This window comes from Hylobates moloch, unplaced genomic scaffold (assembly GCF_009828535.3).
Source record: "Hylobates moloch isolate HMO894 unplaced genomic scaffold, HMol_V3 SCAFFOLD_1, whole genome shotgun sequence".
NCBI lineage: Eukaryota > Metazoa > Chordata > Mammalia > Primates > Hylobatidae > Hylobates > Hylobates moloch.
The window spans coordinates 46,789,588-46,861,676 of NW_026652276.1; the positions used below are offsets into that span (position 1 = coordinate 46,789,588).

Below are 72,089 nucleotides of genomic sequence, written 5' to 3' on the forward strand. Positions count from 1 at the left end.
TTTTTGAGTTTCTTGTGTCCATCATTTCATCACATTTGGAACAGTTTTGGTCATTATTTCCTGTAATATTTTTTCTCACACCCTCCTTTCAGGGATTCCAATTGCATGTCTTTTGTTCTAGGATGCAGTTAAATTACTTGAAAAGCATTTACTTCTTTTAAGTCTGTTTTTAAAGCTTTTTTGGTGGTACCAGTATAGTGTTTAGTCTACATCTACTTATTCCCTACTACTGAGGTAAGATTAACTAATGAGTAGACTTTTTTACCCAAAGCCCCACAAATTATGAAGTTAAGTCAATCTGGATGGGAAAATAGGCTATTTCTGGCCTTGTGTGAGTGCTAAAACACTCTTTCCTTTAATCCTCTTGGATGGTTTTTCTCCTGGCCACAGGTAACTGCCTCAAATGCCTACATTGATTAATACTCTGCTAAATACTTAAGGGAGACCCTTTACAAATCTCTGGAATTCTATCTCTGCTCAGCCCTCTTTTCTCTGGTACTCTGTCTTGCAAATTCCAGCTGCCTTGGGTCTTCTTGGGCATTCAGCTCTGTCTCCTCAACCTGGATCATTCACTGGGCTCTGTTTGGATATCTCCTCTTAATGTCATGGCCTGGAAACCCTGCAAAGCAGTAAGTTGCACCTGTCATAGGGTTCACCTCATTTGTTTACTGTCTCACGGGGATCACTTTAGTTTGTTGCCTGATCCTAGTACCTTGAGAGCTGTTGTTTAATACATTTTAACTGTTTTTCTTTTTGTTGTTTCACCCAGGGGAGTTTGTGCCCCCTTAGTCCATCTTTACTGGAAGAAGAAATTCCAGATTAGCGCCTTAAAAAAATATGTCAATGGGAGAAGAGGCGATAATGCTACTGGTGCTAGAATGATAGAAATGCCGTTTGCTAGAAAGTTGTTTAATTATGGCTGTAAAATAGTATTTTTGCCTACAGTAAACAGCCTGATGAAGAGAATATGAATCTTGTAGTTGGTGGCTTGAATTTCAGCTCTGTAAAATGTCAGCTTGAATGTCAGCTACTCTGTCAAAGTAGCTGCCCAACTTTGAACAAGTTACTTCATCTTTCTGAGCCCTGGTTTCTTTATCTGTAGATATAAAAATGAGAAATATGAATATCTGACTCATGGTGTTATGGTAAGATTAGATAAGATGGTATATACAAATTGCCTGCTACAGTGTTTGGCATAGTATTCCCTAAACAAAAGTTAATTCTTTTCTTCTTTTTATTTATTTCTGTATTTATTATCCCAGCTCACTGCAGCCTCAACCTCCCAGGCCCACGTGATCCTTTCACCTCAGTCTTCCAAGTAGCTGGGATTACAAGCATGTGCCACCACGCCTGGCTAATTTTTGTATTTTTTTAGAGATGGTGTTTTGCCGTGTTGCTCAGGCTGGACTGAAACTCCTGAGCTCAAACGATTCACCCACCTTGGCTCCCCAGAATGTTGGGATTACAGGCGTGAGCCTCCCTACCCGGCCATAAATTAATTCCTTTCTCTAATAGCCTCTCTTATTCTCCATTTTCTCCATTTCTTCTATAAGATAATTCTGCATGTTTTCTATCACTGAATTTTATACAATCTGGGAGAAAAGCAATAAGCCTCATTATAAATTTCTTCAGGATACAGGACATAGAGTTTTCCTTCCTTTCTTCTTTTATTTCTTCATACATCAAACACCTGTTATATAAAAGAGAATGTGCTGCAAACTAAGGGATAAAAATATGCATGATAGGGTCCTTGCTCTCCAAGAGCTGACAAACCAGCAAGTGAGATGGGCATGTAACCCACTGTATAAGATGGCACCATAGAAACACCATGTCTCTTTGCAAAAGAGAAAGTTGGTGGCTTGCTGGCTGACAGATAAAAGCACCATGTCTGTATCCAGCCTGTCTTCAGCTTCTTTTGTTGTTTACTTCTTCAATATCTGATTTATTTCAAGGCTGAGGCCCTGATCCAGCTGACCCTGTCGCTGCAGAAACCATTTGATTCTTGCTACTTAGTGTGTTCAAAAGTCACTTTGTGGTAGACAGTATTCTTAATGAGCTGACAAAGCTGAGGCCAGAGTTCCCCGAGTCATGGCACCTCATCTGGGGGACTCATTGCCTCTGGACATGAAGTGATTACCTAAGGCACTGACTTTTGGAAAAGATGAAAGGCATCTCTTTATAAGCCTTCCTTGATCTTGACACTGAAGGCCTAAATGGCATTCTCATCAAGCATTTACTAACTCGTCACCAGCCAATCAATAGGAATTTGGCAGAAGGGAAGAAAGAAGGACACAGTTCTTCAGGCAGGGAATTAAAACTGGCATAGTTAAAGAAGGTCAGTCTTTCAGTGGAAAGGGTGCAGGACTGGAAATGAGGAGACGAAGGTTTCAGTCTAATCTTTTTATGTAAAATGGCATTAGACAACTATCTTAGAGTTCTAAAATTCTAGGCTCTGACTGTGGAAACAATTAAGTACTATAGTGCTATGCATATTAGTAAGAAAACCCAATAAAAATGTATGATCATTTATGTGATTTTTAAAGGTTTTATGTCTGCAGTGTAGCTTTAAATTTATTTATTTCAGACGAAACAACATGCAATTTTTCTTCTGACTAAAGAACACAATTGTTTCTTTCTTTAAATGCCTTGTTAGTAGAAATAGAAGGGAAAGTGCTTACAAACCAGAGAGGAAGTGGCACCACATGGCCAGACTGACTATCGCTAGCCCCATCAGAGTGTGAGTGACTCTGGTTGTGGGTATCTCTTTTGGTCTTACATCCTAACAGAGGAAATTACTCCACTTACTGAAGACCTGGGGTTCATTCAGATCTTCCGGGGTGGATGCAAAGAGCAATTTGACCCTGCACATCTCTACACTATGACTTTGGATATGAGGTCCTCAAGGGCGGGAACTTGTGCACTAAATACATACATGTTAAATGAGTGCTGAGCACTCAAAACCTACCTGTTTCTAAGAGACAGTTTAGCATAATGGCTAGGCACATGGGCTTTGAAGTCAGATTCCTGCTCTGCCACTAACCAAGTATGTAAGTTAATTAACCCCTCAGTGTTTCAGTTTTCTCATCTGTAAAATGGGAATCACAGTTACCTCATTAAGTTGATATGAGAACTACATGAGGTAATACAAGTTGAGACCTGACATAAGGCTGAGGAAACACTCATTAAGCCCGAGCAATATAGGTGGAGCTAGGGTAGAGCAAATGACGATAACCATCAGTAACTTAATCGTGCAAGAAGGACAGATATTGTTCTCATTGCATAGATGAGGAAACTGAGGTTCAAGGAGCTTAAGTAACTTGCCCAGACCATACAGCTAGGAAGGGAATGGAACCAATTCTAGATTTCATGGTTTTAGACCCCTGAGTCGGTCTAGTGCTGTCTCCACAATGAATTGCCTCAGGTGAATAGAGGTCCTGACTTGTCCAGTGGGCCAAATCTGACCCTGGAACATGTGGGTAGTCTCACCTCCCAGATGTTCCAGGCCAAATGGTATGTGCCATGTTTAAACTAGGGACTGCCTAGAGCTTTCTGTGATAGGAAAGTGGAAAATTGATATTTCTGGGAGTTCTTGATATTTCTGGGAGTTCTTCATAGCATCTAGTGCTTAGATGCCTTCAAGAACTTCCATTTTCAAATTATAACTGACATTCATTTTCTAAACAGGAGAGACCTCCTGACAGTATCCCTTATCTGATCTGCCCAACACTTGCTTACAGAAGTGACAGACACTGATCTTTTAATCCTCATTGCATATAGCCATAAGGATAATCTTTATGACTTTAAAAAAAGATGGTCAATTCCCATTGAAGCAGACATTATATCAGATGATTTACATACTTACCTAATTTATCATTATAACATTCTGCAGAGATATAATTTATTATCTCCATTTTATGTTTTTTCCCAAGGTTAAACACTTTGTAAGGGAAGTAGAATGTGAACCTATGACTTCAAAGAAGCTTCTTCCAAGTTCCTTCTCTGAGTATATGACACTGCCTTGCTCTTAACAAACAAACAAACAAACAAACAAACAGATACTTCGTTCCATTTCATTCATCAAAATTCAACTAAAAAATTACCTACTGATATGTTACTCTATGCCCAGCCCAATGGTGCAGTTCTAAGCATCTTAAAACCTTGTTATGGAGTCTTAATATCTTTATGTTTTAGCTTGTGCCATTTTAGGGAAAGTTATAATTTACATTGTTCAAAGCTACTCCTTGGCATATCTTCAAGACTTAATAAAGATTTTGTGGAGGTGGGAAGATGGAAAGATAAAAAAAAATCAAGGCCAAAGAAAGACCTCCATGCACAAGATCACTGGCTCTGTATAAATGGAATAAAAAGCATGAGATGGCCTGTATTTTATTAGGATAACACACTTAAGAGGTAATATCAAGTTCTAAGCCAAAACCTTACAGTGTAACTTTTAGACATTCTTGTATCACTGCGAAGTAATTTAGGACCAGAGCAGGGGTGGCTAAATACAGCCTGCAGGCCAGATTAAGCCCACAGGGATATTTTGTCCACACTCAGCTCCCACTGAGAACAAGCAACAACCTTCAGCTGTGGGCGGACGCTGACTCACAGACTCTGTTGCTACTCAGAGCCTTGCCAGCACCAACTAGGTCCAGAGAGATGGGATAGGGCAGTGTCAATCTGGCCTCCAAGGCCCCTTCTGGCTATTATCCCCTGGGACTTGATGATTCAGTACTGCCACAGATCCTGGATTTGCTGGCTAAGCACACCCATGGAGAGAGGCATGGGAGAATGGAAAGGTAGCTGTAGCAGAGAGAGGAGAGTAGCAGTGGTGCCTTAGAGGATGCTTCCTCTTGCTTTTGCAGGATTTCAGTCCCATGAGAGTGACCCTTCTGTGTATTAATGAGTCGCCAGGGAGGGGTTTGCGAATGCTGGGTACAAGTTTACTTGCTGGCTGCTGCCCCTTTCAGCGACCTGTTGCCAGTCATTTGTTAGGAACCACTGTGATCTCTTGTAGCTGAATCAGACACCCACAAGAGACCACTGATATGCCTTGCTCTGCCACATAGTGGGAAAGAATGTCTCTCTTCTATTTTGAGTTACACTTAGACTTTTTGCTCGTGGACTCTTTCTCCCTTGTGACTTAGACATGAAAACTTGTGGAGCTGGCATGGGGACAAAGCAGACATGACATTGGACTCAGAGACACCACTCTCCTCTAGTGGCCAAATCTTTGTGTCTGACTTCTTGTTCTGATGGGATGAGCTATTTTCCTTTCTTCTTTTCTTTTCTTTTTTTTATTTTTTACTTTCTGCCAACTCACAGCAGGATGAATTCTTTTCTAAGGGACTCATGGTTGCTCACACAAAATGACCTGTGGATAACCAAGCTACTAGCTTGCCAGGCATATCTATATTTGTTGGAACCTCGGGAGTGGGCACAATTTAAGACAAATGGAAACTCAAATACACAAGTTGTTAATGAAATGTCAAATCTACCCTTTACTGTCCTTGAGTCTCTAAGATGTAAATAATTAGAATTCTAAGATTTGCCTGTAATCTGGGAAATTTATTTTAGAAAAATCTCTCTGAATAGGACATAACATGGAGTCAAGAAATGTCAAGGGACAGAAAAAAAATGGCATAGATAATATGGGAAGAATGGTAGGATAAAACATTTCAAAGAATATTTTTAACCCCTTCTGGCTTGAGAGGAAAATTACATTTTTGCAAAATAGTCACAACATGATGCACTGATATTTTGTAAATAAACTGTAACTTTAAATTTAGTTTTAGAAAAACCAGTGTGGACAATAGAAAACTTTGACATGTTAAACTATAAAAGAAAACCACTTGCAATACAGTATGGAGAAGACTACATACCTAATTGTATCAGTTTCTCTTCACTTTCATTTTCAAGGTTATCGCCCTTCAGTGAAGATAAACACTACTAAAAGCTTGTCAGCTCTTTTTGAGACAGGATAAAGGATTTGTTTCTTTGCCCGTCTCAAGGAGATAGATGTGGACATCAGTGTCCTTCTATAAAGCAGTCGATGAGCCTAAACAAGATGAAGTGGCAGCATGTTGATGGAGTATATTCAAAGGTGACAAGCAGCCTTGCAGACAGCGATGTTTTCTTCATTATTCTGCAAACAAGACTTCAGAGAGCTCTTACAATAGGAAAAAAATAAAAGTGCCCTTCCAAGGTTAGAAGTTAGGAAAGCATTGTGCCTTTAAGAAGGCCAGCCCACAGATGAGGACGTGGAGTTTTCTTTTGCATGAAGGGCATTTTCTTTTAAAAAAATGATAGACATATCCTAAACATTAATTTAGAGTTTTCAGAGAATGAAATAGGCTTTAGACTTTTTTTTTTTTTTTTTTTTAGGTTAGAATCGGAGAGTTCTTTTACAGGAAATATCACAATTTACAATTTCTTTGGCCAAGTGTGAACTGGGTAGCTCTTTGAACATTAGGGTTAGAGCTGTGAAAGTTTTAAGATATTATCTGGTCCAATTGCTTCTTTTAAGAGAATAGAAAGGTGAGACCCAGAGAGTGTTAAATAACTTGGAGTAAAAGGTAAAAGGGATAGTGTGTAGGCAGGACCAGACTAACACTTTTATTTCTGGTCTTGTAAGTTTCATTCAATCATTCTGTGCAATACTGAATATACACTATGTCATGCAAAATTACAGAACTCTGTGTGTGTGTGTGTGTGTGAGAGAGAGAGAGAGAGAGAAAGAGAGAGACTAATCAATAAACCTGTTTGGCTACCATGTAGCGGCTGCCATTTTTTCCTTCTGTTTGGGCTCCCCGATGGGTAGTGCTTTTATGGGACATTCTCTCCTAAAAACACATGGCCACCATTTCCTCTATGTACTTCATTGGAGCCCTCAAGGTGCTAATAGTGTCCTGTGAACTGGGGGAAATTACCTCTACCCTTCTGCTCCTTTTTGTCTTAAACTCTGTTTGAATGCTCTATGGGTAGACTTTTAACATTTTTTTATAATGTAAAGTTTTTGGTATTAGCTGTCATGGAGCATAAGACTAATTTTATTTCCTCCTACTCTTCTATTACTGTAATTTCCACGGCTCAGTGGCTTCTGGCATCCATACAATGGACAGTTGGCAGGAATTAGAGTGACATGGGGGATTGCTTGTTGCTTACTGCTTGAGTAACTTTTATTATTTCCAGTGGGTGCAAAAGAAATCAAAGGGCTATAGCTATATATATATATTTTTCTTTGGGTAAATTTGGGCCTCTAGGGGAGTCAAGAGTCTTGGCAAGAAATCTATCTTGACTGGCCAGCGATTGACACAAGAGTGGGTTAGGGAAAAAGCCCTTGCTATTCTCTCCACTTCTCCCGCCATGTGATCCTGAGCAAGCAACTTAATTCCTTAAAAATGTACTTTTGTCATTTGTGATACAGGAATGATAAGAGTAGCTCCCTCAAAGGTCTGTTTTGGATAAAAAAAGAAAGACTGCATTAAGACATCTTGTATCACACTGCCTCAATAAACATTGTTATCAGTGTTCCCTACTATTCCTTTCAGCAGGCAAAAAGACTGGCAAGGATTAGGGGTTACAGGGAAATTATTTGCAAATAACCTATACAATAAAAAACTGAAATCCAGAATATATAGGGAACTCTTAACAAAAATAAGAAAACAAATGGCCCAGTTCAAAAATGGGCAAAGATTTAAGTAGACACATCATCAAAGAAGGTATGAAAATGGCAAATAAAGATGCTCATTAATCACTGGGAAATGCAAATTTAAATGCAGTGAGATAGCACTACATACCAAGTAGAAAGGCAATAATCAAAAAGACATAATATCAAGTGTTGTGAAGGATGTGGAGGAACTTGAACTTTCATCAGTGCTGGAGGGAATGTAAAATGTGAACTAGAAAGCAATTTGGCAGTTTCTTAAAAGTCAAAATTATAGTTTCCTAGAATCCACCCAAAAGAAATGAAAATGTAAGTCCACAAATTCTTGCGTGTAAATATTCATAGCTGTATTATTCAAAATAGCTAAATAAGAAGTGTTAAAAAATCTAAAAGTCCCTTAGTTCATGAATGGATAAACAAAATGTGATATATCCATTTTTGCTGAATTCTACTGAGCAATAAAAAGGAATAAATTATTAATACATGCAGCAACATGGATGAATCTCAAAAACATTTTGCAAAGTGAAAGGAGCCAGGCACAAGAACTACATGTGTTAAGATTCCATTTATATGAAATTTCTAGAGAAAGCAAAACTATTGCCCAAAAAAGCAGATCAATAGTTGTGTAGGTATGGGTATCGTAGTTGAGACTGATGGCAGATGGGCACAGAGAAACTTTCTGTGGTGATAGAAGTGTCGTAAAACTAAACTGTGGTGGTAGATGCACAAATGTACACATTTATTAAAATTCATTAAACTGTATACAGAAAATGGATACATTTTATAATATGTAAATGATACCCGAATAAAACTGTTAAATATATTTGAGCAGGGGATACAATGGTCACTGGTTGACTTTTAGCTTCCTAGTATGCCTTTCACCGTTATTTTGGTAATAGCAGTGTAATCTTTTCCTCATTGATGAAAGCCAAGGGAAGGGCAGTTAGTACTCTCTGTTTGGAAGAAGGGAAGATCTTCAAACTTTCTTAAGAAATAAAGAAGACACTAAGTTGTTGGCAGTATTTCAAGCCTTCCGTGGGGGAATAAGGGAAGTCCTACTGGCTATGATTGGTCTACCTTGGGTCCTGTGCCTTTCCTTGAACCACCCACGGTTTCTAGGGAAATATGGTTTAAATGACTGGTCAAGAGCAAGTCACATGCCACTTTTGGCAACTTCACCAGAAACTGACCAACTTTGGGTGTTCTTTCTTTGGAGAGAGGTTGAGTCCTTTGTGAATTTTATTGGCAATAGTTACAAAATGTTGGATAGGGACATTTTGGATCTATAATGTAAAGAAGGATGTATGAGGATATCGGGAAGCCAAAGGGCTGGACCAGGGTGGACGTTCCTTGTTTTCAGCTGCCTAACATCCATTCCAACTTTTGGTATTGCCAAACTTCTTTTTTCAAGGAATAGCCTCTCTCCATTTTGAAAAATGGGGTGAGGTGGGGGCATATGATTGTAGTTAAATTAATCAGATGCTTGTTCCATTAACATGAAACTTGAGTAGATTACAGACAAGACTAAAATTAATTTGAACAAATTCATTAAAGGGAGGGTGTGTCCTGGTGACTCCTGGAGCTCCTTTGGATCTGTTGTTCAACATTCCCATCGGTTCACTATTGCAAATCTTTCTAACAAATTTACCTAAACAAGACAGACTTAATGAACAAACAGCAGGCATTATTAAACTAGCAATTCTTTTGTTAACAATATAAACAAAATAGATAATTGATGAATTTGTACGTTGGGAACTCCACTTTGGTATTTATTTATTTATTTATTTATTTGGAGATGGAGTCTCACTCTGTTGCCCAGGCTGGAGTGCAGTGGCGCGGTCTCGGCTCACTGCAACCTCTGCCTCCTGGGTTCAAGCAATTCTCTGCCTCAGCCTCCCAAGTAGCTGGAATTACAGGCACCCGCCACCATGCCTGGCTAATTTTTTGTATTTTAATAGAGACGGGGTTTCACTACCTTGGCCAGGCTGGTCTTGAACTCCTGACCTTGTGATCCACCCGCCTCGGCCTCCCAAAGTGCTGGAATCACAGACGTGAGCCACCGCACCTGGCCCTGGTTTTTAGTTTTCTACCACATTTGTGTTTATCATTCATGAGCATATGAGAAAATGTATACCTGCATGAAGATGCATTTATCATAGGTAAGGAGTGTGAATTTCAAGACAGAAAAGGGCGATAGTGACAGTATCAGCCTACGGTGTGAAGCCTTTATATAATCTATATATTGTGAGGCTAGAAACACGGCTTGGAAGTGTAGTTTTAAAGAATATGATTTCTAGAGATATGGAAGCAGAATAATAATAATAAAAATTCCTTCTTTGAAGAATGAAAGAAGTTAGATATGTGAGTTTTACTTTAAACGGACCTAAAAGAACTCTGTTGATTCAAGCACTATGTTGTTAATTGTTTTTCTTTGATGATAAAGAAAATTATGCAAACAGAATATGCCCACCCTTGGACTTAAAGCAAAAAACTTGCCTTCTAACAGATCAGTTTGTGACAGCCTCTCAAGTAAGACTAAAACTTGGTTCTGCTTAACAGTAATTGGCAGATTCCTGGGATGTGTTTCCCAGCCATTCATTGTTAAAAGAAACAGACTGTCCTGCTCCATCCTGTTTTATTAGCCAAGTAAGATGTCAGCCTTTGGGTTGTCAAATTCATGAAACATATTTGGGTAATTATGAGAGGACAGAGAGCATGACTGGCATAGAAGAGAAATGATGGCTCAGAAATTGAACTTAGCTTTCTTCAGACATAACAAAACTTAAAATTAATTAAAATTTTTGTTATTGGTTTTACCATCTATAAAAATTTGGAATATATTTTTAAAAAGGTGATCCTTTTAGTTCCCTGTTTCCTTTTTGTTCAAGATGAAAAACAAGCATAAAATGAAAGTGCCCCTGACAATTTCTAAATCTAAGAACAAACTGGAATTTTGTGTATACATCTGCAATATGCAATGCCTAGTTCTCTGTGGTGGGGGAATGGAGGTATTTGCTGATTTTCTTCTTACCAGATGTGAGGATCTTGAAGGTGGGCCTGAAGGTGGGCTTGAAGGTGGCAGAGCTCCGAGGCTCATGATAGACCGCTGCTTTTTATGTTAATAAAATATCATTAATGTATTTTTCATATTGTACTTACTAATTTTAAAGTCATTTCTATTCTGTCATCACTGCTAGGATTATGAACAGTAGATTTGCATTTGGAACTGAAAAGGCCAATGGAATCCTGGAGTTGCGATAGTAATTTCATTTTAAACCACAGTCATTAGTTACCCATGTATTGTTTGAAGATGTCTGTCATATGATTATTTAAGGACATTTAAAAACATATCTGAATAACGTAAATGGAGTTAATATGTGTCAGTATCAATAACTTTTAACTACTTTGTTTTCTAGACTAGCATATACCCATTATACATTAAAAATGTGAAATGTTTAGGTTTGCTTATTAGAGTGGAGAGGTGAATACTAATTCTCAGATGTGTTTTGTGATAAGGTGGCACTCCTTCTTAAGCATTGTCATCAATCTTAAGCCGGGAAATTCACCTCTACGAAGTGTCGAATCACTGGCTCCAAATCAAATTCTAGCAAGTATTCCCCATGTAATCAGCTGTCATCCTCAGTGACAAGGAGGAGACAGTGCTCTGCTTTCACTTTATTCCTACTTGAGAGCCCCAGCTTGAGAGTCTGGATAAGGCTCAAGGACAGAATGCGGAGTCTGTCTTCTATAAATAAAGAGAATAAAATTGCTGCTTTTTTCCTCTCCTTCCTCACCACTACCTTGTCTGTCCCCCAGCACATTCTTATTTCTCCCCAGTGTCAATGAAGTTTGGCAGAAAGTTGTCTCTCATCTTAGTGTGCTGTCTTACTTCGCTCAGCCTTATTTTCATCCCCTCTTCATTCATTGACTTATTCAGGAGCTTCATCTCTTTAGAGAAAGGAGTGGGTACACAGGCAGTTCTCTTGGGAATTCTGATTCATTCACCATCTTGAACCACCTTTCTATTGGGTTGTTGGATGTGACCATAGATGCTAGTCACATGCTTCTTAGCTCCCCATGTAATGAAACAACACAGGGCCAAGCAGATTTCCCAGACAAGGCTTTTATTTTGGGGCTTGTGCTCAAGGGCAAGGGAGACAGCGGAGGCGAGGTATGAGGATCCTCAAGCTGGCTCCCCCTAAAAGCTAGTAGAGAATTTTTAATCAGACAAAGCATGGAGAATTGACACAGGGGTAAGGTATGCAGGCTGGGCTGGGAGAAGCATGTGGGAGGTAGGGTATGCAGGTCCATATGTCTGGTCCCGATGGTTATCTTGAGTAATGGGCCACCTGGTGGTCTGGCCAGCGGCAAAAAGGCTGCTTACAAATCATTCTTTCCCAAGGTTTGACATTCTGCACTTTGGTTTGATATTTAGGTTTCCTAAGGCCAGTTCCTGGAATTCTTTAAGTAAAAGGCATAGTTAAACATTATGAGAGCACAGAAGAATGGCTATTTTCTTTGTATGACTAAAGCCTTGGGGTTAGCATGTGTAACGTCAGTGAGGTGGTGATGTGGATTTTGTGATCAGCAGGAATGTATCAAAGAATGTTCCACCAGCAGGGGTGGTGGGGTGGGGAGCTGAAGCCAAGCCCTGACCTTACTCTGTCTCATGCCCTTTCTATACTTGGTATATTTGCTTTTTTTTTTTTTTTTTAAAGAGGCTACTCTCAGTTCCCTAGATCAACTATGTTCTTTTTTTTGGTTTTGTTTTGTTTTTTTGAGTCAGAGTCTTGCTCTGTTGCCCAGGCTGGAGTGCAGTGGCACGATTTCGGCTCACTGCAACCTCCACCTCCTGGATTCAAGCAATTCTCCTGCCTCAGCCTCCTGAGTAGCTGGGATTACAGGCTTGCATCACCACACCTAGCTAATTTTTTTTTATTTTATATTTTTGGTAGAGACGGGGTTTCACCATGTTGGCCAGGCTGGTCTCGAACTCCTGACCTCAAGTGATCTGCCGGCCTTGGCCTCTGAAACAGAGAAATACATAACCATAATTTATGGGTAGTGTATTATAAACCAAAAAGTATCTCAGACAGATCTCAATCAATTTACTTACGTTTTTGAGACATGTTCTTGCTCTGCCACCCAGTCTGGAGTGCAGCAGTACAATCTCAGTTTACTGCAACCTCTGCTTCCTGGGCTCAAGTGATTCTCCCACCTCAGCCTCCCGAGTAGCTGGGACTACAGGCGTGTGCCACCACATGTTCTCAGATAATTTTTAAATTTTTTGTAGAGAAGAGGTCTCCCTATATTGCCTAGGCTTGTCTCGAACTCCTGGGCTCACGCAGTTCTCCTGCCTCAGCCTTCCAAAGGGCTGGAATTATAGGCATGAGCCACCATGCCTGGCCTTCATTCAGTTTAAAGGTTTATTTTGCCAGGGCTAAGGACTGGCTGTGACACAGCCTTTGGAGGTCCTGAGAACATGTGCCCAAGGTGGTCAGGCTATACCTTGTTTTTTATACATTTTCAGGAGACATAAGACATCAATCAATATATGTAAGATGCACATTGGGTTTTGTGGAAAGGCAAGACAACTTGAGTCAGGGGCTTCCAGGTCACAGGTGGAGCCATAGATTTTTCTGATTGGCAATTGGTTGAAAAAATTTATCTAAAGACCTGGAGTCAATAGAAGGGAGTGTCTGGGTTAGGATAAGGGGTTGTGGAGACAAAGGTTCTTTTTTTTTTTTTTTTGAGATGGAGTCTCACTCTGTCATCCAGGCTGGAGTGCAGTGGCATGATCTTGACCCAATGCAACCTCTGCCTCTTGAGTTCAAGTGATTCTCCTGCCTCAGCCTCCTGAGCAGCTGGGATTACAGGCTCCTGCCACCATGCCCAGCTAATTTTTTTTTATTTTTGGTAGAGACAGGGTTTCACCGTGTTGGGCAGGCTGGTCTCGAACTCCTGACCTCAAGTGATCCACCCACCTTGGCTTTCCAAAGTGTTGGGATTACAGGCATGAGCCACCACGCCCGGCCTAATTTCTCCATTTCTTTATGGAATATTATACATCTGATTTAACATAACGATGCGATCATTTTAATTATCTATTTCCTTTTTCTCTTTTGGCACCTGTCATTCTATCCTCATAACAACATTGTTCCAATTCTTTTAAAATTCCCCACCTTCCCTTAGTATGTGTTGACTTCATTTTTGGAATAAGGTTTGTCTAAAGCTGCTTTAACTTGTTTAACTTTTGTGGGAGTCTGGCACTGAGTTTAACAATTAAGTACATTTGGAGGAACTTTTTGGATGTCATTTTAGGAGTGTTGGGAAGAGCTTATTCTTCCTGTGCCTCCTCTCATTCCAACCCATTTCTCTCTGATTTGATTGTTAATATTTGCAATTTTATCCTTTGAATTTGCTTCCTCTGATATTAAAATACAGACACTCCTGCGAACAATCAGTTACTCACACTTGATTGTGAATGAGGCTCAGCGGGTGGGATTTGATAAGGGGGTAGGGATAAGAGCAAGAGAGTTCTGGAAGCTGGTACAGGTGTTGCTGTCAGGCTGTTTGTGGAAAGACTGCTAAATACATAGTCTGGTCTGCTAGTCACTACCTGTAAACTTGTTGGAGTCACTCAACACTCTTGAACCTCAAGTATCACATATGAAATATGGGATAATCATGCTTGCCTGGTTTACCTAACAGGATTATTTGAAGGCCCAAATGAGAATATATGTGCAGCAAAAAGTTTGTAAACTCTGATGTGCTATGCAAAATAAAGACACCAAAGGGCTTGACGAAAGGGAAAAAGAAATGTGGCCAAGGCAACGTTTACTTATGTTATAACTAAGGTGGATTCTGGTGCCGCTCTATGATCGTACTCAGAATTATGACAGTTCAGATGACCAGGAGTCATATATCACCTTCTGTATATCGTTGCATTAAAGTAAGCCACTTCCAGCCTAGCCAACACAGTGAGATTGCATCTCTACAAAAAATAAGAAAAACCTAGCTGGGCATAGTGGTGCTTGCCTGTGGTCCAAGCTACTTGGGAGGCTGAGATGGGAGGATTGCTTGAGCCAGGGAGGTTGAGGCTACAGTGAGCCTTGATCCTGATTGCACCACTGCACTCCAGCCTGGGCAAAAGAGTGAGACCACGTCTCAAAAAAGGAAGCCACTTTTCTTTTCTCTTTACTTTTCTTCTCCAGGACAATCCATGCCAGCCTAGCTGCTGTCCCTGAGTGGCAGCATAGGGAACTGTAGGGGCAGGGCCTGTGCCCTTCCTAGGGAAGGTAGGAGAGGATGGCTACCCGTGTACAGCTGATCCTTTGTCTTCAAGGTTTACTTTTGTCTGAAATCTACTCTTTTCTTTGAACAGGGTCTCTGTTGCTCAGGCTGGAGTGCAGTGCCGTGATTACAGTTCACTGCAGCCAGATCTCCCGGGCTCAAGTAATTCTCTCACCTTAGCCTCCTGAGTAGCTGGTACTACAAGTGTGCACCACCACGGCTGGCTATTCTATTTTTTTATTTTTAGTAGAGATGATATAGCACTATGTTGGTCTCCAACTCTTGGGCTCAAGTGATCCTCCTGTCTTGGCCTCCCAGTGTTGGGATTATCAACCTGAGCCACTGTACCTAGCCTGAAACATACCTTTCAGTAGGAGAAAATTATGTAGCTCTGTGGCGTACAGCTATTCTCTAGGAATAGGCTTCTTCAAGATCAAACTAAGATGAGAATTGTTAAAGTAGTGTAGCAAAAGGAAAGATATTATATTTCAGAGAATGTCCTAATAGCTCAGATGAAGATGCCATCATTTAAATATGACCAGACTCTACATGTATTAGTTGGTTCTTTTGTTCAAGAAGGACATTAAGCACCAATAAATAAATAAATGCCTGCTATCACACGTCCAGGATAACCAAATGGAGCTGTACATGTGTAATAGGCAGAAAAATGGACCCCAAAAATGTATACACCTTAATTTTTGGAACCTGTGAAAATTCTTTGCAAATGTAATTAGAACAGGGAAATTATACTGGATTATCCATGTGGGCCCAATCTAATCACATGAGCGATTAAAAGCAGAGATTTTCTGTGGCCAGAGGCAGCAGAGAGATGCAGCAGAAAAAGAAGCTAGAGAGACTATGAGAGAATTTGACATGTCATTGCTGGCTCTGAGATGCAAGAGGCCATTAGCAAGGAAGAGATATAGACCTTTCAGAGCTGAAGATGGTCCCTAGCTGATAGCCAACACAGAAATAGGGACTTACAATCCCAAGGAAATGAATTCTGCCAGCAAGCTGAATGGGCCTAGAAAGAGTCTTTCCACAGCCTCTGCATAAGAGCCCAGGGGGCTGACACCTTGATTTTGGCTTTGTGATACTGTGTCCGGAATTGGTGGGTTCTTGGTCCCACTGACTTCAAGAATGAAGCTGCGGACCCTCGCGGTGAGTGTTACAGTTCTTAAAGGTGGCGTGTCTGGAGTTTGTTCCTTCTGATGTTCAGATGTGTTCAGAGTTTTTTCCTTCTGGTAGGTTCCTGGTCTCACTAGCTCAGGAGTGAATCTGCAGACCTTCACAGTGAGTGTTACGCTCATAAAGGCAGGGTAAACCCAAAGAGTGAGCAGCAACAACATTTATTGCTAAGAACGAAACGACAAACCTCCCACAGTGTGGAAAGGACCCCAACAGGTTACCACTGCTGCTGCGGGGCAGCCTGCTTTTATTCCCTTATCTGGCCCCACCCACATCCTGCTGATTGGTCCATTTTATGGAGAGCCCATTGGTCTGTTTTACAGAGAGCTGATTGGCCCGTTTTGACAGGGTGCTGATTGGTGCGTTTACAAACCCTGAGCTAGACACAAGAGTTCTCCACGTCCCCACTCAATTAGCTAGATACAGAGTGCCCATTGGTGTATTTACAAACCCTGAGCTAGACACAGAGTGCTGATTGGCACATTTACAAATCTTGAGCTAGATACAGAGTGCTGACTGGTGTATTTATAATCCCTTAGCTAGACATAAAGGTCTCCAAGTCCCCACTAGACTCAGGAGCCCAGCTGGCATCACCCAGTGGATCTCGCACCAGAGCCCCAGGTGCAGCTGCCTGCCAGTCCCGCGCCCTGCGCCGGCACTCCTCAGCCCTTGGGCTGTTGATGGGACTGGGCGCCGTGTAGTAGGGAGTGGCGCTCGTTGGGGAGGCTCGGGCTGCGCAGCAGCCCACAGGGGGAGGGGAGGCTCAGGCATGGCGGGCTGCAGGTCCCGAGCCCTGCGGGGAGGCAGCTAAGGCCCAGCAAGAAATCGAGCACAGCAGCTGCTGGCCCAGGTGCTAATCCCCCTCACTACCTGAGGCTTGCAGGCAGGCCGGCCGCTCCGAGTGCCGGCCCGCCGAGCCCACCCCCACCCGGAACTCGCGCTAGCCCGCAAGCGCGGCGCGCAGCCGCGGTTCCCGCCCGCGCCTCTCCCTCCACACCTCCCCGCAAGCTGAGGGAGCCCCCTCCGGCCTTGGCCAGCCCAGAAAGGGGCTCCCACAGTGCAGCGGCGGGCTGAAGGGCTCCTCAAGCACGGCCAGAGTGGGTGCCAAGGCCGAGGAGGGGCCGAGAGCGAGGGAGGGCTGCAGCATGCTGTCACCCCTCAATATTAGGAGCAGAGAAGCCAGCTGAGCCAACCCGGTATTCTGATCTATAGAAACTGAGAGGTAAGACGTTTTTGTTGTTTCAAGCCACTAAGTTTGTGGTAAGCTGTTATGATAGGCAGTAGAAAATTAATATGGCTGGGCGTGGTGGCTCATGCCTGTAATCCCAGCACTTTGGGAGGCCGAGGTGGGCAGATCACCTGAGGTCGGGAGTTCGACACCAGCCTGACCAACATGGAGAAACCCCGTCTGTACTAAAAATACAAAATTAGCTGGGTGTGGTGGCACATGCCTGTGATCCCAGCTACTGGGAAGGCTGAGGCAGGAAAGTCACTTAAACCCAGGAGGCGGAGATTTCGATGAGCCGAGATCATGCCTTTGCACTCCAGCCTGGGCAACAAAAGCGAAACTCCATCTCAAATAAAAAAAAAAAGAAAAGAAAATTAATACACTATGTGAGAGGCGGCTGGACAGCAAATAGCTGTTTCAAACAACCACCTTTATGATTTTCCACTTAGCCTCTATATTTGAATATTTTTTTCTGATAATATTATGTGAACATGTAGTAACATGACTCTTTAAATCAGCGGGGACCTCAGTTTCATATACTTTAGACCAGGGCATGACTGCCTTTATTTTTTATTCCCCTGATGCTCCTCAAGTTGAATTTTGTGCACAGCTCTTTGTCTCTGTATATAACTTAAAAAAACCCAAGATATTACATACATTCAGTATATGTGCTGTTATTAAGTATATAGCTTGATGAAGTTTTCATATGTAAATACCTGAGAACCACCACCCAGATTGACATATAGAATATTTTCATCACTTTAGTGGATGCTCCTGCAAGCTTAATGCCTTTTTCTAGTCAATACTTGCTGCTTTCAAAGTCATCCACTCTTCTGACTTACACCATCATTGATTAGTTGTGTCTGTTGTTGAAATTCATGTAAATGAAATCATGCAGTGTGCACTTTTATGTCTGGCTTCTTTCACTCAACACACTGTTTTTGAAATTCACTCATGGTGTATAAACAGCTCATTCCTTTTCAAGCACCGTATAGCATTCTATTGTATGCCTAAACCTATATTTGTTTATTCAGTCTTTCACTGATGGTTATTTGGGTTGTTTCCAGTCTTGAGCCTTAATGAGTACAGCTGCCATGTGCTTTCTTGTACATGTCTTTTGGTGGACACATATACACATTTCTCATGGGTACATCCTTATGAGTGGAATCTCTGGGTCTGCTCATAGGGTAGATTAATCCATATTTTAAGTCAGATTATTCCAAACACATAATTCAAAATTGGTGAATTATGTTTAGCCATTTTCATGTGATATATTATTATTATTGTTAAAAAAAGTTTTTGGAATACTTCATCAATTTGCATGTCATCCTTGCTCAGGGGCCATGCTAATCTCTGTATTGTTCCAATTTTAGTATGTATGTTGCCAAAGGGAGCACTTCATGTGATATATTATTGATAGAAATAATTAAAAAAAAATTTTTTTTGAGACAGAGTCTCACTCTGTTGCCCAGGCTGGAGTACAGTGGTGTGATCTCAGCTCACCACAACCTCTGCCCTGCGGGTTCAAGCGATTCTCTTTTCTCAGCCCCCCGAGTAGCTGGGATTACACAGGTGTGCTAATTTTTTGTACTTGTAGTAGAGATGGGGTTTCGTCATGTTGGCCAGGCTGGTCTTAACCTCCTGACTTCAAGTGATCCTCCTGCCTTGGCCTCCCAAAGTGCTGGGATTATGGGCGTGAGCCACCACACCCAGCTGAAATAATTTTATTTATACAAATAAGCTAAGAACCTGTAGATATAATATAGGTATGTTGTCTGCATGTAAGTGGAGCTCTATTCTTTTGAAAAAGAGCACTCAGTCAGAAAAGCCATTTATGATTTAAAACAAGGCAGCTATAGGAAAGTTTGATTTCTCAGAACTTAAAAAGCCATACTAAAGGTGATCCTGCGTTTCCCCATGTTATATTTAGCTTTGCAGCATTTTCTGCTCTACTCAACGTAGTAAAGACCATACTTCCCGTCTCATGACCTTTCTTTATCACTGGATGTCGTTCTCAGCATGAGGAGGCACAGTATGAGCATTCATGATTTCACCGAAGCAGTGACTTTCCCTTCCTTATCTCTGAGTACCCAGGAACCCAAACCTCTGTTTTCGAAGAGGCTTATAAGTGCCCTGGCCATTGAAAAAGAGGGGTTGCTTCTGCACTGAGCAGTTTGAATGGGCCTCTGAAAAGTCTTGCAGCACAATTCATCGGCAACACATGGGCGGCTGATGGCCACACTGTAGTTACAAGATTGCAGTCAGTGTGGTTCTCCATCATCCAAGTGATGCGAGGTGCTTCCTCCCTTGGTCTCCTCCAGGCCTTGGCCTGGCTCCCAAGCACTGGCCATCCCCCAGTATTCTTTAGGCTGTCAGTATTAGTTCTGCAACTTTTCATGGGACCCACCAGGACCAGACCATTTTCTCTTGCCCCACGCCTCTCACCTTCTCTACTTTCTTTATAATTCTTCTGTTATCATAGATACTATGGGTGTTACTTCCCTTAAACCTTCCCTTTTGATTCTTTGACAACATTCAGAAGTCAAAAATAAACATTGCTTTTCCTTCTCAAGGCAGTGTGGGTGACTCTGCTGACTCGGGGAAGAGTGTGTGAAGGGGAAGAAAACATACATATTGTTATTTCAATTATGTCATGTATTCATTAGGATTCTTCAGAGACATTGAATCAATAGTATGTATATACATTATATATTATAAGAATTGGTACATACAATTAATGGAGGCTGGCAAGTCCAGAATCTTCAGTGTGGGCCAGAAGACTTTAGACTCAGAAGAGCTGATGGTGCATTTCCATCCCAAGACAGTCTGCTAGAATTTCTTTCTTGAGAGAGTGGCCAATCATTTTGTTCTTCTTAGGCTTTCAGCTGATTGAATGAGGCCCACTCACATTATAGAAGGCAATCTGCTTTACTCAGAGTTTACTGATTTAAATGTTAATCTCATCCAAAAATACCCTCCAAATTGACACATACAATTAACCATCACACGTCATTACACTCATGATCTCCAGGAGCACACCATGGCTAAATTGGCATCTATCTAGTGCAAGATTTCTCATTTTATGGGAAAGACAATGCATTGTGGATTAAGATGATGTAGATTTAAATCCCAGTGATCTTGGAATTTGAATCCCAGTTGTGTCATTTGGAAAAACCTTTAATCAGTCATCACAGAGCTGCAGTTCTCAACTGGGGCAATTTGTCCTTCCCCCTATGTCCCCAGAAGACATTTGATAACATCTGAGAACATTTTTGCTTGTTACAACCGGGGTGAGGGTGGGAGGAGTTGTTGCTGGCATCTCTGGTGGGCACAACTCAGGGATACTAACCATCCTATGATGCACACAACAGCCGCCCACAACAAACAATCACCAGGCCCCAAATATCAGTAGTGTTGAGGTTGTGAAACCTTGCACTAGAGGTAAACAGACAATGCTAGGATATAAAAAACTAGGTGTGAATGGAACATGGGAGGGTTGTCAGGCAAGAAAACCAATAAAATGGTGCTCAAATTTAAAAAGCAAATGTGTGAACACCTGATCTTATAGTTTTCGCCAATTTCTAAATAGAATAGTGGGAAGGTGATACTTTAAGTTGGAAAATGCACTATTGGAGGCTACGCTATGATTTGGGGAAAAGAGAGCAGACCTCAGGTTAGCAGGAAAATAAACGTGTTAGTATTTTACTGAATTTCCCCCTTGTGTCATTGGCTCACAGGATTTCACAGAGGTTTGAAGGTCTGGGATGGAATGGTGAAGGTGACATCACTGTGAGCAAGTGTGGGTCAAATGATGGGGATGAACTGTGGCTAAGAAACCTAAGAGAAAATTTTTGTGAGAAGATGTAAAAGGATAAATATAATATGACTTACCAAATGCCTTTAAGTAATAGATTACTATTTTGTTAGCTCATAATTTATTCTGGCAGTCTGTTTAACCATATGCACAGTCTCCTGAATATGATTTAAATGTTAAGTCCTAATTACAAAACTAATTCAAAACAATTTTAAGTAAGGCTGTTGAAAATTAATGTGAATGCAAATCATGAAGTCACTCTCATTAGGGAAATACGCATTAATTTTAATTTTAGGCCTCTCTGAACTAATATCAAATAGAATTACATATAAAATAAAAATGGCCAAACTTTTGAGAGATTATATTCTGCAACTGAAGTTATCCAGGAATATGTAACAGCTACGTAATCTCTTTATAAAAAATTTTGAAATAATTTAACGATATATAGATTATTAGGGACCTTCTAAACTTTTAGAACTGATTTTGTTGGCTTCATTAGCTCCTGCCTTGTTTTAACAGGCTTTCTTTGTATATATTGAATTATTGGAGTCAACTAAGTTGGTCAGTGTGCTGTGAGGGTCACTACACATGCCCTTTTGTTTAAATTAATCAGCCTCTGCAAAGAAGAAAGACAATTTAATTTTACCAACTGAATCCAGGAGAAAAATGAATACATCAAAGGAAGTGTGAAATTCTTTCCAGTTAGCATGCACAGAGAGTGTAGCTAATAATAACCTCGAGTTTTCTGTCAAGCAGGTCAATATATCTCTTTATCCATTATAGTCAATATTGTAGCATTCATTCATTCATTATTCATTCACTTACCATTTATTGAAACCTTAAATTTGTGCTCAGTCAGTGCACTGTGAATGGATATAAAGAGACAACTAAGAATCTGATCATTGTCTGGTGGGAGAGACTGACATTACAAAGTGCAATGGTACATGCATTCTGTGAGACAGAAATTCATGGAGGAGAACTGGAAGAGATTCACCTGGACAGGTAGCTTGGGGCGTAAAGAGTAGGCCTAGGAAGCCCTAAGGACATGAGGATTTATTTTGGGAGACGATGGTTGCTTTGTTAGGGTGACAGCAGGGTGGTGAAGAAAAGAGGTCTTAATCTAAATCTATTTTAAAGGTGGAGCTAGCAAATTTTGTGGCATGAACTCAAAGAGAACATTTTAGATAGGCTTTAAAGATTTTGGAGCCAAGCACAATGACTCATGCCTGTAATCCCAGAACTTAGGGAGGCTGAGGTGGGTGGATGACTTGAACTCAGGAGTTCGAAACCAGCCTGGGCAACCTGACAAAACCCTGTCTCTACAAAAAATACTAAAATTAGCTGGGCATGGTGGCATGTGCCTGTAGTCCCAGCTACTTGGGAGTGTGAGGTGGGAGGATCACCTGAGCCCGGGGAGGTTGAGGCTGCAGTGAGACATAATCGCACCACTGCACTCCAGCCTGAGCAACAGAGTGAGACCCTGACTCCAAAAAGAAAGAAAGAAAAAAAAGATATTGGCAAGAGTGACTAGGTTGGTGTTGTTATTTACTGAGACTGAGAAGAATTGGCATGATCTAAGTGTGACATGATAATTAGATATCCAAGTGGAGATTGAAAGAGATAGTTGGGGTAAATAAGCTTGGAATTCAGAGGACAGTCTGAATTGGGAATATACATTTGAGTATCTCAAGCATTGAGATAATATTTAAAGCCATAAAACTGGGATAATGCCCTCATTCAGCAAAGTGATGTGTAGAGACTGGGAAGATGAGCCAGCAAGGAGGACTGGGACCATTAGGGCAGGAGGAGAATCTCAAGAGGGTGTGCTATTCAGGACACCAGACACTTGAGACAGTGTCCAAGGAGGAAGTGATGGACTGTGTCAAAGGCTTGTGACAGATTTAGCAATATGCAGGCTAAGTCTGGCAATGTCGATGTCACTGCACCCTTGATAAAAGCATCTTTGGTTGGAGGGTTGGGATAAAAGCCTGATTAAAGTAGGCTCAAGAGAGAATGGAAGGTGAGGAAATGGTGAAAGCATATACAATTAACTTTTTGAAGACATTTGCCTGAAAAAGGAGAGAGGCATGAGGCAGTAGCTGGAAGACTGGAAGTAGCTGGAGAAGAATTTGGGGTTGAGATTTTTCTTTACTTTGTAAAGAATGGAGATATCTCTGGCTGTTTGCATGCTAACGGAAACAATACAATGGAGAAAGAAAAAGTAATGGTGCAGAACAGAAGGGGGCATTGTCTAGAGAGAGGTCCTTGAGAAGATGGGATCCATTGCACAGATGGAGAAGCTGGCCTTGACCAGAAGCACAAATAGTTCACCTACTGGAACATGAGCAAAAGCAGAGGTGATGGTGTGTGTGCAAACTGGCTAGCATATTAGGTGGTGGGAACATGTTTTAGCATACGTAAGCACAGGCAAATGCAGCAGAATCCTTTTCTCCCCCCTTGGTGAGTTGTATATTTTTTCCTGAGAGCATTGAGTGTTCTCAATCCTGGTTACACTTTGAAACCCCGTGGAAAGCTCTTAAAAAATACTGATTCCTGAGAATGATGGTTTCCAGTTTCATCCATGTCCCTACAAAGGACATGAACTCATCATTTTTTATGGCTGCATAGTATTCCATGGTGTATATGTGCCCTCAGCAAACTATCGCAAGGACAAAAAACTAAACACCGCATGTTTTCACTCATAGATGGGAATTGAACAATGAGAACACAGGGACACAGGAAGGGGAACATCACACTCTAGGGACTGTTGCGGGGTAGGGGGAGGGATAGCATTTGGAGATACACCTAATGCTAAATGACGAGTTAATGGGTGCAGCACACCAACATGGCACATGTATACATATGTAACAAACCTGCACATTGTGCACATGTACCCTAAACTTAAAGTATAATAATAATAAAATAAAATAAAAAAGAAAAAAAATACCGATTCCTGGGGCCTATTCCCATAGTTAATTGGTCTGGATACTAATACTAAAAAAAAAAAAAATCTCTCCAGTGGTTCATTTAGAACCACTAAGTTAGATGGTTTGTGTAATATTTTATGTTTAGTGAATGACTAGAAAATCAGATAATTGTTTGTTATGACGGTATCAGTACTGTAAGAAACAGGACTAATATTTCAGGAAAATGAGCTTATGTGGCAGCAGATTGAGTTCTCCAGAAATCAGTCACCAAGACTGAGATTAGCATGTAGGATGTTTACTGTGGCAAGAAGGGAGAGGCTGCAGGATTGAGCTGAGAGAGAAGTCAAGTGGCAAAGCAGGGCCTGTGATAGCCTCTGCAGACTCCATGGAGAAACTTGGAACTAAAGATGCTGTGTCAGTGTGGCTCTGCATGGGGTTGAAATGACCCAGCCTCCATGTATCAGTCATTGGATGTGGACCTTCTTGAGAAGGGCATTGACCTAGACAAGAAGGCTCTTCGCAGTTGTGCCTGACCCTGAAGGACCTGACAGCTGAAAAAGCTGGGACAAAAAGGCCTTCCTTGGCTCCAGCCTGACAGTGTCTACTACATTGGTTTATGTTGCAGGTCCACATAGCAGATTCTAGTCTATAAGACAGGTTAGCTCAAGAATGAGTCTCCTCCATGAGTCCTGGAAGGCTCACCAAGAGTTAGTTTTTTTTTTTTTTGAGAAACACATGTTTACCAGTTTATGAGTCAGTACTACTATTTTTTGAAAATGTTTGCTACACAAATACACAAACAGTCCACATGTCTGATCAACGTTCTTCTAGAACTACAGCCAAAGGAAGATTAGTCTGTAAACATGTGATTACTGGTATGCTTGGCTCGACTTCCTGCAGTGTATTCTCTGATAATACAGAAGTAGTGATACTGTATGAAAGTTTTAGATAATTGTCCTGTCAGTCAGTTTACATTTTAAACATATAATAATGGAAAATTATAAAGACAATTGGGAATGAAACCACCTTTGCAAAAATTATAACTCAGGAAATTACAACAGGAAACTGTCAAACAGAGAAATTTGACATGGCTGACTCCATCTTGTCTGTAGCTCACAGGTTGGCTATCTTTGCGCATTCCTGGGCGTGGGCAAAGCTAACTTTGGGAGAAATTAAGTTTATAGTTTAAATAATAGCCCTTCCCCCAAATTAAACTGTTCTTGTAAAACTGTTGAAAGGCTACCAAGTTAGGATGAGAGGAGCTTGAATTCTAAATAATTACCAGCCATTATTCTGGAGGTCATAAGATTTGCAACTTCCCCAATTACTCTTGAAGATAACATCACTATTGTAGAACGTAAGATTGGCCTTTGAGATGTCTTTTCAGGTTTCTGCATTTCTGACAATAGGATGTCCCCACCGGGACCTGACAACCAGTCCTGCGGCCCCCACCCAGGAACTGAGTCAGCATAAAAGGACAGCTTCAACTCCCTGTCAGTTCATCTCCAAGCCAGCCAATCTGTGCTCCTGACTCACTGGCCCGCTACCCACCAAATTATCCTTAAAAACTCCAGTTCCCGAATTCTCTGGGAGACTGATTTGAGTAATAAAACTCCAGTCTCTCACACAGCCAGCTCTTCATGAATTAAACTCTTTCTCTATTGCAATTCCCCTGTCTTGATAAATTGGCCCTGTCTAGGCAGTAGGCAACGAGAACCCATTGGGCGGTTTCAGGAACATAGAGCAGTGGACAAAAATAGGATGCTTAAAGCCAATGTAAATATTCATGGTAATAAGGAAGTTTAGAGCAATCTGACCCTGGCAGCAAAGCAGGTGGGAGCACCACAACAAACACAGCTATAAAATGCACAGAAAAGCCAAATTAAAAGAGATCAGATTAAGAGAGAGATATATAGGAGATGTTTGTTTAAAATATGGAGCTTGCGATTGAGGAGATGTAAATGAATCTACAACATGATGCCTCTTGTAGCCATTACCTTTGCAATTATATTAAAAAAAAAACAGACACATTTGAAAGGAGAAAAATCTCAAGAAATCTTGCAGCTAAGTAGAAGAACATTGTAGATAGAGACAATGCTATGAAAAGCACAGTTCCTAAGCAAAGGAAAAATTGCTCGATGGTCTTTTCAAGGTTAAATAAACTAGAGGTCCTGCTTCTTGCTATGAAGCTTTGAAAAGCTTACTTTGAATGCAGACTGTATCCTAGGAAAAAGGAGGAAGAAAAGAAAAATGCCCTCATGGGAAGGTATATTTTGAATTGACTGAATATTTCCGTGAAAGAGAGTGTTTTAAGCAAGAAAATGTGAATTAGGTTTAATCAGCAAATTTAAATGCACGTTGCTCTTCCTCTATCAGTAAAATTGGGTCTCATAAAGTGGTTTAATTTAATTATAGAAAATAAAGAACATGGCCTTATTGAACTCTTCTGTGAATACCATATTAATTTTTTCATGTTACAAATGTATTATTTATTTTATTGAAAAAGAATGATTCTTTTTTTTTTTTTTTGAGAGCCTTCTCCTGCCTCAGCCTCTCGAGTAGTGGGATACAGGCCTGCCACCAGCCAGTGTTTTTGTTTTTTAGTAGGGTTTCACCGCGTGATCCACCCGCCTCGGCCTCCCAAAGTGCTGGGATTACAAGTTTGAGCCACTGTGCCCGGCCCTTTTTTTTTTTTTTGAGATGTTGCCCAGGCCTGAGTGCAATGGTGCAAATCCTGGTTCACTGCAACCTCCGCCTCCTGTGTTCAAGCAATTCTCCTGCCTCAGCCTCCCGAGTAGCTGGGATTACAGGCATGCACCACCACGCCCGGCTAATTTTGTATTTTTAGTAGAGACGGGGTTTCTCCATGTTGGTCAGGCTGGTCTTGAACTCCCGACCTCAGGTGATCTGCCCGCCTCGGCCTTCCAAAGTTCTGGGATTACGGGAGTGAGCCACTGTGCCTGTCCAAAAAAGAATGATTCTTAAATGAGTTTAGCATATATTTTTTATGTGATGAAAATTATATTTACAATAAAATAAAGAACATCATCAGCCATCTTTATACACTGGAAAAATGATTTAATAAATCTTTCCTTTGAAAGTGAAACACATTGTATCATTGATCATAAGAAACTAGAGATTTTACTCCTCTATAAACTGGTACAGGTTAAATATATCCACCAGCAAATACCTGAAACTATTTTTCACTCATCAACACTTTTGGCAACATTCTGACAATTATTATTCTGACACAGTTGTTAAAGTTAAAAAACCTGAAACCATTGCCATTATAACCCCATACTTAGGTGAATCTCAGTTCTCAAAATATGACACTCATACCCAGAAGGGAAATTGATTAGGTGTAAAACCTGATGTATGTTTCAGCAGCAGCAGCAGCAATCATTCATTTTGCTGAATTTTCTCAAATTGTTAGTGGTTAGTTTCATTGGTGGTATCATTAGTGCAATAGCTTCTCACCTGTTGATCAGCGAAGGCCACAGGAAATTTTCTTTTATCTGATGGCAAGATATTTTAAACCTTTATGTCTTAAGAGAAATTTAGTTATGTCAGGTAGAGGATGGCAAAATTTATACATATTTTAAAGATAAAAAGAACTTTAATTTCCAACTTGTCCAGTTTTTAAGTTAAACTTCTGGACTTAGGAATATGCTCTCCAGTCTCAACTGTTAGTTGTATTTTGACAGGGAAGTTTGAGAAACAGCGATGTGGTTGCATGGGAGACAAAATTTCACCTTTATCTCCTAGGAGTTTTTGTCTGGGCCTAAGAATTAAATTGACGTAAGGCATAAGCAGGAGAAAAACATACATATTTATGTGTTTTACATGACATGGGGGCCCTCATAAGGAAATGAATACCCAAAGAAGTGGCAAAACCTAAATGCTTATATAGTAGGTTGAACAAAGACTAAACTGTGTGGGAAGGCTAAAGGAAGAAAAGAAATCTTAAACGAGGTCTGGCTGTACAGAATTCTCTTGGCCTCAACTCATCCTTGATAAGAATGTTACTTTCCTTCTGGTATAGGGAGGCCATCTTTCACACAGGAATTTCATCTTCTGCTCTTAAGAGAAAGAAGAAGGTCAGAGTTCTTCTTGCGTCTGCTTCTTTTCAAGTGCCTCGAGCTCAAAAGAATCCGTATGCCAAGGTGGTATATTTTGGCATATTCTGCCACCTCTCATTCTCAAATGGGATCTAGGAGAAATTTTTAAGCAGGGCAGCAGAGTTGTTTTGGGGACTATTACTTTGATGGTCATGAGGTTGTCCTGTGAAATATGGTGGCCACTAGCCATACATGGCTATTTAAATTAAAATTCATTAAAATGACCTGAAATTAAAAATTGAGTTACTTGGTTACTATAGCCATATTTCGTGTCACATGGCTTCATATTACACGAATAGCTTCATAGCTAGATGTGGTGACTGCGTTGGATAGCATTTCCATCATCACAGGAAGTTCTAATGGACAACACTAATATAGAGGGTCAATTGGAGGGAGGAGAAACTAGTAACTAGTAGAAGGAAAAACAATGAAGAATTTATTAATGTAGGCCAGGCCCGGTGGCTCATGCCCATAATCCCAGCACTTTGGGAGGCCGAAACGGGCAGATCACTTGAGGTCAAGAATTTGAGACCAGCCTGGCCAATATGACGAAATCCGTCTCTACTAAAAATACAAAAATTAGCCAGATTGGTGGCTCGCACATGCCTGTAGTCCCAGCTACTCGGGAGGCTGATGTGGGAGAATCGCTTGAACCTGGGAGGCAGAGGTTGCAGTGAGTTGGGATCTGGCCACTGAACTGCAGCCTGGGTGACAGAGCAAGACTCCATCAAAAAAAAAAAAAAAAAAAAAAAAAAAAAAATAAAGTGAGAATTTATTAATGGCATAGAGTATTCTTGAGACAAACATTTACATGCCATTATGCTTTTTTTTTGTTTTTGTTTTGAGACAGAGTCTCGCTCTGTCGCCAGGCTGGAGTGCAGTGGTGATCTTGGCTCACTGCAACCTCCAATTCCCGGGTTCAAGTGATTCTCCTGCCTCAGCCTCCTGAGTAGCTGGGATTACAGGCATGTGCCACCACGCCCAGCTAATTTTTGTATTTTTAATAGAGACAGGGTTTCACCGTGTTGGCCAGGATGGTCTTGATCTCCTGACCTCGTGATCTGCCTGCTTCGGTCTCCCAAAGTGCTGGGATTACAGGTGTGAGCTACCGTGCCCGGCCTGCTTTTTTTTTTTTTTTTTTTTATTGAGACGGAGTCTCGCTCTGTCACCCAAGCTGGAGTGCAGTGGTGTGATCTTCGCTCACTGCAGCCTCTGCCTCCCGGGTTCAAGTGATTCTCTTGCCTCAGCCTCCTGAGTAGCTGGGATTACAGGCATGTGCCACCATGCCCAGCTTATTTTTTGTATTTTTTTGGTATAGATGGAGTTTCTCCATGTTGGCCAGGCTGGTCTAAACTCCTGGCCTCAAGTGATCCAGCCTCTTTGACCTCCCAAAATGCTGGGATTACAGGCGTGAACCACTGTACCTGGTCACTGTTAGGCTTTTTTTACTCAATTCCTTTTGCATGTTGTTTTTTCCTTTTTAACAATCATAGTCTGTAAGGAAGAAATAAAATGAGAAAGCAATTTACTAAAAAATATTGTAGTTTAGACTTTAAAACATATTTTGTTATAATTACAGAATGTCAGTGGTAGAAATGACCTTCTGTGTCTTCATGTTTAACCACCCATTTGACTGAATCCACTTTAATTAGTCATTCAGTTTATGGTTGAACACCCTAGGAGCTGAGAGCCCATGGTTTCCTGAGATACAACATTTTACATTGGTAGACTGTCTAGGTCGAGTCTGTTCTACGGTGATGGATCCAGTCTTCTTGAAAGCTCAGAGCAAGAAGTCGTGAGTACTGGCTGCCATTCAGGGAAGAAATGGAGCCAGAGTCCAAAGGACCCCTGCTTTTTGGTCCAAGGCTCCAACCCTAAGAACACAGGCAGTCTCTTTCCTCTCTGTTATCAACCTCACCTTTAAACAGAAAAAAAAATAGCATCGGCAAGGAGTCACAGGCTAAAACTGATACGGGTTAATACGCTTTGAAATATTTAAAGTGCCATACACATAGAAGTTTTTATTATTACACAGCTGTGGGGAATTGTAGTGACACAACGAAGTCCAGGAAAGCTGATATTATGGTGGTGGAAACCCTTAGGGAGCCTAAGGTTATTGTTTCAGCAGGGCTGGCTTATAAAAGAAACTTGTTAAAGAATAAGACATAAAGTTATATGGGGTTATCAGAACATGTGCACATAAAGATGAATATATTCCTGGCCTAGGGGATCAGAGAAAGGCACCTTCTTAAATATGCTTCTTATTACTGGCTCAAGTGAGAACTTGAAAAATCCAGGTATATAATGCATTATAAAAAGTCTTGAGACAAGTAGACTTGGAGAATGAAACACTGCTATAAAACAAAACCCTAACGTTTCTATTCACCTTTCCATAAAGGGGAAAAGAACAAAAAGTTCATTTTCCAAAGGTAAAGGCAATGACTAAGCTGACAGAATTTGTATTTTAATGAATAAAAATTTACCGAGGTGCTTGATTATATTATCCCATAAGAAAATTTAGAAACAAATGTCTACAAATCCTGAACTTTGCTCTCTTTTGGTTGAGATGAAGGGAAGAAAAACTGTCCTGGTTTTCAAATAGGGACTAACACTGTGACAAAAAAAGGTATATGAAATTAAAGTATATTGTTAGAATTTGCCTATGCAGTTTGCTTTGGTTTTTGAAACTGTCCTCATTTATGAAACAATAATAATATATGTATAATCTCCTGGGTGCAGTGAAGAGATTAAAACAAAGTAGAATCGCAGGTGATTCCCTTCAAATGTTTAAAATCTTTCTCTTATGAAAAAGGGACTGGTCTTCCAAAGCCCTCGCTCTTTATCTAACAAGCTGCTCTGTGTCTGCTCTTAGACCCTCACTTTTCTTGACCTCTGATTTCTCATCCATAACATTCAGGATTTGGCTAGGTAAGCTCTGAAGTGCCACTGTGGCTTCATTTCAATTTCACAGCAGTAACTGTTTAATCCTTTACGAAGGCCATTTATTTATGTTTAGTTTTCAGATCATAGTTAATTTTTACAAAATTCTGTTAGATATTATTCTTACACCATTTTACAGGTCTGACTTTGAGAGTGGGCAAGTCACATATTCTATTTCACAGCTTGTGCAGGAGACAAAGCCAGGACTCGGTTCACACCCATGACACCACTGACCATGTGCCTTCTCAGCACCAAATCAGCTCTGTGGCAAGACCTATGATTAACGAAAACAAATTTCTCAACCTGCTAGTGGTCACAGAGCATAGCTGGAGAAAGTAGCCCTCAAATACTATTTTTCATGTCTTTTATTTCTTAAAGGGCCACAGTAAGGCAAAATAAAGGAAATTTTCTGTTTCAAATGGTAGTAATGATGTGAGTAGCTCAGCCGAGCTTGTCTAAAAATCCTTTGATAATTCAACTTTGTGTGCCATCAGTTTGCTTTTATTAAACTCTTTTTTAAATTTTGAGATAATTGTAGATGTACAGGCAGTTGTAAGAAATAATACACAGAAATTCCATGTACACTTCATCCAGTTTCCTCTATCGTAATTCCTACATCACTGTGATACAAAAGCACAAACAAGAAACTGATGTGGAGACAACCCATTCACATTCAGATTTCACTAGCTTTCCATGCACTCACTTGTGGATGTGTGTGTATTTTGTCTACGTATTTTGCCCTATACAATTTATGACCTGGGTACATTGATGTGACGACCACCACAGTCAAGATACAGAAGAATTCCATTGCAAGGAACCCTCAGGCTATCCTTGCATAGCCACCTGACTTCAATTCTTGGCAGCCACTAATTTGCTTTCCATTATTTTGTCATCATGCCAAGAATGTAATATAAATGGGATTATATAGTATGTAACCTTTTAAGATGGACTTTTAGATGGGCTTTTTCTTCACTCAGCATAATTTTCTTGAGATCTATCTAAGTTGATTAGTGTATCAATTCCTTTCCATTACTGAGTAGTAATCTATGGCTTGATGAACCACAATTTGTTTAACTGCTCATCCATGGAAAGACATTTGGGTGGTTTCCAGTTTTTGTCTATTATGAACAAAGCTGCTATGAATATTCATGTACAGGGTTTGTGTGAACATAAATGTTCATTTCTCTGGGATAAATGTCCAAGAGTGCAATTTGTGGTTCATATGGTAAGTGCATCTTTAGTTTTGTAAGAGACTGCCATACTCTTTTCCAGGATGACTGTATCATTTTACAGTCCCATCAGCAATGCACGAGTGGTCCAGTTTCTTAGTATTTTTGCCGGAATCTAGGGCCCTGTCTAGGGGAGACCCTCTAGTCTATAAGCTGGGTAAGGAAGGGAGCCACTGACTGCTCAGCTGCACTCATCTGGAATTTAGCCTCTGCCACATGGATCTGGAGAAAGGATGAGAAATGATGGTGCACTGCCCCTCCTGGGGAGATAAAGGGAGAAGGATTCCCGTGTTCTTTTTTTTTTTTTTTTTTTTTTTTGAGGCAGAGTCTCGCTGTCGCCCAGGCTGGAGTGCAGTGGCGCAATCTCGGCTCACTGCAGGCTCCGCCTCCCGGGTTCACGCCATTCTCCTGCCTCAGCCTCCCGAGTAGCTGGGACTACAGGCGCCCGCCATCTCGCCCGGCTAATTTTTTGTATTTTTAGTAGAGACGGGGTTTCACTGTGTTAGCCAGGATGGTCTCGATCTCCTGACCTCGTGATCCGCCCGCCTCGGCCTCCCAAAGTGCTGGGATTACAGGCGTGAGCCACCGCGCCCGGCCGATTCCCGTGTTCTTGGCTGTACCCATCCAAAGTGAAATTTCTGTTGCACTGAGGTAGGAGGGGGAGGGTGAGAGTGGGCTGTAGTTCAAATGTCACAGACTCAAAAGAGGTTTTTTTTTTTTTTTTTGGTAATTTTACTACTTATGGTTTTTCTTTGTGAAGCAGGTCTGCAGAGGCCTTCAAGCCCTTCATTTCTGAAATTGGAACCTAGTACTGTTGAGTTTGAGGATTTTAAATATATTTGATATTACAAGTCTTTTGTCAGAGATGTGAGATGTGATTTACAAATATTTTTTCCTAGTCTGCTGCTTGTCTTTTCATATTCTTTACAGAGACTTTCACCAAGCAAAAAATTTTAATTTTGAACCAGCTCGGTTTATTTATTTATTTAATAGATTGTGTTGTTAGTGTCAAACCTAATAACTCTTCATTTAGCTTGTGGTCCTGAATATTTTCTCCTGTATTTTTCTTAAAATTTTTATAGTTTTATTTCTACATTTAAATGTGTGATCATTTTGAGTTGATTTTTGTGTAAGTTATGAAGATTAGGTTGAGGATTTTTTTGTTTTTTTTTTTTGTCTATAAATGTCTAATTGCTTCAGCACTATTTGTTGAAAGGGCTATCCTTTCACCATTGATGGCTTTTGCATCTTAAAAAAAAAAACAGTCAGACATATTTGTGTGGGCCTAGGTTTTCTGTTCTGTGGATCTATGCACTTATCCGTCCACTAACACCACATTATTTTGATTACTGTAGCTATACAGGAAGCCATAATATTGGATGGAGTGATTCCTATCACTTTATTCTTTTGCAAAATTGTTTTGGCTTCCTGTGCCCATAAGCCTGTCTGTATCTATGAAACACCTTGTTGGGATTTTGTTAGGAATTACATTAAAGCTATAGATCAATTTGGGGAGATTGGACATCTTTATTATGTCAATCCACTTTTGAATTAATAGAACATTCCATTCATTTTTGCTGTTTTTACAAATGTAAGTAAAGAATACAAATAAAGAAGCTTTCCATCTAATTCATAGTAAAAACACATTGGTATCAATTTACTTACTTAAAAAAGTAAGAGTATTTTTTTTCTCTCGAACTCCTTGGGTTGATTTAATTTTCTACATTTAGGTTTACAGGCAGAACTTTTGTTTCTATATAGACACAGCCATGGATAATCATAGCAACTATGACTCTACCTCCTTCAAATAAATGCTTGAATTCAATTTCCCAGCCAATGCCTGGTAGTAATGGCTAAGTTAGCTAAATAGGAGAAGTTGACCATACAATAACTAAACATTCTTCTGAGTAAAGAAAACTCTGAAATGCAGATTACTTAGCCAAATGACTCATGGATTGTGGCCCTCCAGAGAAAACTGAGAGCACATTCAACCTTCCAAAGCTCTTCGGGATGGGAAAATGTGTTGCTAAAAAAGGATTTTTAGTATATCCTCCCTTTTAAACAGGGTTCAAATTGGAAAGCGCTTATCTCAGTGTACCTTTTCCATTTTGTTTTGCTAGTTATTATTATTTCCAGCTCTATTAGGTGAGTGATCCCACACAGAGAAGGGAAAATTGAACTTTTCTGGCTGGGTACTATTACTCTGCCCAGCTGAAAGCTGCTCTGCTGGACAGCATCTTTTCTGTAGCTACATTTGTAGGCCACAGGAACTGTGGATAGTTATGTATGCAGTTGTTACAGTCATCTATTTATTTGCTTTAAGAATAAAAACAAATCTTCCAGTTGACCTTAATCTTTTTGCAGCTGCCGTTTTAAAGAATTGTAGCATCTTTTTATATTAAGAAATTTTTTATAAGCCAGTAAAAATAGAAATCTGATTCACAAAGTTTTTTCTTTCTAGAACAATTTACTGGCATTTATTTCTCTTAGAGACTGGGATAGAAGAAGAAATGCAGATGATTAAAACTCAGGCAGTAGATCCCTTGCTTTAAACCAGAGACAAGAAACTTTCTAACTATATATTTGTACTGCTTCCAGTTTTAGAAGGCTGGTTGTCTTTACTGAAGGCAAGTCAATGTGGAAAGCTCTATTGTTGTGTGTTCAAATACTATATTATAACCCTGTATTTGTTTTTCTTCTGTAAATTCATACAACACTTTGCAGTTATTTCTTAGTTCATATACTTTTGGTGCCATGTGACAGAAAACTCAACTCAGTGTATTGACCCAAGTAACAGAAAAATCAAGGTGTAGACATAGCTGGATACTTCATTCCATCTCTTGTCTCTGCTTTTAATTGTGTTGGCTAACTTTTTAAGTAGGCTTCCCCCTGGTGGCCCACTGAATTTTTCTCTCTTGTTGACTCTTGTAAGTTGGACTTCTGAGTCCTGCAATTAGTGTTAATTGGGTCATGTATTTATCCACAAACCATTTACTGTGGAGAGGGCTAGTCTATTCCCCAGTTAACCAGGTTAGGGTCAGAGGTTATTTTCCTGTCTGTTCCCCAGTTAACAAGTCTAGGGTCAGAGGCAGTTTTCCAATCTGAACCTTGCCATTTGAGCCAAGAGCTTTGGAAGACTACATAGATAGGCACAGTTTGGAAAATATGTAGGAGTAGAGAGAATGCAGTTGTAGACAGCATTTTTGCATTTCTGGTTATAATCAGGGCACTTTTCTTTGTTCAGAAATTTCTCTTCATTATAAATTACTCAATCTGATATTCTGTTATAGCAGCATGAAACTGACTAAGAGCTACGGAGGCGTTCTGTATCTGAGGACGGTTTCAGCTCCATCCAAGGACTTAGCCTCAAGATGTGGAAAAAGTTAGTGATTTAGAGCTGTGTATGTCTGGAGAGGAACTGAGGGTTACTAAACAGGCAAAAATCAACGGCCGTTCACTATGACAGATTTTTCTTTTTCTTTTCTTTTCTTTTTTTTTGAGACAGAGTCTTGCTTTCGCCCAGGCTGGAGTGCAGTGGCACGATCTCAGCTCACTGCAAGCTCCGCCTCCCAGGTTCACGCCATTCTCTTGCCTCAGCCTCCTGAATAGCTGGGACTACAGGTGCCCGCCACCACGCCTGGCTAATTTTTTGTATTTTTAGTAGATACGGGGTTTCACCCTGTTAGCCAGGATTGTCTCAATCTCCTGACCTCGTGATCCGCCCACCTCGGCCTCCCAAAGTGCTGGGATTACAGATGTGAGCCACCGTGCCTGGCTACAACAGGTTCTAAAGAGTTGTTCATTAAAGAAACAACTGGAAAATAAACAAAACAAGTTTACGTTTGTTACTATGGTTTCAATGTGTCTGCAAGTTGATGAGTAAGAAACTGGATCACAAATTCAATGGTGTTAAGAGGTGGGATGTGTAATGGATGGTGTTAGGATCATGGGGTCTCTGCACTCATGAGTGGATTAATGCCATTCTCACGAGTGGATTCCTTATAAAAGGATGAGTTCAGCCCCTTCTTGCTCTCTCTTGCCTTCTCTTTGCCCTTCAGCTGGGGTGACACAGTAAGAAGTCCCTCATCAGATGCTGGCGCCCTGATCTTAGACTTCCCTAGCTCCAGAACTGTGAGAAATAAATTTCTCTTCCTATAAATTACTCAGTCTGTGATATTCCGTTATAGCAGCATGAAACTAAGACCCTCGTAAATCAACAAAAATGGGGAAAATGGTAAATAATGCCTTATAAACAAAACCTTTTTATGAAAGTGTTTAATAAAATAGTAAATGTTCATCAGTGGCTTCTTGTTTTTGTGTCTTGATCTGCTTACATAATAAATTGAGGCGGCTGATTAAATAGTTTCTTAGGTGTCTCAGGTTTAACATTCTGTCATTCCACCGTTAGCAGCCCTCACTCCTGTTGAGTATAATGTGTCTCTCTAAGCCTCAAAGGCTGCAGTGTGATGAAGGTGAAGGTGCTGCATCTGGGAATTCCAGTAGCTTTAAGTAATTGCCATTTGAGCCAAGAGCTTTGGAAGACTATATAGATATGCACAATTTGGAAAATATATAAGAGTAGGGAGACAGCATTTTGCATTTCTGGTTACAATCAGGGCACAAAGTGATAAGACGGAAGTTACCATATGCTCATTTAAAAAATCTCTGGTTGTTAACTTTCCAGACTTTTCTTTGTTCAGAGAAATGTTTAGTTATTGTATGGCCAACCACCATTCTCTTGGATTGGCTGGTAAATTTTGAGGTGATAGAAGCCAATTTTAACTTTAGGCTTGTGATTTGTGAACATTTTTTCTTTTTTTTTTTTTTTAAAGCCAAACTGCTCATTCATCTATTTAACACATATGGTGAAATGTGTACTATGAGGAATGCACTGTTTAAGAAAATAAAGTGATAAAAAAATTTTTTTTGCCCTAATGGGGCTTACATTATCCTAAGGAAGATAAGCATATATATAATATAAGCCTGAGAGTATTAAGTGCTGTGATTAAAAATGAAGTGGGGCAATTGTTTGTGTCTAGAGTGCTGTTTTGTGGCCACCAGAGAAGACCTCTTCCTCTAAGAAGGTGACATTAGAGCAGAGATGGAGATTAAGTGAGGAAGCCAGCCATGTCTCCTCTTAGAGGAGGGCTTTCCAGGTATAGAAATCAGCAGGGGCAGAGGATTTGAAGTAGGCACATGCTTGAAATGTTTGAAAAATTACAGGGAGGCCAAAGTGGCTGGAGCAGAGTGAGTGGGGTGGGGAGGCGGGGAAGACTGGCTGGAAATGGACCAGAGAAGCAGCCAGGGGCTAGATCATGCAGGTCTGGGTAAGGACTTAGAATTTTTTTTTCAAAGTGTGATGGGAAATCTTGGAGAGTTTTGATATGAAAAGCCACAAGATGTAGTTTTCATTGTAAAGAGTCTCCTGTGCTGCTGCTTGGAGAGCCTTCTTCAAGGAGAGCAGAGCAGAAGCAGCTGGGAAGCCTTTGGTTGAGGCTCCCTCTGCTCCTAGCAAGGAGCTCCTTCATGGGGGCAGCTCCCAGGAGAGCAGCCTGCCCCTGGACATCCTTGGATCCCCACTGTGAGCTACTGTGACCAGAGCAGAACTTCTCTGCTCTCACTGTGGAGCTGGGACAACTGCGTTTCTATCCCCTACCTGGAGGAGTAGATGCGCTTAACTACTAAAAAGCACCACACATGGTGGAAGGATGCTGTGGTGAATTTCATTCTGTTGGTTGTATAATCTGGGCTGGGAACAAAACCACCACTTATAAGATTGTTCCTCCGGGGACATTATTTCCAAGTTCAAATCAACTGACTTAAGAATGTGTTGTATACCAAGAATTAATTTTGGTAATTGGAGAACTGACTCTTCTTCTAATGAAGAGTTGGGAACATTATCCTAAGGAAGATCATTAACACATTAAGGATTAATAACACCTACTGAATAACATTGACATAAAAAAGAAATTAAGGGGTTTTTTTTGAGAGAGAAAGTTATATGAATGACTAGAAATACAGGTGAAATCAAATTAATGTCTGAAAAATTTTCCTCTCCGAAACTTTTCTTTTCAAGAAAAGTAATTCTATGGGGAAAATTCTTACAGTAACCTTACAATTAAGTATAAAGGCTTTGGCTAGTCTCTTTTGAATGATCTCTGCTTCTCTCAACTAGTATGGGTAAATGGTATTGTATAATATGACACTTGTTCAATATTGAACATCATTCTGTTGGGGGTGCGTGTGGGTGATCTGATATGGAAGTCAGCCTGTGTACCACACCAATCTAATTAAAATCATTGGCTTGCATGTCTATGCAGTCTGTAATAGAGGAGACAACAGTCTCATTCCATGGTTAAATCTAATTTGAGTAAAAATAATTTTACTTGACTTTTTCAGCTGTTTTGTTGTTTGGAAGTACTTGCAGCATGTATTTTTATCTTCTTTTGCTTATTTTTTACTTGTATAGTGGTTGGCTAAAATTTTTGCTAGCCCTCCTGAAAAATAGAGCCAAATGTTACAGAGTCTGTAACAACATAGTTCATCATGAGAAATGCATTCTTGTTGACTTGGTTTGACTACTTTTTCCTGTGCTGCTGAGACAGAGATAAAGTTAACCACCTGGGCTGAGTGTTTGTGTGGTCCCTTCTTTCTTTCCCTCCTCAATTATGGTTTTTAATGAGTGGATTCTGAAAATATTTTTGGTGCTCTTCATCCATCCATCCTGTTTTCCTAGTACTATTAAATACATTAAGTATTTTTTTTTAAACAGAACTTATCTTGTATCTGGATGATATTTTAGTGCATCTTGGAATCCATCCCGGGTATGTGCCTGGGCAGAAAGACATCAAGGCTTGAGCATCAGTAAAAGTAGTAATATATTTTCAGAATACAAAGATTTTAGATTACATAAACTTAATAGTATCATGTAGTTTATTTTATTCTAACAAGGCCCTCTGGCACAGTATTTGGGGGGCATTAATTTTGAGGACAGATCACCCCAGAAGCTGTTATTTACAAACAGTGAGAACTTGGACAAAGGACTTAAATTCTCTAAGCTTTAGCTAAAATAATAATAATTGTCTTGTATTCTTGAAAGAATTAAAGAGTTGATATATGCAAAGCATTTACCATCATCTCTAGCACTTAATGACGTTAAATAAATTATATATTTTTAGCAATGATACAAGTTGGAATAATCCAGTAATGACCAATCTTCAGCAAAGTCTGTCCATAATATAGTAATAACATGGGTGCTAGGAAGCAGGTTCTAAAATGAGACTTAAGAATTGGTTTACCATCACTGTTGGTAGTTGGAGCACTAATAGAGCCTGGCATGAATTTGCATTGTAATTTTTAAAACTTTCATGAGTGATAACAAGTAATGGAATACTGCTGAAAAGAAAAACACTGGCAGGTATGACAGGTCAGGTGTTTGAGAGGTTCAGGTGAAATCTTAATTTATAGACTATTGAATGAAATGGCTGTTGCTGGGGTGGATCAATGCATTACAGGAAAAGAACAAAAGGGGAATGATGATTTTTTGCCATTGTAAGGTGAAGGGTAAAACCGGAGGGCCTCCTTGGAAGCATAAACTCTAATTTTCTGCCAGAGGTCAGAAGAGGCTGAAGATTAAACTCAGGGCTTAATTATAGTTGTGTCAGAGCTCCAAAGAAAGTTGAATTTTCAATCATGGTAGGTCCATTTACAGAATTCACAGCCCTGTTTGTAAAGGAGTGTGATTACTGACAGGAACATCTGGGACAATACACTTGAAAATCTAAAATTCTTATGTTTTCCTAAACCTTTGGCTTTCTCCTTCTTTTAGACAATGTGGAGAGGTGTGGTTGCTTATAGACAATGTAGAGAGAGGTTTCTTCCTTGCAAAAAAAGTGTCTAAACCAACCCCCCATCCCCCCCAGAATATACCCTTACCTTCCTTCCTATATTTCCTGACAAATAGCAAGGGATCAAATTACAACATGAAATGTCTGGGGAAGTGCTGAGCCTGGTAAGCAAGCAAAGGGATGGAAGGAGTTGCAGGATCTAGCAAACATACACTAGCAGGGACTGAAGAGTCTATATGGGACTGGATTCTAAGGGTGCTGATTCAAGAGAGAAAGTTGAATAAGGGAGAGTTTACTGATAGGAGATCACTGTATCATGATACAAGGTTTAACACTGACAAGACCTCAAGAGATGGTGAAATAGCATTCTGCACTGGAGCTTAGAGACTTGGAAAATGTTATGGTCCACATTGCAAAAAGTAAAAATGCCATAACTTCCACAGAAAAAACAATCAGAAAGCTCAGAGAATTTTAGAATGATATACTATGTAAGGCTAGACCACCCACCAGCTGACTATGTTCTGTGGAATGGACAGAATTTACCTGTCTAAGTACTAAGGGGATTTTGGATTCTGCTTAGCATATAAAAAGCTGAAAAGGGCCAGGTGTGGTGGCTCACACCTGTAATCCTAGCACTTTGGGATGTTGAGGTGGGTGGATTGCTTGAGCCCAGGACTTCAAGACCAGCCTGGGCAGCATAGTGAGACCTCGTCCCTACTAAAAATACAAAAATTAGCCTGGTGTGGTGGCATGTGACTGTAGTTCCAGATACCCAGAAGGCTGAGGTGGGAGGATCATCTGAGCCCCAGAGGTTGAGACTGCAGTGAGCTGTGATCATGCCACAGTACTCAGCCTGGGCGACAGGGTGAGACCCTGTCCAAAACAAAACACAACAAAACAAAAACTTGAAAAGAGCATGCTTCCACCCTTATAACAATAACCACCACCACAACAACCACACAACAGTTGATAATTTTCTAAAATTAATGACAGACACTAAAGCAAAGATTCAATTAGACACCAAAACCAAAGAATACCAAGCATGATTAAAATCACACACACACACACACACACACACACACACACACACACACGTACACATCTCTAGGCATATCCAGTCTGCTGGAAGTAGTCTGACAAAAAGGAAGTCTTGAAGACAGTCAAAGAAAAAAAGACAAATTAGGGAAGAACAAATACAATAAATCATAATTCTTATCTAGAAAATATGCAAAACAAACAAAACCAATGAGATGACATCTTTAACTTGCTGGAAGAAACAAAAAACAAAACTATTAGCCATAGTGATGCGAACTGCAGTAATGAGAATGGCTAGCTTTGTTTTGAGTTCAGTGGTGGCACTCCTCTGTAGGCCAGGACTGGCGGTAGAAGATATTATAGAAGTGGGATCATGAAGAGTAAAGAGCATGAAATAATCCTGAAATAACAGAAGTCAGTTGTGCACTTAACTGTCAGAAGCAAGGTGAATACAATTGTTGTAATAATCAAAGGTCAGAGTGGAGGCCAAGCATGTCTGACCCAGAGTGAGCTGTGGAGATAGAGTATGATGTTCCCAAGGGCAAAACAGATGAGTAGTTGACAATGGTATTTTACAATCTATACAACCAAAAGAAATCAAGTATTAATGATCAGGAAGCGAAGAGTAGCCACTGCAATGAAACGTCATAATCTTTTGTTCAGTTAACAGACCTGAGCCAGTTCTTAGATCCAGAACCCATTGACTGAAAGGAGGTCAAATTCTTAGGATGAAGTATCCTGCAATATAGCACATATAAGGAGTAACACTTCCCTCATTCCTTACCCAAAGGGACCTATGACCATTTACTTGGATAATCATACATTTTGGAAAGGGGAGTACTCAAATATTTTGTTAATTGTTGGAAATAGGGTCTAAGCTGACATTGTTCCCTGGGGACTCAAAACATCATCATGTCTACTTGTTACAGTAGGACTGTGTGTATATATGAGGGTTAGGCAGAATAATGGCCCCTTAAAGCTGTCCTAATATCTAGGACCTATGAATATGTTAGTTTACATCCTAACATATGTTAGGTCACACATCCTTTTTCTACAAGGATAACATCCAACTGAAAGTAGAGGAGATGAGGATTTCCAAGATGTGACTGTGTCTTTGCAAACCAACCCTAACAATGACTCCTTGTTTATTGTCAAGCATTGATTCTGCTGGAGGTGGCTCCTGAAAGCATTGGGTTCTGTCAGGGATACCTCTTTGGAAAGCTTATGACAATGGCAGTTCTAAAGAGTCCTGCTATTTTTCATCTTATCAAGCAGCTGACAATTGTCTCTGCCATATTTGGGCAGAGCTCTCCACCATACTTTGGCAGAACTATCTGAGTAGCTCATCACTTCTCTCATATTACTTGGCAAAGTCCCTGCTGATTCCATTAGAAGTTTTGATGCATCACAGCTCAGTAAGTAACATTTTTCTAAAGATCCAGGGATTGCATTAAGGGAAGAGGCCTTTTGATATCTTTACTGAATTTTTATTCACTCAGATCTACTTTTCTCTTATGTTCCCTAAGAAGTTCTAATGAAAGTGTCAATCAGAGATGTGCTACACAATATGATAGTGTTAGCCACATATGGCTGTTTATGTTTGAATTATTTAAAATAAAATAAAAATTTATTTACTCAGTTGGCACTAGCCACATTTCACATGCTCAGTAGTCACATGTATCTAGTCATTATCATATTTGATGGTGCAGATATGGAACATTTCCATTCATTGGAGAAAGCACTATTGGACAGCATTATTAGAGCTTGTGGGCCTCTCTAGTAAGTATCTAGTTGACTTGTTAGATGTCTTAAATTCTTTATTACGTGTATTTTCCTTCCCCATCACAAGAGGGCAATGAGTGATATACACAAAGAGAGCTTCAATAAACACTCTAGTTTCCCCAAATTTCCCCCAGGAATAGGTTTAATGATTACTCTGGGTTATAAATTGAGACAGCAGCAATATACTTACAAAGTTTTTTTTTTTTTCCTGGTTAGAAAACGTTTTATGGACACGGAACACTCCACTGTAACGGGCAGGCAGAATGCACTCCTTTCTCGGGGTCATCAATTAAACAGAAAACAGGGGAGCTCTCCTCACCCCTGCCTGGCCCCGTGCTTCCCACTGGCCCCTGCGAGGCCCCTACCCTGGCCTGCCTGGGAAACACAAACTATGACAGGAACACGCAGGACTGATAATGAGGCCAGACACACCCATGCCTGTGCCTCCCAAGAGCGACCCCAGGACAGTGGGGCAGACAGAGGTGTCTACGCTGGCAGAAACAAGGCCTGGAGCCACACATGATGCTTGGACACAGACTGCACGCAGCTCTGCGGCCTGGCCACATTCCTCAGGGTTCACGGGGCTGTGTACAGAGACTCTCTCTGCTGACACGTTGGCCATATGGCCTTCACGTGTGACTCCACTCCTCAGGGTTCACGGGGCTGTGTACAGGGACTCTCTGCTGACACAATGGCCATATGGCCTTCGCGTATGACTCCACTCCTCAGGGTTCACGGGGCTTGGAGACTCTGCTGACATGATACCACAGACAATTCATTACCTCACCGGGGCTGCTTCCTGCATGCCAGAGGGGGCAAGATCAAAGTCCTTGTCTGATGACAAAAACTCTACAAGTGCAAAATAAAACTAAAAAAATAAAAGAGCTGAAGGTGGTCTAGAGTTTGGTCTTGGTGGAGGCCGCAGGCTCTGGAGACTGAAGAAACTCATAGGGGTCGTGGGTGACGTCTGGCTGCTCCCTGACACTCAGGTGAGAAGGGCTTCCCGGGTGGTGCTGGTCCCTCTCGGAGGCGTTGGACAGGGAGCTGAGGTTGGATGATGGCTGAGAGCCGCCGTGCTCCGCCTGTGCTTTGTGAAGGTCCTGCAGGAGCTTGGTCATCTCATCCAAGTTCAAATGGCTGTCGTCAGGGTCCAGCTCCTTCTTCACCTTCCCCAGAGAGCTGAGCATGGAGATATCCACGGAGAGGTCGGGATATGACTTCATCGACATGAACTCCAGAACAGAGCCACTGCTGTCGCCTAGGGTGTCCCCAACCTTGGCTTCATCTGGAGGTTTCATGGGAACATTTCTTCTCTGCTTCAGCTGGAAGAGCGTCTTGGAGTGGTCTCCGCCTGTGATCTGGTCCAGGAGGTTGTCCACCACTTTCTTGCTGTAGCTCCCAGCATCCTTCACAAACTCCTGCAGGCTCAGCGCACACTGCACGCCTGCCTCATCTGTGTAGGCTGAATAGAGCAGCTCCATCTCCTCCGACTTCAAGACGCCAAATACTGAATTATTCTGCATCGAAAGCGCAGTAGTGGCACTGGAGAGAAAGGTGACTTTGTTTCTTCTCTCGTCTTTGAAGCCCAGCGTGGTGAAGCCTGGGAGCAGCTTACTGGAGAGCGAGCTCAAGTCTACTGGGTGGGTCTCCTCCTCATCAGCGTCCAGCTCGGCTGTGTTGACCACGCTGTAGAGCAGACTCCTGTCCCCGTTCCTCTTCAGATAGCCCATCTTGCCGCCTGGGAGGAACCGGTTGATCCTGTCCCGAGCTTCGTCAGCTGCGTGCTCCAGCAGCGCCAGCACGTGCTCCTCTGCGGTACTGTCCGTCAAGCTGCAGGCGTTCCCTTCAGGCTTGAACATGTAGCTGATAACTTCTCTACTCGGCTTTTTGGATTTCTTGGCAGTTTCTACTTGTAGTGATACAACTTCAGGGACAGGTTCCTCAACAGCTGTATTTTCATTGCCCAAAAAAGCTGCCTGTTTGCTCATCATCTTAAAGCCTGCGTGAAGGATCTTCTTCGCCAACTTGTAGTACACGGTATCTGGCCTATTGTATGTCATTGCATTATCACACATCAGTTTGAAATCTGCCTTAAATTCCGTAACTGATTTGTATTCATTAGCTACAATTTTGTCTTTCATGGTGCCAAAATCCATGGGATGTTTTATTATCATTGAATATCCAGAAGCAATTGCATCCGTGACAGGAAAAGCAAAAAATCCATGGGGATCTTTTCTCTGGAGCTGGCGGAGGAAGTGTTCCAGGAGTTGCTGAATAGGTGTGCTCTCATTTTCGGCTGGCTGTGTCCAGCACGCTCGGACTGGCCGATCTGGGGGCGGCTCCACCTCCACCTTCTTCCCAGGATCAAAGTCGTCAGCCTCTCCCTCCGTGTCACAGTGCTCCCTCTCTCGCTTCCGCTTCTTCTCTTCCTTTTTGCTTCCTTCTTTCCTCATCGTTCAGATGCTTCTCTTTCTCGGACTTCTTCTTTTTCTTTTCTTTGTGCCTCTCTCGCTCATGGTCTGACCTGTCATCATAGTAACTGGAGTTGTGGCCAGATCCTGAGAGTTCAGTCACTTCACTTCCTCCGACCTTGAGGACTAGCTTCAGGGGCTTCTTGGCATAATCCTCATAGGACGAGCGCCACTCGGCCTTGTGCTTCTTTTGCTTCTTGCCCATGGCAGCGCCGGCGACGGGCCTGGGGCGGGGGCCGGGAGCAGCGGGGACCTGGCCGGACCGTGGCCGCCACTGCCCCCTGGCCCTAGCTGGCCGCCCGCGCTCGCTGCCTACACTTACAAAGTTTTTACACTATGGCATCCATTAATTTTTTTTTGATATGGAGTCTCACTCTGTCACCCAGGCTGGACTGCAGTGGTGCCATCTTGGCTCATAGCAACCTCTGCCTCCCAGGTTCAAGTGATTCTTCTACCTCAGCCTCCCAGGTAGCTAGGACTACAGGCGCCTGCCACCACGCCAGGCTAATATTTGTATTTTTAGTAGAGACCGAGTTTCACCATGTTGGCCATGCTGGTCTCGAATTCCTGACCTCAGGTAATCCACCTGCCTGTGCCTCCCAAAGTGCTGGGATTACAGGGCCATTAAAAATTAATAGTTAGCATTTTTTGCTCATAAACTATATGCCAGATACTTGACATGCATTTTATTTCATGGCATCATGAACTGGATATTATCCCCATTTTGCAAACAAGGCAACTAAGGCCCAGAAAGTAAGAATAGCATCCCCAAATCATATACATTCTAAGTGGCTCTTTGTAATTCTGAAGACCATGCTTTAGGTCACACTGTGCTGTAATAGCTTAGTTGTAGAAAAGCAATTGGCAATAAATGTCATTTGGTTAACATAACCTGAAATTCTATTGCAGGCAATTTCTATTTCTCTGTAATTTCTCCTGTTTTGATACTTCATGTTTTCTTTCCTCACTGTCTTGGAAAGTACTTCCAGAAGGCAAAATTTATACAGATTTTAATCTTTGTGGGATGAAGCACTCATTTATTTGTAGTCTTACAGAATGTTATCAATACTTTTTTTCTGTTCCATGTAGTATTGGTTTTTTTCCCCTTCAGTTTAAAATACAGGCATGCACTTAAATATTTCTAATAACAACATGTGGCAAGGGCTGCAGATCTAAGATCCTCCTGTACCAAAATATAGATCAATGCGATGGCTTGTGATAATAAGGCTGCTCCTCACTTCCAGAGGAATTGTCAAATCCTTTTGTTTGTTGAAGCTTTGTGTTCCAACTTAACTATCCTTGACAATCTGTTTCTTATCTGTTTTAAGATGCTGCAGAATTCTTTAAAAACAAGATGGATTTTGTTTCTAATAACAATAATTATTTTTAAAAAGTGCCTTTGTGATGAGTTTGTTGCCTATCATGTGCCTCGTGAACTGAACTTTAAATGACCTTTTTGCCCTTATTATTGCAGCTGTTGCCTTCCAATTTTATGTAGAAAATATGAAGGAAAGGGAATTTAAAATAGAAATTTTTTATTGAAGTACACACAGCTTCAGCAGCTGCTGTTACAAGGGTATCATCAAATACCAACACTGACAAAAACCCATGGGGTCTATTTTCTAATTCAGTCTTGAAGGAAATTTACAATAGTGAGTGTCTATGGCAGTTGAGGTTGGGTAAGATTTAGATGACTCATTTCCCTTATCTAATGAATTCAGGCCCTGCAAACTTTGCAAAAGCTTTAAACTGACAAAACACCAAGAGAGTTGATGTGAAATTGAAAGACAGCTGGCATGGACTCAGAGCCTCTTGAGTTTAGCTCAGAAAGCTGCAAACCTGTACAGCTGCACAACTGTCAGAATAAAGATTCCAGCATAAAGATAGTCAAAATATTGCTATAGATGAAGAACTTTATGTCTAAAGCCTCTATTCCACAAAGAAGAGTCATTTTAAATAAAGAATGCACATGGCATTTTTACATTTATCTCCATTTTGCTAAGATAAAATAGGTGAGAATGTTTCAATCTGCAACAACTTAGGTTAAAAAATTCAATTAAATATGAAAAATAGTTTAAAAATTTTTAAATGATCAAATCGTTTTCCTGGAAGTAAAACCACTTTGATGTGGTTTTCCTTTTCAGGCTGTCTCTTTCCGATTCCTCGGTTTTGACGAGTCATAAGGATAATATAACACTTTGTTTTATTATGTGGTGAGAAACTCTTCAGAATGTTTCTGTGTAAGAGCACACTTAAATTATTAGGTGGGGAAACAAAGCTTGCTAGGTTTGGTGTTTTCAGGCAAAAAATAATATCATCAATTATAATTTGTATACCTTTTTTTTTAAGCAAAACCAAAACCCAAGTCAAGTGGCATTTATGGCACAATTGACATTTTACTTATGGGAAGATAACTCAACATTAACGATATAGTTTGCTGAACAGTGATTACAAGGCTTATTGTATTAATGAGAACTAAAAAGTTTGACTACATATTCAAAGGATCCCAGTCACGGCCTTTTATATTGCCCATCACAAAATCCTTTTCAAGCAATTTAAATTGTATCACGACTGGCTATTGGTATGTGTGAAGTGGCATTAAACTCTGGCAAATAGTGAAATTCCACTGTATAGAATGGTATCTGTAAAATAAAATATAAATGCAAAACTGAAAAAATAGGAGATAAAATCACATGATTTTTACAATGACAGTATGTTGTTTAAAATGCAGAAAAAAATATGCATGAGTAGTTCCAAATCTTTATTTTATTCTAGGTGTTTTATGTCTTCTTAGACTGTTAGATCTAAAAAACTCCCTTTTCAATCCTACTATGTATAATGAGACTAAATCATAAACTATGTTTAATGCATTTTAAATTCATATGCAACTTGTCAGCACCTCTGTTTTAAAAATGATTTTACTTCTCATAATTTTATGACTATTTGGCTATAATATAAAATGCTAAATATATCAGTGTGTGAAAACAAATTGAACTTGTAGACTGTGGACTCCTGTACATTACTCAAGATTTAGGTGAAATGCATGTAAAGCTTTTTCTGGCCTTGACTAGAAAGAAGAGGAGAGACAAAAAACAAAGAGAGTCAGTCTCCTCTTCTTTGTTTTTTCATTTCTGTACTAAAATTTACTACAGGACTTTTCATTTATTTTATTTTTATTTTTTAATTTCTTTTTGAGACACAATTTGGTCTGTCGCCCAGGTTAGAGTATAGTGTTGTGATCACAGCTCACTGCAGCCTTGACCTCCCAGCCACGTGATCCTCCTGCCTTAGCCTCCCAAGTAGCTAGGATTACAGGCATGCCACCACACCCTGCTAATTAATTTTTTTTTTTTGTAGAGATGGGATCTTACTATGTTGCCCAGGCTGATCTTGAAATCCTGGGCTCAAGCGATCCTCTTACCTTGGCCCCTAAAGTGCTGGGATTACATGTGTGGGCCACTTTGCCTGGCCTACTATAGTACCTTTTAAAGTGTTTTGAAATTACTGTATATGTGCCTTCTTCCCTGTAAGAATGAATGACCCTGTTGACATTATAAATGAGGTCTTATTCTTCTCTTTAGCACTGGTTGATCCAGCAATTCAACGATGGCATCAAAGACTAGTTCTTTCACCTTTTGCTCTGCCATCTACCCTTATATCATCCCAAGATTGGTTCTTGTAGTCATAGGATCATTGCCCATTTCCTATAGCATTTAAGCTGTATTTATTCTCACTTAAGCCTTCTGGGAGAGAAAGAGAGTGTTTTTCCACAATCATGGAACAATAGTACTTCTGTTCAGTCTGATGTACAATTGACCCTTGAACAACACAGGTTTGAACTGCTTGAATTCATTTATATTTGAATTTCCTCCCCAATCTGCCACCTCTGAGACAGCAAGACAGATCCCTTCCCTTTCTATTCCTCCCCATCAGCCTACTCAACGTGAAGATGATGAGGATGAAGAGCTTTATGATGATCCACTTACACTTAATGTGTAGTAGATGTATTTTCTTTATGATTTTTAAAAATAACAGTTTCTTAGTATTATGGGCAAGGCTTCTTCTGGTCAGCAGTAGACTGTTAGTAGTTATGTTTTTGGAGACAAAAGTAATATGCAGATTTCTGTCTCTGTGTAGGGTTGGTGCTTCTAACTTCCATGTTGTTTCAGGGCCAACTGTAATTGTTTAGGTCCAACTCTGGACTAGTAACTGTCACCAGGAGAATGTCCCGTGCTGATTGGCCTAGGTCACAGTTCCTTTACCAATTTTGGGCAAGGGAGACATATTATATTTGCTTAGACTCATCAGGGCCCTTCTCTGGAGATGGAATCAGTTCCTCAAGCTGCAATGAAACTTTATTGAAAAGGTGGTGAAATAGATGTTGGCCCTCACCTGTAATGTCTACTACGTAGAATTTTAGTATGCAGTATTTCTCAGGCTTATTGGGTTGAGCATGAACATTTATAGAAATTCCTCAAAGGAGCTTTTTGTTCTTAGGGTAGATAGCTTAGGAAATGCTGACCTGTAAGATTAAGTTAAAATTCCTTATTATAGCATAAGAAGCATTTTTGATACGGCCCTGAGTCTAGCTACTAGTTCTGTAGTCACTTCAAAGTCATGTTGTAGCAATAGCACGTTTATTGCCTTTCCTATATCTCTCCAAGTTTCTTACTATTTCAAGGCCTTTATTATTTGTTTTCTTGGTTGGCAAGTTTTTTCCACTCTGATTACCTTTTCATCTTTCAAAGTCAATCAAACATTTATCTCCTAAGAAGCCGTTCCTTCTATATACTATTTCAGCATCATGTACGTAATTCTTTTATTGCTTCCCATATAAAATTACAATGATATATTATGAGGTTTCTAAATTTTGAGTGACTGAAAGGGGAGCACCTATGTCTTATTCATCTTTCCAGCCCCAGAATTTGGCAGAAGATTATTGTTAAATGTCTGCTCCATTGAATGGTCCCTTTAGTATGTTTTTGAAAATATTAGATCAAGACTACATTTTTATACTTTTTTTTTTTTTTTTTGAGATGGAGTCTTGCTCTGTTGCCCAGGCTGGAGTGCAGTGGTGTGATCTCGGCTCACTGTTTATACTTTTATTCATGCCCAGAAGTATTAAATGTTTTAGTAATTAACTGCAAAATCTTTCTCTGATGGCTTGAATAGTAGTTCCTAAATCAACCTCAGAATCTGAGCTGTACAATTTTTCAAATTTATTTTTTCTGCCTAATTCATGCTGCCTAATTTCCAAGTTCAAAATCAAAAATTAGATGTAGACTTTCTGATCAGGTGGTATTTGCAAAAGTTTAGCTAAAATCGGCAAAATTGAGAATGAATTTTTATGAGAAATGTCTGCATAGTTGAAGTATCGTTATTATTATTATTTTGGTAGGATAGGGGTCCCACTATTTTGCCCAGGCTGATTTTGGACTCCTGGGCTCAAGTGATTCTCCCACCTTGGCCTCAAAAAGAGCCAGTATTACAGGCATAATTCACTGTGCTCAGCCCAGATAACTGCTTTAAATCCATCTTGGGATCACACCTCAGAGTCCTGAACACATTTTCATAGAAAACAGTCCATGGTCCCAGAGCCTGTTGTCATACAGTGTAAGGTGAGACAATGTCAAGGCACGATTTTAAAATGTAAGTTTTGAAGTATTATTCTTAAAGTGCACAAATATCTGTTTCTTTAGATTATAAAACTTCAAAATTACATTCAGGAGCTACTTAAAATATTCATGCTAACTTGCAAATATAGGCGAATCTGCAGGTAACTGTTTGTTTTCTTGTTTTTAGTTCTTTATTTAATTTTAAATAGGGATGAGGTCTCGCCATGTTGCCCAGGTTGATCTTGAACTCCTGAGCTCAAGTGATCCTTTTGCCTCTGCCTCCTAAAGTGCTAGGATTACAGGCATGAGCCACTGCGCCCCGTCAGTAACTGTTTTTTAGTGTGTCAAAAACTTTTACTTAGGTTAATTGTAGTTTTAATAAACATTTTAAAAAGTTCACCAGGCCTTTCATATAATGTCATTGCTAGGTGAAATGCAAGTTTTAAAAACTTTCTCTCCAAAAATACATAGAGTATGTATTATACTGTGATATGAGCTTACTTAAAGAGGTTGTTTATTTATTTATTTATCTATTTATTTACTTACTTATGCAACCCAACATCCATTTCTCCTTCTCCTCTTAAACACTTCTCAATTTCTCTCTCCCACATTATAAGCAACCTTGGTCAAAGGGTTCTCAACTCTTCTAGGTGAGTAACCAAGGTAGGCTAATCAGATTTTTCCTAGACTTAACTTAGATGGAAAAGCAGTTAAAGTGGAATTACCCAATGACAGTGTCCAGGCAGAATGCCCATTAGTTCTTGCTACCTAGATTGCTAGAGATACTCTGCTCCTGTCCTTTCTGGCTATTTTATTCTTTGAGCTCCACCATATTCCTGTAATTCCTGTAAATTCTCTTTCTGCTTAACTTAGGCAGAGTCAGTTTTTGTTAGGTACAAAGAACCCTGACTATTAGGGTAGTCAAGGTCATTTTACCTTTGGTTTGTTTTCAGCCACATTTTCAAACTGTATCTTTGTCAACTTTATTCTTTTTGCTTCATCTGAATTTTACTGTTTCTCATATGGGAAAAATGCCACGAATTAAGTAAGCATGATTCTTTTTATTAGGTGCCAAATGAAGTCAGGTTTTAAAAGCTGAGTCTTGTCATGTTCAATCACTTTTCTGTAGCTCTTTCCACCTACAACAAATACAATCTGCCTGTTAAGATGTGCTTTAGCCATCTCTTTGCAAATTGTGTAAATATTTTTGGAAGAGAGTTTCATTCCTCATTGTTGAGCTAATTTTCTCACAGTTTAGAAATGTCTTTATAGGAATGAGCTTTCCAAAATTAGGGTATCTATTTCTTGTGTTTCAGTAGAAAAACACAATAAAAGAGATACGTTTGCCTGATACATGCTCATTCTGAGAGAATTGCAATCTATTCTTATTGATATCTTTTTGGGAAACTTGGATCTGCAGGAAACAAAGTTTTATCTTATTTTGGGATGTAGACAACTGTTTAGAACTGTGAATAAAGGAAAAAAGTATAATTGTATATCTCCTACAACTTTTAAAACATATTGCAAGGGCTTGAACTCTATCATAGTGAAAGAAAAATGAACATTTTTATAAAAATGAACATTTATTTAGATGAAGGTTAAAAGACAGAAATGCTGTTCTGAGTGAAATGTCTATAATAATTGAACTTTTGAACCACAGGAGCAAGTCGGTACTTCACCAGGTACTCTCCAAAAATCTTTTTGTAGGCTTTAAAATACAAATGCCTTTAGAATGTCAAACTTATATTTCTTCAAAGGAAAGAAAATCCTTCTGGAATACTAAATGGGCTTATAAAGAAGAGTTTTGGCTAAAAGGAGATCAAATATTTTATCAAAAGTTCAGTTCATCATTGCGAGAGAAAAGATCATGGAATAGCTGCTTAAGATTACAAAGGAGCCGTGATAGCTTTAGTTAATGATAGTGCAGAGCCAATTTTGTCTTTGTACTTGCTTTATAAGAGTTCTCACCATTGGTTTTCTTTTGTACGTTTCTTTCTTGGTGATTATAGAACTTGATTATTATGGGTTTGAAAATCGTAGAGGTTTTTCCATATTACATCTAACTTTGTGAGGTAAGATTACCCACTGATGTTAAAAGAAGGCAAATGAAATGGCAAGATTTATAATATACATATGTGAAGTAATATTTTTTTCTTTCTTTCTTGGGAAATGTTGGGAAGAACAGGGTTGAGGGATGCCTGGAGGAAAATGCTGAGGTGGAGTGTAATAGTTTCCTGGGGCTGCTGTAACAAGCAGAAATTTACTCCATAAACGTAGCGTCTTAAACAACAGACATGTATTGTCTCACAGTTCTGGAGGCTACAACTCTGCAATGGAGGTGCAGTCAGGGTTGATTCCTTCTGAGGGGTGTGATGGAAGAATTTGTTCCAGGCTGTTCTCGTTGGCTTGTTGATTGCCAACTTCTCCCTGTGTCTCCACATGGTATTCTCCTTTGGTGTGTCTGTCTTCAAATTTCTCCTTTTCATAAGGACATCAACCATATTGGATTAGGGCTCACTATATTGACCTCATTTTAACTTGATTACCTCTGCAAAGATAATCCTCTTTCCAAATAAAGCCACATTCTGAGATGTTGGGGGTTAGGACTTCAACCTATAATGAGAGGCAAAGAGATGCTTAAGGGGAAGAGCACAAGTCAGTTTTCACACTGGGCAGGAGAGGGAGAAAGGGTAATTTCTGTATGTACTTTTTTTTTTTTTTTGGTGAATCTAGGCAATAAGGGGCTTGCTGCCGAGTTTTTTTCTTGTGGCCTTTTGACTTTGCTCCTATTAAGAATTAGAAATACTTTTTATCTTTCTTGATTTATGCACTATGGAAGTTTGTCACTATTTCTGTACTAATTCCATAATCATAGAATAGAAATAGATCCTGTTAATTTCTTTTGTGTTGGATCTTCAGTGAGAAATATGAAAACCACTGTACATTTGAATAATCTATATCTACTGAGAATTCTCTTCCATTGACCTTTGTTCTTTTTGTCCATCTCATTCCACAATTAGCCTTTTGGACTAATTTTAGTCCAGCATTCTTGCTTGAGTTTGTTCTTCTTTGTAACCACCTGGAGAATTATCAAAATGTGGTTTCCTTAGTGAGAAAAGTAGAAAACCCTCTTGTCTTCTGCTTATATTAATAGCTGCTGCTTTTGTATGTGTGTTGTTAACATTGGATAGTGGCTCTGATTAAAAGTCAAGGAAATATGGGCTCACTGTGACAGCTGCAGGGAAGGAGGGTACAGAGGATGTTCCACTTAACCTGCTGCATGCCCAGTAGTTCCAAGATGATGTCTTGCTCCTCCGAGGATGCTGCTTTGGGTTTTATTTTAGTGATACATATGACTTGCTGCAATTCCAGCCAACATCTTTCTTGGCTATATTATTGTTTTAGTTTCTAGCCAATAGGTTATTTGTACAACAAATAGTCCCTTTTTAAAGTTACTAAATGAGATTCACCCATTTTAAAGATCATTTAAATGTAAACGATTATTTACTGAGTATCTGCTGCATGCATGCTAGGTATTGTGCTAATGATGAGCAAAACACCGAACCTGTCCCTCAAGAAGCTCACTCAGGTTCACAAGGTGAGACAAATCCAAACACAATAGTAGCAAAATGTGATAAGGACTGTATTAGCCCGCTGTCACACTGCCATAAAGAAATACTCAAGACTGGGTAATTTATAAAAGAATTTAATTGACTCACAGTTCCCTGTGGCTGAGAAAGCCTCAGGAAACTTACACTCATGGCACAAGGGGAAGCAAACACATCCTTTTTCACAAGATGGCAGGAGAGAGAGGAATGAGTGGTGAAGGGGGAAGAGCCCCTTATAAAACCATCAGATCTCATGAGAATTCACTATCATGAGAACAGCATGGGGAAAACTGCCCCCATGATCCAATCACCTCCCACTAGGTCTCTCCCTAGACATATGGGGATTACATTTCGAGATGAGATTTGGATGGGGACACAGAGCCAAACCATATCAAGGAGTATTAGAAGGACACACACTGGACTCCAAAGGAGCAGACTCCTCAGTAAGGTCTTGAATGATGAGTTGCAAGTTATCAGTTCTTGGTCAGAATTTGAGAAGGTTAAGTGAGGGAAAGGCTTTTAAGTGGGATAAGTGTAGGCAAAGGCCCCAAAATATGAAGACAAATGTGCCGGAGGAGAAGAAGGACAGCAAGGCTGGGAACTGGGCATCACCATAGAAAGTGGTAGGTGGACAGGGATCAGATAATGAAGAGCTCCCTGAATATTGTTGGATTTAGAAGTAGAAGACCTGGAACACTGCCTAAACTCTGCCCCTGAGTAAGGATGTGACCTTGGGTAAGTCACTGAAAAACACCTGGTCCTTAGCTTTTCTTTTTTGAGATGGAGCCTCATTCTGTCGCCCAGGCTGGAGTGCAGTGGCAAGATCTCAGCTCACTGCAAGCCCTGTCTCCCGGGTTCACACCATTCTCCTGCCTCAGCCTCCCGAGTAGCTGGGACTACGGGCACCCACCACCATGCTTGGCTAATATTTTTTGTATTTTTAATAGAGACAGGGTTTCACCGTGTTAGCCAGGATAGTCTTGATCTCCTGATCTCGTGATCTGCCCGCTTCGGCCTCCCAAAGTGCTGGGATTACAGGCATGAGCCACCACGCCCAGACAGCTTTTCTGTTTATAAGATGAGAATGCTGGCTCTTGCTTCTCTTCTGCCTTTCCAAGTCCAATCACTGTATAATGATGAACATGATGGTACATGGCCTAACCCCATTCTCCCTGTTGCCTAATTTTTTGCACCACCCGTTTTTCTGTGGAGCTTCCAGTGAATCTCTGTTACTTTTGGAAGCCTTTCCTCTCTCTGTTTTTTGTCATACCTCGGTGCTTCTGCTCAGGTTGTTTCTGTTGCCTGGAGTGTCTTTGTCTGTTTTTCTTTTTTTGCTTGTCAGACTTCTACTTAGTCTTTACTTCAGACATTATGTTCCCACGAATGTCATCACTGAGATTTGAGGCCAGATGAAATTTTCCTCTTCCTCTGAAGAACTGACCATATTATAAGCTGTCAGTAGCAAGAGAGCACAGTTGTGTTGTATTCATCTTTGAATTCTCAGTGACTACATAAATGCCTTATTCACAGAAGGCATTCAGGAAATAAATGTCGAAGTGAACTGACCTGAGAGGCCGGGGGAAGCATGGGAGGCTGAAGGAACACCAAGAGATGCACTGCATTGTAATCTTGCAACATGAGAGAACTATGCTGCTGGATCTGGCCTGAGGAGCTTCCAAGCCCAGCTCTTCTATAGCTGGAATAAGAACCTCAGCAGGACAGCAAAAGAAACTATCAATAGAGTAAGCAAACAACCTACAGAATGAGATAAAATATTTACAAGCTATGAATTTGAAGGTCTAATATCCAGAATCTATAAGGAACATAAACAATTCAATGAACAAAAACCAAATAACCCCATTAAAAAGTGAGCAAAAGACATAAACAGGCACTTCTTAAAAGAAGACATAGACATAGCCAACAAACACGAAAAAATGCTCAACATGACTAATCATCAGAAAAATGCAAATCAAAACCACAATGAGATACTATCTTACACCAGTCAGAATGGTTATTATTGAAAAGTCAAAAAAGAACAGATGCTGGCTAGGCTGTAGAGAAAAGAGAACACTTATACACTGTTGGTAGGAATGTAATAACTTAGTTCAGCCACTGTGGAAAGTAATTTGGGGATTTCTCAAAGAACTTAAGACAGAATTACCATTCAAGCCAGCAATCCCATTACTGGGTATTTACCCAGAGGAAAATAAATTGTATGTGTGTTAATCACAGAATTATTCACAATAGCAAAGACAGGAAGTCAACCTAGGTGCCCATCAACAGTGGATTGGATAAAGAAAATGTGGTACATATACACTATGGAATACTACACAGCCATAAAAAAGAAAAAAATCATGTCTTTTGCAGCAACATCAAAGCAGCTAAAGATCATTATCCCAAGCAAATTAATGTAAGAACAGAAAACTAAATACCACATGTTCTTACTTACAAGTGGGAGCTAAACATTGGGTATACATAGACATAAGGATGGGAACAACTGGAGACTACTAGAGTGGTGAGAGGGAGAGGAGGGCAAGAGCTGAAAAACTACCTATTGTGTACTATGCTCACTGCCTGGGTGACAAGATCATTTGTACCCCAAACCTCAGCATCGTGCAATCTAGTCATGTAACAAACCTGCACACATACTCCTGAATCTAAAATAAAAGTTGAAATTTTAAAAAAGAGAAAGAAAGCAAGGTGAGGTGGCTCATGCCTGTAATCTCAGGGCTTTGGGAGCCTGAGGCCAGTGGATCACTTGAGCCCAGGAAATAGAGATGAGCTTGGGCAAGATGGTGAAACCCTGTTTCTACCAAAAAAAATAAAAAAAAAAATAAAAAAAATTAGCTTGGTGTGGTGGCTCATACCTGTAGTCCCAGCTACTCTGTAGGCTGAGTTGGGAGGATTGCCTGAGCTCGGGATGGGGAGGTTGCAGTTAGCTGTGATTTTGCCACGGCACTCAGCCTGTGCAAAAGAGCGAGACCCTGCCCCCCACCCAAAATAAATAAATAAATAAATAAATAAATAAATAAATAAATAAATAAATAAGAAAAGAGAGAGAGAAGCTTAGCAGGGGTTTTCAATGAGGCTGCATTGACCCTCCAGAGACTGCTGGAAAGGTTTTGAAGAGAAGAATCAGGGAAGAGAATGGAGGGGAAACCCACAGGGTGAAGAGGAGTGGGTTTTGTGGGACTAGTACACCAAAGAGAGCACTCCAGCTCTAAGAATGACAGCAGTCACTTTGTGTATGTGTTTCAGAGCCATATGTATGCACTGGTAAACTTCTACTATGAGAGAAAAGCAGTATGTCTTTTTGTTCTTTATACTTCTTTTAACTGCTCCCCTAAACTTCATATTTTTTTTAGCCAAACCTATTTCTCCTGCTTCCAGAAGAGAGAAGGAGGACTCTCTTTTCGTTGTTCTGGTGGAGGGGGAGTAGAGAGAGATGTTAGAATGTGCATGGGTGCCATGTTGACTATTATGCCTCTTCCAGCAGGAGCATTTACTCAAGGCATGGCCAGGCAAAAGATGCCAAGGGGCAAGTTCATGTCTAGAGGACAGACTGAGTACACCATATCTGAAATGCTTGGGATGAGAAGCACTTCAAATTTCAGATTTTTTCAAATTTTAGAACATTTGCATATATATAATGGGATATTATGAGGATGGGACCCAAGTTTAAACATAAAATTTATGTATGTTTTATATATACCTTACACACATAGCCTGAAGGTAATATTATGCAGAATTTTTAATTATTTTCTGCATGAAACAAAGTTTGTGTACACTAAACCATCAGAAAGCAAAAGTGTTACTATCTCAGTCAGTGTTCTAAAAGTTTTGGATTTTGGAGGATTTCAGATTTCAGATATTCAGATTAGGGATGCTCAATCTCTAATACCTTTAAAAATATTTACCTGTATTTTGTTACTATGTTTCCCCTCATTTTTCTTTTCCCCCAATTAAGCTGGTAGTTGCTGGGTATGTGTTATCTCAGGGGAGGGATGTGACAGGGCAATTCACAGCAATAACGGGAGTCGTCTTCTCTGATGTTGTTTCAAAAAAACCTCAGCTTCACAGTGGGGAAGGGAGTCTCAGAATAGGCAAATTTTCATGAAGTCTGAAATTTTCTTCCAGAAATATCCTTCCCGGAGTGGAAAACAATTCTCCTGGAAATGGGGAGACAGGAAAGAAAAACAGAGCTATTGTGGGTCCTGGAATGCAGGGCCCTTCACCCTGTTCTCTGGCAGTGCTGCTGGAAAACGTCACCTCAGAGGGGTTGGGGGAGTCTCCTCAGCAGATGGAGACGCAGGCAGCTACGGCAAAGATTTTAGTGTCAAAACAGGTCAGAGGAACAGAAAGACACTGACCTGGACATTATGTGAGCTAGGACAATGGATATCTCAGTGACACCTGTTTGCACTGACAGCTGAGAACCTGGCGGTTCTCTTCCAGTGCTTTGAAAGATCTCAGAACTGGGTGACACAACCTATGGAAGAGGTAGCACAAAGAAAAGACTGAAATTAAAATTCTCCTTCCTCATGGCAGTCTCAGGGAATGGAGATCTTCAGTGTCAAAAATTAATTATAAGGGCTGGGCACGGTGGCTCACTCTTGTAATCCTAGCTCTTTGGCAGGCCAAGGCGTGTAGATCACTTGAGGTCAGGAGTTCAAGACCAGCCTGGCCAACATGGTGAAACTCTGTCTCTACGAAAAATACAAAAATTAGCCAGGCGTGGTGGCGCGTGCCTGTAGTCCCAGCTACTCAGGAGGCTGAGGCAGGAGAATTACTTGAACCCAGGAGGCAGAGGTTGCAGTGAGCTGAGATTGCACCACTGCATTCCAGTCTGGGTGACAGAGTAAGACTCAGTCTCAAAAAAAAAAATAAAAAATTAAACTTAATTATAAAAAACAGAAAAGAAGGTCTTTAGTCCACCTAAATGTTTCATGTCCTCTTGAAGTTTGAAATTATAAGCAGAGATGTGCTTGAGCTGGCTGACACTGGCTCGTGAGAACCCATCATTAAATTTTCAGGTATTTTGTTAGCTGACTGTAAAACACAGCCATTATGAAAAATCAAATAATATCAAGTATGATTAAATACATTATATTAAAAACAAAATAATAAACACTTCAAACTGATGTCTATTTCTCTACATTTTACTATTATCTATACTATTAATACATCTTTTGTATATGTAAGGTATGATGGAAATCCTATAAAGTGATGTTTTACTGCACATCTCTTCCCAAGTCTTTTTTCGGTGACATCACAAAGGTAGCTTGAAATCAGCATGGCTGGAGTGTTTACACCCTAGGAATTGGCAAGTGCTACAAATGAGAAATTTTCTTTCTTTTCTCCTTTCTTTCCTTCTCTACTTTCCCCCTTCCTTCTCTCTTTCCATATCCTCCCTTTCTCCCTTCTTCCTTCCCTCCCACTCTCCTCCCTCTTTCCCTTTGGAAGACTTCTGATAAACGTTTTAGCAGCATACTAATGAGTACAAAGAATAACAATAATGAAACAAAAAGGTAAGTACAAACTGGAAGTAGGAGAGTTAGAAACAAAAAGGCAATAGGTTGAAGGGAATGACTGAGGAGTATGATATAGCACTGCGAGTCTATATGGTACTGACGGGATTTTACTGAGGCATATAGAGTAGCTAAACAGGACCAGTTGACATTCACCCACATTCTAAAGTATTTATTTCAGACAATCCACAACTGCTATGGATGAAGTTAGATAAGCAGATCAGTTGAACAAGAATGATTTAATGCAATGTGATGGAAGCTAGAGAATTACTTTATGTCCAGTGAGTGTGTGGGCTGAGGGTGCCTGTGGTTCTGTCCCCACTCCGCCGCTGCTGCCTTGGGTCTTGCTTCCTTAGCTTCCTTTCTAGTCTTGCCTTTTTTGCTTTGTGCTTTGTATCTAGTCTTGCCTTTTTGCTCTTGTTGTTGAGTGTTCTTATAACTTTATTTTCCTGTTCTTCTGTTTTTTTTTTTCTTTGCTGTACTATTTAATTTTTCTGCAAGTTTTCTGTTTTCTAGATTTTCTTTGACCTTTTCACGCATAGACATCTCTAATCTCTATGTTATTGCTCTACCTGTTTTCATGATCTGTTACTTTTAAGTACTTTGAAGCCCTGTTCAAAGTGTCACTTCGTAGCAGTGTGCTCTTAATCAAGTTAACTTCTTTGGGCCTCAGTTTTCTCTTTTGTAAAATGGGAAGATTTTATCTCCTTCATAGTGCTTTTTGTAGATTTAAATGATATAATGTATATAAAGTACTTAATAAAATTCCTGACATTTAAAATAAAAAATATTACCTACTGTTTTAAAAATGTTAATCCAATCCTGGCTAACACAGTGAAACCCCATCTCTACTAAAAATACAAAAAAAATTAGCCAGGCGTGGTGGGGGGCGCCTGTAGTCCCAGCTACTTGGGAGGCTGAGGCAGGAGAATGGCGTGAACCTAGGAGGCAGAGCTTGCAGTGAGGAGTCGAGATCGCACCACTGCACTTCAGCCTGGGCGACACAGCGAGACTGTCTCAAAAAAAAAAAAAAAAAAAAATTGTTAATCCAAACCGAGTTGGTTACCTACAGGTTGAGTATCTCTTATTCAAAAATAGTTAGGACTGAAAGTGTTTCAGATTTCTGATTTTCTTGGATTTGAGGGCTCTCCACCTGTATTAGCATTGATGCTAAACTCTTTACCAGTGGATACAAACTCAAATGCATATAGGGCCTAGGCAGAACAGGAAGGAAGTGGTCTAGGCTGGGAAATACAAAGATGGCGGTAAATCAAAGAATTTATTATTTGTTGGAAGGAGGCAGCCACTTCTTAACATGGGCCAATTGACAGCATGTTAATTTTTCAGGAAACGAGTGAAAATTGGTAACTTTATGAGCAGTTTTATTGAGGTAAAAAAAGGGTGGCTTATTATTGGAAGATAGCACTTCAAATAAATGGTCTATTGTCTGTATTTGGCCTGTTGTCCGCTGATTTGAAAACTCTGCAGGACATATTTATTGAGCCATTGTTGAGCAGCTGGTTTCTTATTTATCAACAGGAAATCCTGGCTTGCACATATAACATTGCTGATTTTCTAGTAAGAGTATATTTGGATGAAAATCCTTTTGTTCCTCATATAACTCCCCCTAACAAATAAATTAGAATCAACCTTCATGTGGGGAGACCTCCCAATGGAATATGAGAAGTAACAAGTGACCTAACTGCACCGCAGTTGAGTGATACAACCCCAGTGAAGGTGGTAGGGAAGAGAAAGACTAACCTAAGTAATTTTGGGAAACAGCATTTTGGCTGTATATCGGAGATTAAACAAATAGAACTGTGCATAAATACTGTATTATAGTTACTGAGTTTTTTTTCTCAGAGGGTATGGGGCAGCAGTTCTGAAACTAATGTGTATATAAGGATTGAGCAAATAAGTAAATATGTCATAGATAATGAGAGCCAGGTTTCTCACTGTCAGAGAAAGAAGTTTCAAATAAAGAAAGGGGAAGGCTAGAGTGAACCTTGAAGTGTTGGATTAGAATGGAAGCATAAGTATTGTGGGAGATAGATAAATGCTCACCCCTCTCAAAATATACATGTCCTAATTTCCAGAACCTGTGAGTGTGTTATGTTACATGGCAAGGGGGAATTAAAGTTGCAGGTGGAATTGAGATTGCTGATCAGCTAGCTCACTTTAAAATCGAGATTCTTTTCAATTATCGATGTGGGTCCAATATAATCATAAAACTCACTATAAGTGAAAGAGGGAGATAGGAGAGTCAGTGTCAGAGTGAGCAATGTGAGAAAGACCTAATCAGCCATTGCTGGCTTTAAAGATAGAGAGGGACAAGCAGCCAAATTTAAGAAGCTCCAGAACCAAAGGCCAGAGCTGAAACAATTTGAGGAACAAAGTAAATAATTATAGTGATGGATTATAACAGATAAAATAAATATTCATGAGTCCATACTGATTTAAATAATTGAATAAGTTAATGAAGGAGAAAGGAAAACATTTCCTTATAGAAGAAATCCAATTAATGAAGTAAAAGTGTGAGAAAAATAAAATAATAACCATTGGGTATACATTGCAGTAGTAATTGTTGTAGGCAAGATTCATTGTTGGAAGCTAAAATTCACGGGCAAAAGTTTGATGAGAAATGGAATATTTGCATAATTTAAAACGATCTCCCTCCAGCTATTTATTAATTATAAAAGGAAAATAGTGACTGTACAGTGAAGAATTCTGGTTACCATCAACCCAAATAAGACATATTGGCACCATTTTCCTGGCCACCATCACCATGATGTCCTGAGAAGGGTACAACCTCACTTCTATGGTGTTTTTGTCAAGAGTGCATAATCTCAATTGAATCATGTGAAAACATCACTCAAACTGAGAGCCAGCCTACAAAGTAGCTGTCCAGTACTTTTCAGAAATGTAAAGGTCATGAAAAACAAGAAAAGACTCAGGAGGTATCACAGAGTGAGGGAGTCTAAGGAGGCTGGGCAACCAAATGCAGCGTGGGCTTCTCTATTGCTCTGGACCAGGAAAGGGACATCAGAGAAAAAGGTGGTGAAGTTAGAATGAGGTCTATAGTTGATAGTATTGTACGAATGTTCCTTTCCTGGTTTTGTAATATGTTAACAGAGGAAGCTACGTGAAGGACGTTCAAGAACTCTATTCTATTTCTGTAACTTTTCTGTTATTTCTAAAATTACTGTAAGTCAAAAAGTTAAAAAAAAAAAAAGGAGTACCATGAAAGCAGTGCAGAAGAAAGTGTTAAAGGGCTCCACTGAGCGGACAGTTCATTCAGAAGGATTTCATGGCAGAGGTAGTATATAAGTCTGTTTGGTCTTCCAAAACAAAATACCACAGACTGGGTGGCTTATAAAACAGAAACTTATTTCTTACAATTCTGGAGCCTAGAAGCCCAAGATCAGGGTGCCAGCAGATTTGGTTTCTTTGTGAGCCTCTTTCTGTGGCTTGTGCTGTGGCTGCCTTCTCACTGTGTCCTCATATGGCCAGTCCTCTGTGCATGCCCGCTTCTAGTGTCTCTTCCTCTTACACAGACAGTAGCTATATTGGATAAGGGACCAACACTTATGACTTTATTTAACCTTAATTACTTCTTTAAAGGCTCTGTTTCCAAATATAGTCACACTGGAGATTAGGGCTTCAACAGATGAATTTCAGGGGAACACGATTCAGTCCATAACAGGAGGCAATCGTGAAAACTCTTGAAGAATAGACATCAGCAATGTCAGAGGGGACAATCAGTGATTTAGGGACTAACAAGTGGCTTGGTTTCATAGGAATGTTGAGAGTGTGTGGAGATGCTGAGGTAGACAAATCTAGTCAGGGAAAGTGTGTGTGCACATGGGAATCCTAGCCATATTCCTGGGATTTTGAATTCATCAGGCTGGCAAAGAGGAGCTGTTGAGAACAGTTAGGAGGTGATTGTAGTAGTGTCGGTGAAAATAACAGAGACCTGAATGAAGGTAATGAAAAACAGAAAGAAAAATAACAACAAGAACCAGAAGAGAAGATTTGATTATAAGAAGCACTACATGAAGACTTAACACTGTTACTAAATGGAGAGTTAACGGGTGGTTCCCACGTAGAGTGTTCAGAGACATGCTGAGTTGACAGGTTGTTTCAGTGAAACTTTCAGAAATGTAAATTTAAAGATTGGGGTTTTTAGAAATGTGAATGTAAAGATTGCAGAGAGGTTGGGGCTAGACATTTAGTTTTGGGAGTCTTCAACATAGAGATGATAGTAGGAACGTATGAGTAGATCTAAGAATATCAGAGGTAAGTATCTGGCAAGTTTGTGTCCTTACTGGCCAGATGTATTAGGTGTTTTGAAACGAGTGTCATTTATGCGTCAGAGACATTACAGTAGATTAGGTTTGAGGAGAGACCACTGAATTTGGCAAATTTGCAGTCACCAATCATTAACGACCCTTGAAGATGTTTTAAAAATAAGCATGCTAAAAAAAAAATGGAGAAAGCAACTAGTCTAAACCCATCCTCCTCCACTCCCAACCCATGTGGGTGATAAATAGGTAGCCAGAGACATGGTGCCTTTTCAAATGCTAGCACTGTTCATAATGTAAGTCTTCATTTGACAATGCTCAGTGATTTCATTTAAAACACCAGCACTGGCCTTTTACAGTGGCCCCTAGCATCCCCTGAATTCATTTGATTCCTGTAGCTCATATGATAATTGCTGAGAGAAATAGCACTTTGAGTCACTCGGTTGTGTAAGAGCAGTATGTTTGATGACTTTTTCATCTCATAAAACAAGGCTAAATTTTTCCTTACAGTTGGAAAAAGCTTTAGATTGGAATAAACCTGACCTCAGGCTCCAAGTTTATAGGTCCAATTTATTCCCTCTGTAAATTCATGGGGCAGCTCTATGTGAATTTCACAGCGTGTGAAATCTTATTTTGGTCAGGTGTTCATGTATTTTCATGTAATTAAGCAATTATTTTCAAATGGAATAAAAATTGTAGAAAGCTTTGAAAAATGTTAGTAAAAATAGGACTATACTGTATTGATGTTGAGTCTTTAGTTGTTCAAAGAGTATTTATCAGTTGAAGATATGGCAAATATTAGCATTTCTACTTTGTAGACAGAGAAATTATGTGATGCACTTGAAGTGCTACTGAAAGTCAAAAGTGGGAGATTCTTTACTAGAGCTTTTATTATCTGTTTCTGTTCTCTATTTATATCTGTTTCTCTGTTCTCCATTAATACCTTCTTCTCTTTTTCATCTTTGCTATGCAGATAAATCCATATAAGTATTCTGGAGAAATGGTATTGAAAAAGTGGTGGTTAAATTCTTAAATATTTTTGAAACTGCTGTTTGAGAGTGGTGATTGTTGCTATGGGTTACCAGCTTGGTGTGTTATCAGCCAATTACTGACTCTTTCTATAATACATTCTGTATCTCGCAGCCACATTCCATTAGCCTACTCAAAACTCTACCAGCGTAAACATATAACCTAAGTAAAAACAGCATTTTTGTAACACAGATACAGCTTGAAGATAAGTGTCCATTCTGCCCTTTCAAGGAGCCTCATATATATTCTTCAGTTTCCACTAAGGGAATAGATTGCTTGTGTAATAGTCAGTTCACCAGGTGAAAACAAAGGAGAACCTAACCCTCCAGGTGCTCACTCTAATCCACTCAATCAAGGTTCAGGAAAATCAGTTTTCCAGACCTTGTGAAGTATCAAGTTTTTTAAGGCAGAGAGGATGTACCCATCTATTATTAACTCAGTGGATTTAAATAGACAGGAAGTTCCAATTGATTGTATGAAATGATGCTAGTGCACCATTGTCAATAGAGAACAGTGTACACATACTTTTCAGGTATTTAACTGGGATTAAAGAGTGTATGGAAATGGACCAGACCAATTCCTTCCATCTGAGGAACAATGATCATCCTCTTGGGCTCGTTTGAAGGAACTCAAATCTCATAAGGTGACATTCCCAAATTAGACTGGTAGAGAAAGAGGGAAAGTGTCCAGTGAGATGAGCACAATTCCTTCAAGGAGAGCTAGAATGTAAATGATAACAGGACAGGGTAGACATCAGGCACCATTCCCCTGACTCCAGCTACAAACACTTATATGTGACAGGAAACATAAAAAAAGAAACTAAAAGGACATAATCATGCTTAAGAGACATGTTTCATGAACTACAAAGAGAACATAATTGCAAAATATTGAGAGACGCTAAAGCTGTGGGACTCTTAGGCATTTGTGTCAGGTACAGGAAGAATAAAACTACACAAGATAGAGCACTAGAGCCAGGGATATCACTTGAAATTAAGGGCTACATGGCTCTTTCCTATGAAGGAGGCTATAAAGAGTTATTAATGACAGTTGCCTAGAGCTATATTAAATTGGAGCAGAGGCAGGAGGATCTGGATTAGGTTAAAGGCAAAATCTGAGAAAAACTATGCATTCATTATTACCACAAGGCAGGACTCCAAGCCCCTAACAAAAGTTTCTGAACTGGTTTCCCACTACTGAATAGTAGGTTATGCAGATGGGTTCACAAAACTGCTAAATTGGAAAGAATGGGTGGACTGGAGACAGGGAAAACACTTCCCACTAAAAACGAATCTGCAAACCAAATTATAAAACATATCAAGACTCTAAATTGGCTGGGCCCGGTGGCTCACTCCTATAATCCCAGCACTTTGGGAGACCGAGGTGGGTAGATCACTTGAGGTCAGGAGTTTGAGACCAGCCTGGCCAACATATTGAAACCCCATCTCTACTAAAAATACAAAGGGTGTGGTGGCGGACACCTGTAATCCCAGCTACTTGGGAGACTGAGGCAGAAGAATCGCTTGAACCCAGGAGGCAGAGGTTGCAGTGAGCTGAGATTGTGCCACTGCATTCCATCCTGGGTGACAGAGGGAGACTCCATCTTGAAGAAAAAAAAATAGAATAAATTGGAAGATAGTATTGATGACTTTACCCAGAACACTATATAGAGAATAATGCATGGTAAATAGATAGGAATTTACCCAGCACACTATATGGAGAAAAGAGAGATGAATAATTAAAGATGTGAAAGAACAGTTAAGAGCAAGAGAAAGAACAGTTAAGAGCAACATATCATCAGACTGATCTGTTCTAATTTATGTTTAGTAGTCATCTAGGATAATTTTGAAAATTAGATTTGAAGAGATGACTCTGATAATTTTCTAGAAATAGAGAAAGCTATCCAGGTTGTTCTAACAGGTTCTAACAATGAAGCTTACAGCTATTAATTTAGCTAGACAGAAAGGAGCTGAATTCTTAGAATAAAAATACATGTGCAATGACTAGGTGTTAAAAATACATTTAAACTTAGAGATATATAGTAAAAATGGAGAGTAACAATTATAAATAGAAAATGTTGACATAAGTGGAGAGAAAAGACAGATTACTGCCAAAGGAATGGTGATTAAACTGACAATAGACTTCTGTTAGTAATAAAAGCCAGAAGACAAGGAGAATAATATTCTTAAAGTACTAGAGCAAAAGTATCATCCAAAATTGAGGGCAAAATAAATCATTTTTAAAAACACTATGTTAGTTTATCACCCACAAATTTTTCTGAAAGGACTACTAAAGGATGTCTTCAATAAAGACAAAAATTAACCTAGGAAGAGTGAGAGAAGAATACAATGTGAACTGGTTGTTCTGGTTACTAAGAAAATATCTGTTAAAAATCAGAATTATATTACACAAGTTGAGTTTCTTTTGGGGTTAGTTATTATTCAGCTGGATTCATTTGTAAATTAGCTATCTAAGAAAGCTCCACTTTATCTGCTAATTCAGAATGTCTTTCAGAAAACTCTGAGCCTCCAGTAATACTTCTTTCAACTCCAATAGCTTTTTAATCCTGCAATTAATTGGAAAAGTCCATTTAAAAGCAGTTTATTGATTCTTGCTGATATTATCTGCTAAGATTGTACATAGTGAATTTTTAATTAGCATTGAAGTAACTGAAAAAATTAGGCATAATGCAATCCTGTTGATGACAAGTTTATAGTTCTCAATATTGGAAATAATTAAAATTGGTTTGAAAGTAGAAACATAGTCACACACATGGAAGCAAGCACACACCCACACAGTAGAACAGTGGAGGTGAGAATTATTTCAGGAAAGAGCTGATGGGCATATAAAGTAAGGAGAAATCTACCAAGGTAGAGAATAGGACAAGCAATTGATGCAGGGTTTGGTTAGATCTAGTGTACAGATCACAAAGCTAGTGTTAGGGCAATGGAAAACAAAGTCATTGGCTCCATAACATGGTGTCAAGATGTCAAAAAGCCTTCAGACAATAGAGTCTAAGGATTAAGTTGAGATAAACCAGTATTTGTTGAGCACCTCCTGTGATGCTGAGGAGGAATTCAATCATAAGCAAGATAAAGGCCATGGTCTCTAAGGGCAGTCATTTTAGTGGATGACAGATATACATAAATCATTTTATAAGACATGCTAAAATCGCGGTCAAGCAAGATGCTAAGAGAATAAGAGAAAGGAGAATTAAATTCTAATTAAGGGTGATTAGGAAAGTGTTTTAGCGGATTGGTTTAAATTGGATCTTAAAGATTGGGTAAGGATCTATCAGGCAATGGCAATGGGCATTCTAAGCAAGGATATATAGGTAAGGTACACGAGAAAAATAAAGTTGAAAATCCAGCTGACAGTTTTTCTAGATAGGCCTTCCTATTTACTCTCCTCCCAGAACAAGACTCATCTTTGTGAGGACTTCACCAAGTTCCCAGAAAAGAGCAAACAGGTAGATCTGAACAGAGGAGAAAGTGAAATGACAAAGAGGAATGCAATTCTTGAAAGAAGGAACACAAACAGAGAAATATATATATATGTATATACATACACAAACATATATGTATATACATCTATATTGTGTACATGTATAGATGGTTAAATTTGAACCAAGGGCCAAAGAAAGCTTCAAGGAAGTCAGCGAGCTGACTATGCAAACATCTGAGGTGAGGGGGGAACATTCCAGATAGAGAGCAGAACTGAAGTATAATACATATATAATACATATGTATAGATGTATTATATATGTGTATATAATATTCTTCTGTGTTTTGCAAATGTTCATAAGTGACATCATATTGTATATACCATTCTGCAACTTGTTTTTTCACTCAGCTTTCCTTTTGTGACCTATATAGCTATATATAGATCTGGTTCATTCATTTAACCTTTCTGCTTATCTATGTTTCTACTGATGGATCTTTAGCTTCTATTCATTTTTCAATATGAGAAATAATACTACTGTAAATATCCTCCTCCCTGCCTCCTTGTGCACATGTGCAAAAGTTTTAAGCCTCAATTTTTGGTTTAAAAAGGTGAGATGATAAAAAAAACACACACACAACAGAACAAAACAAAACAAAACCCCCAGAAAAACAAAGGCAACAACAAATAATTGCTCTGGAAAATGTGAAGATTATGCAAGAAAAACTGGCTGAAAGTGTTTCACATATATACTAATGACTATTTAAACATTTTCTGATTCATACTCCATGCTTTTTGTTTTCCACCTTCTTAGTTTTAGTCTTATAAACTCTTTCTCCAATGCCAGGCTACTAGTCTCCTAACATAGTGTTTGCGTTCCTCTGAGTATACTTTTAAGTGTGGGACACAGACCGATCAATATACTCTCCAGATTTGACCAACTACATAGATGGGCCAAAATATCAACTTCCTGGTATGGGATACTACATTTTAATATTATAGCCATTTTGGCAGCCACTCCCAGTGTTGACTCAAATTGTATTTTAAAAAATCAGCTAAAAACCCAGGAGTCTTTGATACATCCTGTTAAGCTATATCTTTGCTATATTATAGTTAGTTATAGTTTAAAAAAAAACTCAGTTGGGATACTTTACATTTATGCCCATTAAATTTTATCTAAATCAGTTTGGTCTGTTTTGAATTTTGATTTTGACTGTCTTATTCAACATATACATTATTCCTGTTTTCCAAAACAAACTCCTTTTGTTCAGTTTTTCTTTTTCCACTTAGGGACAAACATGAAAGGAGACAATACATCTTGTTTCCTTCTTTCTTCCCACCTTGGAGCCTTTACTTCAGTTCTGCTCTCTATCTGGAATGTTCCCCCCTCACCTCAGATGTTTGCATAGTCAGCTCGCTCACTTCCTTGAAGCTTTCTTTGGCCCTTGGTTCAAATTTAACCATCTCAATGAGGTGGCCTTCCCTGACCACGTGTTTGCTTCTGCACCCCCCCATCCTCTGCCAGTATTTCCTTCTGCTCCCCATTTTATTTCACAGCACTTAACACAATTTAACACACTGTATATTATATTTTATTTATTATGATTAATGTCTCTCTATCCCCATGCTCTATCTGGATAGAGATACTTGTTTTGTTCACTGATAAATCCCAAGATTCTAGCATAGTGCTGAGTGCATGTAGGCAATCAATAAATTGAATCACATGCATACATTTTAGGCTGGTATTGACTGTGATACATTAACGTAGAAGCTTCTTAAGTTGTATTGATAGTACAAACGCCTCTTGAATTTCCACAATTCATTGATCTTCAGTTTTTGGTATTTTGTTCATTTTTTTCACAGATATTTTAGAGAGAAGCTGAGAATGGCTGAATTGGGTAATGTTAGATGTCATTTTATACCAGGTATGTTAGGTAGTCTTTAAATGTGATAAATCACTAACCAAAACACTGACAAAAATGTTGATCAGAAGAGGCTAAAAAGAGACCCCTGAAGTATAGCTCCTGAAAACTCCCTGAATCGTTTCTCATCAGTCTTTCATACCATCACTTATCCAGTTGGTATTCACCTAAAAGAACCATCATTCATCCCACATTCCTCTCTGTGAGCCATAAAGACATAATGATTAAAGCTGGTAAATACCCTGCTGGGTTCCAGACCAATTACAATAACAATAAATGATAATGTTTATTAAGCACTTACTATGTGCTGGGCACTGTGCTAAGTATATTATGTACCATGTTTTATTTGATGAATTCATAACACTTTTATTCCTTTTTAATAACGAGTTAGGTCATAAAGCTAGTAAGCAACAGAGTGAATATTTGTCCTGGACGGTCTGACTACAGGGTCGAATCCCTGATTCTATTATACTGGCTCACCAAATGATACATTTCATTTGTGGATGTCTCTGGCTTACCACCCTGATTATTTTGACATCAAATATTTTTTGGAAAGCCTGTTATGTTTCAAGACATGCAGTGGGAAGAGGGAAACAAATAAGAATGCGATCTGAATCCTCCTTTTAAGGGCTAAAAAAGGAAATTTAGGATTCTAGAGAACACTACATGAATCATATACCTATCTTCTACAGTTATTTTTAATTTGGGGGATGGGGAATAATGTTGTCCTTTCCTTTATATCAATGATACTTAGTTCCAAAAACCTGTTGGTGGCCAATAAGTACAAAAATCCAGAATAAATACAATTCTCCCCAGTAGTTTCTGAAAACTACTGAAAAGTGGGGACACTTTCTTGACTGAACCTGCTTATTTATAAATCCACATAAATGTCAATTGTTTGAACCATGAGAATAGCTGTGCTTAAACAGGTACCCCTGACCTATTGCCAATGTGCCGTCTTTGATCTTGTGCGTCTTTTACTAAGTTCTCATGTGATCTCATCTCACTGCCCCTTAACTGAAAGCAATTTTCATGTTTTATTTTAATCCTTTTGAGGCACGAAGCCAGGTGGTGAATTAATTACTTTTGTAGGTTGAGAAAAGATCCCAA

The 72,089-nt window shown here is 39.8% G+C and overlaps 1 protein-coding gene and 1 non-coding gene across 2 annotated transcripts; both read right to left on the reverse strand.

Moving 5' to 3' along the window:
* Positions 1 to 18,668: 18,668 nt before the first annotated feature.
* LOC116809809 (U6 spliceosomal RNA) lies at positions 18,669 to 18,772 on the reverse strand. Its single transcript, XR_004369994.1, has one exon. It is a non-coding gene; the product is annotated as a U6 spliceosomal RNA (small nuclear RNA).
* Positions 18,773 to 43,946: 25,174 nt separating this feature from the next.
* LOC116810518 (bromodomain-containing protein 9-like) lies at positions 43,947 to 45,743 on the reverse strand. Its single transcript, XM_032755104.2, is given in 2 exon segments — positions 43,947 to 45,502; positions 45,504 to 45,743. Coding segments are annotated over 2 exon segments (1,779 nt in total). The 3' UTR covers positions 43,947 to 43,963.
* Positions 45,744 to 72,089: the final 26,346 nt, after the last annotated feature.